The 72089-nt window shown below is 39.2% G+C and overlaps 1 protein-coding gene and 1 non-coding gene across 3 annotated transcripts; one reads left to right on the top strand and one right to left on the bottom strand.

Annotated features, from left to right (window-relative positions):
• Window positions 1-15471: 15471 nt before the first annotated feature.
• On the bottom strand, window positions 15472-34088 carry MED6 (mediator complex subunit 6). Of its 2 annotated transcripts, none has more exons than XM_065871548.1 (8): window positions 34055-34088; window positions 31013-31172; window positions 29855-29946; window positions 28152-28234; window positions 27737-27845; window positions 26190-26305; window positions 16480-16507; window positions 15472-15875 (listed from the first exon to the last, which is right to left on the bottom strand). In XM_065871548.1, the coding sequence occupies exons 1-8, from the start codon at window positions 34074-34076 to the stop codon at window positions 15745-15747; spliced, it is 741 nt and encodes a 246-aa protein (XP_065727620.1). In that variant the 5' UTR covers window positions 34077-34088; the 3' UTR covers window positions 15472-15744. The 2 variants fall into 2 exon arrangements, with proteins under 2 accessions (XP_065727620.1, XP_065727619.1); XM_065871547.1 differs by having other exon boundaries at window positions 15745-15875; window positions 27737-27866; window positions 34055-34076.
• A 5769-nt stretch (window positions 34089-39857) lies between these two features.
• Window positions 39858-39930, top strand: TRNAW-CCA (transfer RNA tryptophan (anticodon CCA)). The gene has a single exon. It is a non-coding gene; the product is annotated as a tRNA-Trp (tRNA).
• The last annotated feature ends 32159 nt before the right edge of the window (window positions 39931-72089 follow it).

The following is a 72089-nucleotide window of genomic DNA, read 5'->3' as shown; positions in this document are numbered from 1 at the left end:
CCAAAATTAAATGTCTTTTGCTTTTCCTCAGTATTTAGTTCTTTCTATTTAAGGCAGGGTTGCTCTCAGCAGGAAACCCTGGAAATGTGTTCCAGTGTTTTCATTATATTAGCTCTGTGGCTACACCCTTTAACCAGGTATAAGGGAATAAGTGTGTGGCATAATAACTAAGACAAAGCATTAAAAGGTACAGGCTCCTTTGTAATATCTGGAGTAGAAATGGTAGAGGAAATCAGAGGAAAGAATAAGGCTAATAGGCAAAGAGCCAGAAATGAGATGAGAATTACAAAAAGATATTAAAAGGCAAAACTCATGGAGTCAAAGGAAAGCACGGGAAAATGTGCTTTCTGTTTCTATGGTTTTCCTAAAAGCAGGTAACGGTCTGAAAAGATCTCCAGTGAATTAGTTTCGGAAAGGAATCTGGCAAGGAAAAGTCTAGTCTAAAATAAAAATAACAAACAGGCGCCAAACCTTATAGTTACCAACCTGGCTATTAGAAAGGAACCCTGGAGACTCTAGCTGCCTTTAGCACCCAATTAGATGTCTCTGGGTAATTGTGCTGATGAATTACCCAACTTTCAAACATTGTGTGTGTGTGCGTGTGCGTGTGTGTGTGTAGTGCCAAGTACACTGTACAGAGCTGTGGAGACTCTTCTGCCCTCTAAAGTTGCTCCATGTCTAGCTGGGATAAATAGACGTGAGAATTTACAGAATTACAGTAGAGTAGGATAAGTGCTCTAAGATGGTGTACACAGGCTTCTTGGAAGCATAAGTTACTTGAGGGGAGAAGAGGCAATCAGAAAGGTTTCCTAAAAGAGGTGACAGCTAAACTCACCTCAGAAGGAAAAGTGATAATGAAAGTAGCCAACCCTTACTGAATGCTTATCAAGTATCAGGTTCTAATGTAAAATAGTATTAATTAATTTAACTTTCAAAAAACAATCCTGACATGTAGGTATTGCTGTTCTCCCCATTTTATAGTTGGAGAAACCGGGCACAGAAGGATTGGAAAACATACTCAAGGACACAGATGGCAAAAAATGAAGTAGTATTTGAACCTAGGCTGTATTCTTCATCATTGAACTAAGAGTTAAAATTATGCATAGCATAGAAGACAGTGCACAGACTTTAAAGTTGGAGAATCTGAGTTCTGCCACTTACTAGCAATAGTACTTCCACATTTCAATCTCTGCAAATGTTTAGTTCCTTGATTGTAACACCACTATCAGTTGCCTACAGGATTGACGTGAACATTAAAGACAGCGCATGTAAAACATCTGTCGCATAGTAATGATGGTGGTGTTGCCTTCCACACTCTCTGCTGTTCCTCATAGGCAAAAGTCAAGGGCAAGCATGGCACAGGGAGATCAGCTCGGTGCTTTGTGTCCACCTAGAGGGGTGGGATAGGGAGGGTGGGAGGGAGACGCAAGAGGGAGGAGATACGGGGATATATGTATATGTATAACTGATATACTTTGTTATAAAGCAGAAACTAACACACCATTGTAAAGCAATTATACTCCAATAAAGATGTTAAAAAAAAAAAAAGTCAAGGGCAAGAACTCAGCATTTTGCTTTGCTGTTACTCAAGTTCCAAAGTATGAATCAGGCCAAGAGTGTCAGGGTGGAGTTTTCTAAGTCATCCTAAAATGTGCTAGTCATAGCACACATGGACCTGGGTGTTCATTCATTCATCCTTTCATTCAGCAAGCATTTACTGCTGTGGGGCACGGCGAGAAATGCTGGGGATGTAGCAACAATCAACTCTGATATTGCTTATGGAAGTGAAAGTCTAATACAGGAGGCAGACATTAAACAAATAAGGCCAATCGTGTTGAGAACTCCCAAAAGAGAATGTTAGCGCCTGTGAAAATGTATAAACTAGCGTGAGTCAGAAAAGGCTTCCCTGAGGAAGAGATACTTGATCTGAGACGTGAAAATGAAGTAAAAATAAGCAAGCTGGGAGGTAAAATGTAAAAATTTCACGAAAAAGGAACAACATCTTCAAAAACTTATCATTGGCATTTGACAAGGTTAACCACTCCCTCCTCCTTGAACTGCTTTCTTCACTTGGTTTTCAGGGGCTCACTCTGGCTGCTGCTCCTCACATTCACTGCTATTCTTTCATATCTCCACAACTCTGAATGATGGAGTGCTTTAGTGCTTAGTCCTCGGGTATTTTCCCCTCTCTCTGCACTCATCCTACTGGTGATCTCATTCCACCTCATGGTATTAAAGACCATATACATGCAGATGACTCCAAAATGTGACCTCCAGCCTGAGACTTCTTTAATATCCAGATACATGCTTCCAGCTGCCTACTTGTCATCACCACTTGAATGTCTAATTAACACCTCAAAATAAGTATGTCCAAACTGAATTATTTATCTCCCCCTCCCACCCGCATCCCTAAATCTGCTCGTCTCAGTCTTCCCCATCCCAGTTAATGACAAATCTATCTTTTGAGATGCTCAGAACAAAAGTCTTACAGTCATCCTTGATTCTTCTTTTTGTTACTTCACATCTAATCTGTGAGCAAATCCTATTGTTGCAACCTTCAGAATATACACAGAATCTGATTACTTTTCACCACCTCCACTATTACCACATGGTCAAAGCTACTATCATCTTTCACCTTGATGACTGCCATAGCCTCCTAATTTGTCTTCTGCTTCCATTCTGATCTGCAACACTCAGTTCCCACACAGGAGACAGAGTGAATTCTTCTACAAGTAATGATGCGTCATATCATCATTACTTTGCTCAGAATCCTCCAAAGATTTCCCATCTCATTCACAATAACGGTCTATAGAATGTTCTATAAAGTCCTACCCAGTACAACTCCTGCCACCACTACCCATCCCTTCCACCTTATCTCTCTGATTCATCTCCTACCTATTCTGCACTTTGTTCACTCCTTTTCAGCTGTTCTCCTTGCTGATCCACTAACACACCAAAGCATGACCCCACCTCAGGATCTTTTTAATCCTTGTTACTTCCTTGACCTGAGTGGATGGAAGGAAGGAGAAATGGAGACAAAGTAAAGGAGCACACAAAATCTCACATACTCCTGGATGCAGAACAGAAGCAGTTATTTGAAAGGAGCCTGGGTCAGACCTACCTGATGATCTTGGAGAGTCTCTGGAGAGGCAGGAGGCAACTGGAGCTCACCCTGGGGACACAGACACTGGTGGCAGCCATTTTAGGGAGGTTGTTCTACCACATGGACACTAGTGCTGGCAAGCGTCATTCTGGAATCCTCCCTCTAGCTTATCAGCCTCAGGACCCAGCCTTGCCCCCACCCAACAGCCTGTAGGCACCAGTACTGGGATGCCACAGGTCAAGCAACTAACTAGGCAGGGACACAGCCCCACCCACCAGCAGGCAGGTTGCCTTAAGAACCCCTGAGCCCACAGCTGCCTCTGGACACGGCCCTGCCCAACACAGAGCCCAGGACCCAGCCCCACACACCAGTGCGCAGGCACTAGACCTGATACCTCCAAGGTCCTGCGGCCAGAGGAACTGGGGCCAAGCTCTTCCCACCAGTGGGCAGGCACCAGCTGCAGGACAACTGCAGCCTGCAGACCCAGCCCACCCACAAGCAGGCCAACACAAGCTTTAAGACACCTCAGACACTGCAGCCAGCTATGTCAGGAACTGGCCCCACCCACCAGCAGCCAGCAGCCTCTGCACAGGCAGGGCCTGGCAACCAAAGATACTGGAAGCCAACCAAGCCTACCAGACCACCCACAGTAGTCAGCCCACCACGACAGAACGACCCACTCAGCCCACATAGGGAGGACCCCTAGAGCATACAGCTCTGATGACGAGAGAGGACTGCACTGCTGGGACACATAGGATGTCTCCTACAAAAGGTCCCTTCTCTAAGGTTGGGAAACAACCAATCTACCAGTAACAGAAATGAAAAAGCAAGCTAGGCAAAAATGAGGCAACAGAGGAATATATTCCAAATGAAGGAACAAGATAAAACCCCAGAAGAAGAAGTGAAGTGGAGATAGGCACTCTGCCTAAGAAAGAGTTCAGGGTAATGATTATAAAGATGACCAAAGAACTCGGAAGGAGAACGGATGCAGAGCAAGAAGTTAGAAGTCCTTCACAAAGACTAGGAAAATATAAAGAGCAACCAAACAGAGATGAAGAACACAATAACTGAAATGAAAAATACACAGAAAGGAATCAACAGGATAGTACATGATGCAGAGGGACAGGTCAGCAAGCTGGAAGACAGAATAGTGGAAATCACTGAAGCTGAGCAGAGAAAAGAAAAAAGAATGAAAAGAAATGAGAACAGTTTAAGAGTCTCTGGGACAACACCAAACATACTAACATTCACAATCTAGGGATTCCAGAAGGAGAAGAGAGAAAGTGGCAGAGAACATACTTGAAAACATAACAGCTAAAAACTTCCCTAAGATGGGAAAGGAAACAGACATACAAGTAATACAAGTACAGGAAGCACAGAGTCCCAAACAGGATCTACCCAAAGAGAAACACACCAAGACACATTATAAGTAAAATGGCAAAACTTAAAGGTAAAGAGAGAATATTAAAATCAACAAGGGAAAAGCAACAAGTTACATACAAGGGAATTCCCATAAGGCCATAAAGCTGACTTTACAGCAGAAAACTTTGCAGACAGGGAGAGGCACAATATAGTTACAGTGATGAAAAAGGAAAAACCTACAACCAAGAATGCTGTACCCAGCAAGGCTCTAACTCAGATTTGATTGAGAGATCATAAGTTTTACAGACAAGCAAAAGCTGAAAGAGCTCAGCACCACCAAACCAGCTTTACAAGAAAAGTAAAAGGGACTTCTCTAAGCAAGAAAAAAAAAGGCCACAACTAGAAACATGAAAATTGCAAAAGGAAAAAGGTCATCGGCAAAGGCAAATGTACAGTAAAGGTAACAAAATCAACCACGTGCAAAGTGTGTAGGAAGGTTAAAAGACAAAAGCAGTAAAATCATCTATATCTACAGTAAGCAGTTAAGGGATATCAAAACAACTAGATACAAAATATGTCAAAAACAGTAATCATGACAGGAGGAAAGTACAAATGCAGGGCTATTAAAATGTTTGAAATCAAGAGATAAGCAACTTAAAACAGCATAGATAGATAGACAGATAGCTACATATAAAGCTCATGGTAAACTCAAACCAAAAATCTGTAAGAGATACATACACACACAGAGAAAGGAATCCAAACATAACACTTCACCAGACCACAAAAGAAAAGAACAAAAGACGAAGAAACAAAAAAGAACTGCAAAAACAATAAAAATGGCAATAAGAACACACATATCAATAATTACTTTAAATGTAAATAGTCTAATTGCTCCAATCAAAAGACATAGAGTGGGGCTTCCCTGGTGGCACAGTGGTTGAGAGTCCGCCTGCTGATGCAGAGGACACGGGTTCGTGCCCCGGTCCGGGAGGATCCCACATGCCGCGGAGCGGCTGGGCCCGTGAGCCATGGCCGCTGGGCCTGCGCGTCCAGAGCCTGTGCTCCGCAACGGGAGAGTCTGCAACAGTGAGAGGCCCACGTACAGCAAAAAAAAAAAAAAAAAAAAAAGACATAGAGTGGCTGAATGGATACAAAAACAAGACTCATAAATATGCTGCCTACAAAAGACTCACTTCAGATCTAAAGACACACATAAACTAAAAGTGAAGGGATGGAAAAAGGTATTTCATACAAATGGAAATCAAAAGAAAGCCAAAGTAACAATACTTATATCAGAGAAAATACACTTTAAAACAAAGACTGTTACAAGAGACAAAGAAGTACATTACATAATGATCAAAGGATCAATCCAAGAAAATACAGCAATTGTAAAATATACACACCCAATGTAGGACCACCTAAATATAGAATAAAAATATTAACAGACTAAAAGGGAGAAATTGAGAGTAACACAATAATAGTAGGGAACTTTAATACTCCACTTACATCAATGGACAGATCATCCAGACTGAAAATCAGTAGGGAAACAAGGGCACACTTAGACCAGTAGAACACATATTCTTTTGAAGTGCACATGGAACGTTCTCCAGGATAGATCACATGCTAGGCCACAAAACAAGTCTCGGTAAATTTAAGGAAGTTGAAATCATATCAAGCATCTTTTCTGACCACAACACTATGAGACTAGAAATCAACTACAAGAAAAAAACTGCAAAAGACACAAACTCGTGGAGGCTAAAAATATGTTACTAAATAACCAATGAATTGCTGCACTAAAGGGAAGTTTATAGCAATACAACCTTACCTCAGGAAATAAGAAAAAATCTCAAACAACCCAACTTACACCTAAGGGAACTAGAAAAAGAAGAACAAACAAAACTCAAAGTTAGAAGGAAAGAAATCATAAAGATCAGAGCAGAAATACATGAAATAGAGACTAAAAAAAGAAAGAAAAGATCAATGAAACTAAGAGCTGGCTCTTTGTAAAGAGAAACAAAAATGATAAACTTTTAGCCAGACTCATCAAGAAAAAAAGAGAGAGAGCCCAAATCAGAAATGGAAAAGAAGTTATAACCACAGAAATACGAAGGATCATAAAAGATTACTGTGAACAACTATATGCCAATAATGAAGAACCTAGATGAAATGAACAAATTCTTAGAAATGTACGATCTCCCAAGACTAAACCAGGAAGAAACAGAAAATATGAACAGACAAATTACCAGTAATGAAAGTGATTACTGGTGAAAAAAGTGATCAGCAATTTTTTAAAACTCCCAAAAAACAAAGGTCCAGAACCAGACAGCTACACAGGTGAATGCTACCAAATATTTAGAGAAGAGTTAACACCTATCCTTCTCAAACTATTCCAAAAAATTGCAGAGGAAGGAACACTCCAAACTCATTGTTTGAAACCAACATCACCTTGATATCCAAACAAGACAAAGATTATCAGAAAAAAATAAAATTAGAGGCCAATATCACTGATGAACATAGATGTAAAAATCTTTGACAAAACATTAGTAAACCAAACTCAACAGTACATCACAAAGATCTTACACCATGATCAAGTGGGATTTATCCCAGGAATGCAAGGATGGCTCAATACCCATAAATCTATAAATGTGATACATATTAACAAATTGAAAAATAAAAATCATATAATCATTTCAATAGATGCAGTAAAAGACTTTGACAAAATTCAACATCCATTTATGATAAAAACTCTCCAGAAAGTGGGTGGTATAGAGGGAACAAACCTCAACATCATAAAGGCCATATATGATAAGCCCACAGCTAACATCATACTCAATGGTCAAAAGCTGAAAGCATTTCATCTAAATCAGGAACAAGAAAAGGATGCACACACTTGCCACTTTTTATTCAACACAGTATTGGAAGTCCTAGCCACAGCAATCAGACAAGACAAAGAAATAAAAGGAATCCAAATTGGAAATGAAGAAGTAAAACTGTCACTGCTTGCAGATGGCATGATACTATATTTAGAAAATCCAAAAGAAGCTACCAAAAACTACTGGAGTTCATCAATGAGTTCAGTAAAGTTGCGGGATACAAAAGTAATACACAGAAATCTGTTGCATTTCTATATACTAACAACAAACTATCAGAAAGAGAAAATAAGGAAACAACTCCATTTTCAACCGCATCAAAAAGAATAAAATACCTAGGAATATACTTACCTAAGGAGGTAAAAGATCTGAACTCGGAACACTGACACTGATGAAAGAAATTGAAGATGACACAGATGGAAAGACATACTGCGTTCATAGGCCAGAAAAATTTATATTGGTAAAATGACCATACTACCCAAGGTTATCTACAGATTCAATGTACCTACTGAAATACCAATGGCATTTTTTCACAGAACTAAAACATATAATTTTAAATTTTGCATGGAAACACAAATGACCCTGAGAAGCCAAAACAATCTTGAGAAAGAAATGAGGTGGAGGTATCACACTCCCTGACTTTAGACCACACCACAAAGATACAGTAACCAAAACAGTATGGTACTAGCACAGAAAGAGACACACAGATCAAGGGAACAGAATACAGAGAAAGTCTAGAAATAAACCCATGCACTTATGGTCAATTAATTTACAACAAAGGAGGCAAGAATATACAATGAAGAAAAGACAGTCTCTTCAATAAGTGGTGCTGGGAAAACTGAACAGTTACATGTGAAAGAATGAAATTAAAACATTTTCTCAAACCATATACAAAAATAAACTTAAAATGCGTTAAAGATCTAAATGTAAGACCAGAAACCATAAAATTCTTAGAAAAAAACATAGGCAGAACACTCTCTGACATAAATCATAGATCTTTGGATCTGTCTTCTAAGAAAAACAAATAAAAGCAAAAATAAACAAATGGGACCTAATCAAACTTGTAAGCTTCTGCACAGCAAAGGAAACCATTGACAAAACAAAAAGACATCCTACTGAATGGGAGAAAATATTTGCAAATGATATGACCAATTAGGGGTTAGTGGGGAGAAAGTGGGGAGGGGCAAGATAGAAGGGTATTAAGAGGTACAAGCTACTATGTATAAAAAAAATAGGCTACAAGGATATAGCACAGGAAATATAGCCAATATTTTATAATAACTATAAATGGAGTATAATCTTTAAAAATTGTGAACCACTATGTTGTACATCTGAAACTTACATAATATTGTAAATCAACTATACCTTAATTAAAAAATATTTTTAAATGTGCCAAAGCCTTGAATAGACATTTCTCCAAAGATATGCAAATATTCTGCTTTAATTTTATAATTAATTTTATTAAAATATTTTATGTAAAAAAAATACACAAATGACCAATAAGCACATAAAAAGATGGTCAACCTCACTAATTGTTAGGTGTGATTTTGTGATTTATAATAAGAAATATATATTTGGTCTTCTTCCTGGCACAGAACTCCTAAAACCCTTGGAATTTCCTGAGAGGAGAACCATAAAGGTGTCTTTTGTGATGTTAATGAGGTGACTTTTGGAAAGCCCCTATATCACCTAAAAATGGGAGCTGGTCACCAGAGGAACCAACCTTGTGATTAGAGGGTTTCAATCCCACCCCACCCCCACCTCTGGGGATGGAAAGGGGGCTGAAGTTGGGTTTGATCACCAATAGCCAATAATTTAATCAATCATATCCATGTAATGAAGCCTCCATAAAAACCTTGAAAGGACAAGGTTCTGAAAGCTTTCCGGAGGGTGAACATGTGGAGATTCAGAGAGAGTGGTGCACCCAGAAAGGGCACGGAGGCTCTGCACCCCTTCCCACATGTATTGCCAGATATCTGTACATCACTGTATGTAGCAGCATTATTTTAAAAAAAAATATTTATCTATTCGTTTGGCTGTGCTGCATCTTAGTTGTGGGAGGTGGGATCTTCATTGCTGTGTGTGAGATCTTTAGTTGCAGCACAAGGGTTCTTTAGTTGCGGCATGCAGGCTCCTTTAGTTGTGGCATGCGGGACCTAGTTCCCTGACCAGGGATAGAACCCGGGCCCCCTACGTTGGGAGCGCATAGTCTTAACCACTGGACCACCAGGGAAGTCCCTGTAGTAGCATTATTTACAATAGTGAAAAGGTGGAAGCAACTCAAGTGTCCATGGACTGAGGAATGAATAAACAGAATGTGTGTGTGCACACATATATACATACAACAAAATATTATTTAACCTCAAAAAGGAAATTCTGACACATGCTAGAATATGGATGAACCTTGAAGACCTTATGCTAAGTGAAATAAGCCAAAAAACCAAATACTGTATGATTCCAGTTATATGAGATACCTACAGCAGTCAAATTCATCAGGACATCAGTAGAATGGTGGTTGCCAGGGGCTGGAGGAAGGGGAAAAAAGGGAGTGTTTAATGAACAGAGTTTCAGTTTGGAACGATGAAGAAGTTCTGGAGATGGATGGTGATGATAGCTGTACAACAGTGTGAATGTAGTTAATGTCACTGAATTGTATACTTAAAGTGCTTAAAATGGTAAATTTTATGTTTTTTATATTTTACCACAATTTTTTGAAAGGTATACAGATTGAAGATAAAACTCTTTTTATTCCCAGATGACACTGATCATGGATGTAGAAATTCCTAAGCAACGCACAAAAAAGCTACCAGAACTAATTACTGAAGTTAGTAAAGTAACAGGATACAAGGTCTATATACTAGAGACAAACAAATGGAAATTAAAATTTTTTAAACATCTTTTACAACAGCATCAAAAAAATACATTATGCTTAGGGGTAACTTTAACAAAACATGTATAAGACCTGTACTCTGAAAGCTCATAACTTTACTCTGAGATATTAAAGAAAACCTAAATAAAAGGAGGAATATAACAAGTCGGTGGTTCTGAATATTCGATATTGCTAAATTGCTAAATTGTCAATTCTCCCCCAATTGATTTATAGATCAATCCCAACCAAATGGACTATACTCCTGAATGTGAAGTGTAAAATAATAAAGCTTGTAGATAATCACAGAGGAGTATATCTTCATAACCTCAATGTAGGGAAAAACCTCAGACAAGACACAAAAAAGCATTAACGATAAAGGAGAAGACTGACAAACTGAGCTACATTAAAATTAAGAACTTCTGATCATTTTTAGGTCACCATTAAAGGGTAAAAAGGCAAGCCAGAGTGGAGAGAAGATACATTTAAACACAATACATGTAACCAACAAAGGATTCTTATCCAAACATACAAAGGACTCTTCTTACTCTATAAGACAAACACAGACAAAACAGTAGAAAAATGTGCAAAAGACACACTTTACAAAAACGGATATTCAAGTCGCCAACAATCACAGGAAAGATTGCTTAACCTTATCAGGTCACCAGGAAATACAAATTTCAGCCTCAACAAGATACCACTGTATACCCATCAGAATGACTAAAATTTTCTTTCGTTGACAGTATCAAGGGTCAACAAAGGTGTGGACAATAGGAACTCTCACACACTGCTGGTGGGAGTATAAACTGGAAAATAAAACAACAGAAATTTATTACCTCAAAGTTCTGAAGGCTAGAAGTCCAAAATCAAGGTATGTGCAGGGCCATGTTCCCCCTGAAACCTACAGGGGAATCCTTCCTTGCCTCTTCCTTGCTTTTGGTAATTTGGTGTCAATCTTTGGTGTTTTTAAGCTTGTAGATGCAACACTCCAATATTCTATCTTCACATGGTGTCTCCCTTTGTCTCTTCATGTGGCATTCTTTTTATAAGGTCACCAGTCACATCAGATTAGGGTCTCAGCCTACTCTAGCAAGACCTCATCTTAACTAATAACATCTGAAATGACCCTATTCCCAAATAACGTCACATTCTGAGGTACTGGGAGTTAGGACTTCAACATTTTGGGGGTGGAGAGGGGGGGTGAGATGACACAATTCAGCCTATAATATACACCAAAAAGAATATTCATAAATGCAATTTTTCACAATAGCCCCAAACTATAAACAATCCAAATGTCCATCACCATTAGAATGGATTTTTTAAAATTGTAGTACATGTATATAAAGGAATACTGTACAGAAATGAAAAAAAAGAACTACAATAACATGAAACAACTATGATAAATGTCACAAACATAGTATTGAACAAAATAAGTCATAAATGAGATACACATACTAAATCTATTCATACTAAAAATAAAAAATAAAAATTTATTTAGGGATGCAAGGTGATGTGGTAAAAATGTAAAGAAAATAAGTGATTACCATAAAACAGGATAAGTGTGACCTCTAATCAGGACAAACACTGTGATTAGGAGGGGACATAAAGGAGCTTCTGGGGTACAGGCAATGTTCAATTTCTTTACCTGCATGGTAAGTTACACAGGTACAATGAACTGTACTATTATTTTGTGTACTTTTCTGTTAACTGATATTTTAAAATAACGTAAGTGAAAGAAAAAGGAGCTTTGCTGGAAATAAAAAGTTGAAAAAATACTAGAGTTAATATCTTTATGTCAAAGTTCATGCTTAAATAAGTGGAAAGTAAGCAAAGTGCAAAAGTTCATATAATATGTTGCCTTTTGTGCTAGAAGGGGTAATAAGAAAACATCTACTCATTTGTGCAGCAGAAACACAGTAAAGGTAAACTAGAGACTAATTAGGTTCATTTCTGTGAGAGGGGCAGATAGGTATAAGGTGGAAAAGACAGGAGCAATGAGGAAGGCGTGTGATACTTAGAAGCTCTTTTGGACAGGTCTGACATTAAGAACTGTGCTAATAACTCACACATCCCACAGTACAACAAAACAAAATAATCAATAACAATGAGGGGAAAAACTAAAATGGAATTCAAAACAGAAACAAATGAACTGGAACATCTGATAAATGAGTAGTGTAACCACACTGGGGAAAAAAAAAATTAACCCAAGTCATTTTTAAACACAGTATCTGAACTACATATCTACAAACTAAAGACAAAAAGAAGTCTAAGTAAATACTGAATTCTAATTAAGAGGTTTCTTTTTTTGCAGAGGTATAGGTTAGCAATTCTAAAACAACTTTCTGTTATTCTAGGATTAAGCAAATAAGTACAAACATTGTGTATAACAAGAAACAGCTCTAATCAATGTGGAAGAAAGTTACAAATGTGAAAGAGAACAGAGTGAACCCTGTGATGAATAAACTGGAATTGGTGTTATCAGTGTGAATTGGTTCCTTTTAATATATATAGAATAGGGCTTCCCTGGTGGCGCAGTGGTTGAGAGTCCGCCTGCCAATGCAGGGGACACGGGTTTGTGCCCCGGTCCAGGAAGAGCCCACATGCTGCAGAGCGGCTGGGCCCGTGAGCCATGGCCGCTGAGCCTGCGCGTCCGGAGCCTGTGCTCCGCGACGGGAGAGGCCACAACAGTGAGAGGCCCGCGTACCGCAAAAAAAAAAAAAAAAAAAAAAATATATATATATATATATAGAGAGAGAGAGAGAGTAGACAGATGGATATGTGTGTGGACATATGTGTATTCACTCATGTCACACACATATGTACATATCTATTTCTTTTTCTTTTTTCTTTGGCCACGCAGCATGCAAGATCTTAGTTCCCCAACCAGGGATAGAACCCATGCCCCCTGCAGTGGAAGCACAGAGTCTTAACCACTGGGCCGCCAGAGAAGTCCCAGTATATATCTATTTCTTAACTCTATCAGCTGACAAAGCCCAGAAGCCATGACACCCCAGTAACAAATGAACACACCTTGCACACAGATCTTGATTTCCAAATATATTCTCCACCAAAAGGAACTAGGGGTCCTTAGAGAAATGGCTGACTCCAGGGTTGGAATGAGCCTGGTATATCTTATTGTGCCAAAACATAAAGAAAATCCTCAATGAATGACAAGGTCAGGTCAAAAGGACCTAAGAATCAGCTTGAAACGGTTCCCATTGGCCCAATCTGGGACAATTTGAGCATCAATATAAATTAATGAGAGTAAAGAAATATAACTCGTTGAATAAATAAGAATCCAAGAGTCTACAATGATATAAATAAATAAGCAGGGGGGGGTAAAGGAAAGCTCTTCTTTATAGCAGAAAGCCAACTAATAAACACAGAAGGAATGAAGGAATTAGAAAGAAAATCACCATTTGGCAACCATAATAGTAATAAATGATTTAGGCAAGAATTATCAGTGAATGCTACTGGATGGTAAAAGTTCTGAGCAATAACAGGGTATTTACAGACCTCGAACTACTTCCCCCCACAAATTACCTATAAATTAGAAAAAGAAAAATTCTAACTTTATAGTGGAGTAACCTGACAAACACTACCTTAACCAAGTGATCAAAGTTAACATCACCAGAAATGGGACAAATTGACGGCACGTGCCTCCATGAGCGTCTTTTCCATGGTATTCCTAACAAAAGTGTATTTTTGCAATTAATATGTTAATTCAGAGTAATAGATTCCAATTGTTGAATCATTCTCGTAATCCTGGAATAAACAATGCTTGGAATGTGAAAAAAAATGTTTTTAAGTGCATGAGGTGAATTTAATTATGAAAATATATCAAACAAACCCAAATTAAGAGACACTCAACAAAATAACTGGCCTAAACTCTTTAAATATCAAGTCATGAAAAACATGGAAGATTAAAGAACTGTTCCAGATTAAAGGAGACTAAAGAGATACGACAACTAAATCTAATGCACAATTCAGGATATTCTTTTGCTGTAAATGACATTCTTGGCATCACTAGCAAGATCTGAATAAGACCTACAGATTAGATAATGGTATCATACCGGTTTAATTCTGATAATTTTACCAAGGCTATGTAAAAGAATGTCCTTGATTTTAGGAAATGCACACTAAAGTTCTTAGGGAAAATGGGCATCACGATTGCAACCGACTCTCAATCCAAAATAGAAGGTGTATATATGTGTGTATTATATGTATACGTACACACACACACACACACACACACATACACAGAGAGGAGAGAGAAACAGCAAATGACAACACGAGTTAGAGACAGGGAAAGAGAGACAGAGATTAAAGAATAAGACAAATATGGAAAACGTTAATATACAGGGAATTAGGGCAAAAGGTATATATAGAGGAATTCTCTGTACTACTCTGACAACTCTTCTGTAAGCCTGAAATTATGTCAAAATAAAAAAACTAAAAAGTCTTACACAATACAGAAAATCAGATACTTCATAAAAGTAAGAATCAAAGATGAGAAATTATTCAACCACTTAAAATAATGAAACACCATTTTTTTGCTACATAATTGGCACTAAAAATGTAGGTGACAATACTGTCAGCGAGATTCTAGAGAACTTGGTACTTTCATATTTTGCTGTTAGAGTAATAACAGGTCTAAAAAAAAAAAGTACAGATTCTAATGATTCTATGGCTGGGACTCCATACTAAGGAGATAAATACTAAGTACTGAAAACTCATGATACGCTACAGCCTTATTTAAATAATGTAATCACTACAGCCTTAATGCAAATTGTAAATTGGTAAAAACTTAAGTACAACACAGGGAGAGTTTAAGAAAACAGATATAATCACTCATAGGAATTATTCAGTTAAAGTATAAATAGTCTATTAAAACTAAGTAAACATGGAATAGCGCAAACAGACCTAATATGATAAAGTAAAATTGTATGAACAGAATAATTATAAACTATGGTTTTAAAAATACCTACACACAGGGACTTCCCTGGTGGTCCAGTGGTTAAGACTCCATGCTTCCATGCCACAACATTGTTATAGTATCTGTAGGGTGGTGATATTGCTTAATGAGGTTGTTTTCCTTTTCTTTACCTTTCAAACTGTCAGTAACTTTACTATTTTAATACTGAGGAATATGCAACTAATAACAGAAAATAAGCTTAGCTACTATTTTAACATTAATCCTTTGTGTTTACAAAATGCATCTGGAAATATTTCAGAGGGAAAATAAGGGGGAAAACGTCATGATAAACTAGTTTATACAAATACCTTTATCTTATCTTTAAACATGTATCACAGTAAATATGTGAGGGAGGAAGCTGCTCAAGTCCAGTAGGGAAAAGGTTACAAAAGATACATTAAAAATATTCAGACTGAAAGCATAAGCATCCTTACATCCTTTCTCAAAGAACAAGCACATTCTATACAAATGATTGTGACAAAGAATTTTAAAGTTCCAGAGCCTGTCACAGTAACGAGGTAAAATGTGGACAAGAGGAGTCTTGCCAAGCGTCTCTCTCGTCCAATACTCACTGAAGTCTCATTCGTTTTTCAGGGGGGCCTTTAGTACCCACAGCCTGTTGAACGTTCTTTGTGGTCTCCTTCTCCTCAGATTTCACAGTTTCTGGTATAGGTTCTGCCTCTTTCTTTGTCTGATCCACTAGACATCAAAAGCAGATTTTTTTTGGAGGGGGAGGAGGGTGGAGGGATAAGACCAGTTTAGACAACAGTTAATGTGAATGGTTCAGACTCTCAAATTAATTTAGAACTACTTATCTCAAGTTCTAAATTTAGCTATTTCATCAGGCAGATGTATAAGAACCAGTTTACAAACCAAAAACCTGATAATACAAGCAAATTATGATACTAGACAAAAACACATGACATTTAAATAAGACATTATGCATAAAAAAGATACATAATTATTCTATGCCAGGTCAATGGACAGTCCAATACCTATTCTCAATGATGAAACAGAAGGCCTTTTCTCAAACTTTTGACAACCTAGAGTCACCTCAGCTTCTCCACACACCCTCAATACCTGTTCATCCCACTCTAATGCATCTTTCAAATACTAATATCACTACCACAAAAGCACCACCTTTTGGCAATCAGCAGATCAAAGGTTAGGAGTAACAAACTGGCATTAGAGTCTAAAAGGACAAAATGATCATAATTCACCTCACATGTTATGATTGTTACTGAGTTAAACAGGCTGTTTGGTCTTATTTCAAGTTTGATAAGAATTATCAGATGAACCATACCTGGGACAGGCTTTTCTCCAGACTTTTGCTGTAATTAAAAAAAAAAAAAAAAAAAAAAGTGGGGAAGAGGGGTGAAGGAAGAGGAAGAAGAAAACAGGGCAGGTTAGCAAAGCTTTTTGCTTCTTGACGTCATAATTTTCATTAAAATTACACCTGCATGCGAATTATATTATAAATGACTTCATGAAGAGAAACTACTATCCATGTACCATAAAAAAGTAAATTTATCATTTTCTACTCCTTATTCCTGTTCCAGAAAAGACACAAATCTAAAACTAGAACAAAAGAGCCAAACATAAAAAAACCCTTGAACATCAACAAAGCCCTTTGCCTCTGCACCGAGGCTACAATGCTTTATAAAAAGTTGCTAAGGAGAATCCAATGAGAGGGAATAATGGAGCCTTTCAAGACTCCAGAGGCTTACTTGCACAGGGGATATGAGCTATAAGTAAGTAGAATGAAATTTGGATGTCTGACTTTTAAAGTTGGCAGGTATGGAACGTAAAGAAAAAGGTATTTTTCTATGAATATAAGGCTTCTGTTGAGTGTACTATTAGAAATCAAACTGCAGGAAAAAATGATGGGGGCACTAGGAGTCAGGAACAAGGTCAGATCCTTCATTCGGCACAGCAATTCTTTTACTTCAGTGGGCCCTGTCATCTCCCTGTTCTCGCTACCCAAGTTAAATGCTTTAAAACACTTTCCTCCTCCTCTCCCTCCTTCTTCCTCCTCAAGGCTCACAACCTACCCCTCACCCTCAGCCAATAAGGGTGTCAGTGCCCCAAGTTCTCTCCCATCTATCTACCTCCAAACTTATTACACCTTTATATACAGACATATATACATAAAAAATACCTCTCTATACTTCCCTGTCATCTCAGAATAAAAGGGTTCTCTTTATTTTTATAAAGTTTAATGCCTCCATTTGTTTTCTGAATTTCTTTCTGAACTTACATGCCCTCCTTAAGCTTCTTATCTATTCCTATGACTAGAGACTACACAATTTTCTGATGTCACATGATCCAGATTCATGCTACAAACTGCCTACTAGCCCACTCCAACTACAAGTTCTGGGAACCATTACATTTAATAAGACCAAAACTGAGCTTCCCATTATTACCCATTGTACAGAAAAGGTTAACATAGAAGGTCTGAGCTACTATCCTTAGAAGCGCCGGGCTGCAAGGTTGGCCTTTGGCTGGTATCTGGAAATTTGGATTTCAGGAGTGTTCCCACCATTTTGTAACTGATAATGGCAGTTCATTACGCCTAGACTGTTTGTATAAAAAATGTTGTTTTTGCTGAATACCTGCCTTCCTTCAAAGAATGTGGAATTTTGGTATGCGCTAGATAGAAAGTACCTACCTGAAAAACCTCCCCCCAAAACGTGGGCACCAAGTCTCTAATGGACTTCCTTAGGCAGAAATATCACTGACATGTTGCTGCATTTTCACTGTTGAGGCAAGAGTGTACTCTGTATGACTCTTCATGGGAAGAAGAGAGTGTAAGGAAGCCTGCAGATGGATTCCTCCAGACTCCACTAATGCCTTTTTTCCATATATCTGGCTGTATAGCCCTACTATGTCACTGTAATAAATCCTGTGAGTCCTTCAAGCAAATCTCCAAACATGGGGGTGGTCATGGGAATCCCCAACACAACGACATTATTACCTGTTTTATGAACATACTAGGACTTAAACATGTCTAAAGTAATTTGAGGGAACAAATAATTTTTCCTTACTTTAAAACAGGAGAGGAAATAGATGGTGTAACATTGAGGAATGAGAAATCGAGAGGGGATATTCTTATACTGCTAGCACTGAACCACTTGAACTATACTGGACACTGGACCATATCCAGACATTGAAATAATGTCATTACCTAATTAGTGCACACTGTCTAATCTTTTCTAGTGAACACTGTCACACAAACTAGTAGGATGTGGTTTAAGATGGGAAAATAGAACGGAGGTGGCCTTTCTGACAGAATTTATCAGGTAACTTTGGAATAAACCTAACTGAAGCAATATCCTATGGGGTCCCAGGAGCTTCTGAAAACAGCACTGAAAGGACATTGACAATAAAAGGCACTGACTCCTATCACATCAGCTTTGTGAACTCCTATCACATCAGCTTTGGTGTAACTTTCAGTAGTAACAAAAGTTAAAATATGGAAAAAGGAGCTTCAAGGAAAAATGCAGGACTTCTCCAATATTCTCTTGAGCACCCCCATAAAGGGGCAACATCCCTCGGATCCAGAAGTCCTAAGCTACAAATGGTTCTGGGAGACAAAATGGGTAAATAGGAGCTCACAGAAGGCTTCAAGGAGAGCAAGAATCTATTTTCTTCTCCAGATCTGAAGAGAAATGCTATGGGTTGGAGAAACAAAGAGATTATTACAAGTTCTAGAGAACTTTGATTATTAAAAGTTCTCCTAGGTCTGCTACATAGAGTTGACATACTCTCTCTCTTTGTGAGTTGGCTTTTGGCCCCTGGATGGTTAAAAGAAGGTGAGGTTCTGGAAAATGACAACTTAAGGGTGACTATGGCTAAACCTTTACAAGAAAAATGTAAAAACTCATGGAAATGATATGTAGTCTGCAACCTGCTTAAAATAATTGGGAGGAAATAGGGGAAGAAGAGAGAAAACAAGATTGGCCACGCCTGATAACTGTTGAAGCAGGGTAATATCAATAGGTACATGGGGGCTTCATTTTTTATTATTCCCTCTATTTTTATATGCGTTTCTAAATTTCCACAACTTTCTACAAAACGAAGTTTTTTTGTTTTAAGATTCAAGAGAGTCTTTGAGCTTTCTACAGTGTCCAGCCTAGCTCACCAGGATAGAACAGTACATGGAATTCAAGTCAGGACCCCCTAGCCAGAGAAAAAGGAACTGTCAGTCAGCTGGAGTACCACAGAACCCAAACACAGTAGTAAGCTACTGAATGTTCTGGAGGTTGGCTAATGAAAATAGAACCCCTAACAACTATATTTACCCCAAATCTGTTTCTTTTCCTATATTCTGAATTTGGGTTCAACACCAAGTTGATTCTAATCCTAGGCCTGAAAACTTAGAATCATCCATAATGCCAATCTCTCCATATCCAACCACCAAATTTAGGCAATGCTAAATCTGAAATATATCTTGAATCTGTTTCCTCTCTATCTATGGCCACAGAATTAATTCAGGCTTTCCATAATCTAACTTCCTTGACTCCAAACATCACATTTTTTTTAACATCTTTATTAGAGTATAATTGCTTTACAATGGTGTGTTAGGTTCTGCTTTATAACAAAGTGAATCAGTTATACATATACATATATCCCCATATCTCTTCCCTCTTGCCTCTCCCTCCCTCCCTCCCACCCTCCCTATCCCGCCCCTCTAGGTGGTCACAAAGCACCGAGCTGATCTCCCTGTGCCATGCAGCTACTTCCCACTAGCTATCTATTTTATATTTGGTAGTGTATATATGTCCATGCCACTCTCTTACTTCTTCCCAGCTTACCCTTCCCCCTCCCCGTGTCCTCAAGTCCATTCTCTAGTAGGTCTGCATCTTTATTCCCGACTTGCCCCTAGGTTCTTCATGACCATTTTTTTGTTTTGTTTTTTAGATTCCATATATATGTGTTAGCATACGGTATTTGTTTTTCTCTTTCTGACTTACTTCATTCTGTATGACAGACTCTAGGTCCATCCACCTCACTACAAATAACTCAGTTTCGTTTCTTTTTATGGCTGAGTAATATTCCACTGTATATATGTGCCACATATTCTTTATCTGTTCATCTGTCAATGGACACTTAGGTTGCTTCCAAGTCCTGGCTATTGTAAATAGAACTGCAATGAATATTGTGGTACATGACACATTTTCTTATGCATCTTCTATACCATGAATGGTTATCTTCCTAAAACAAACAAATAACTACATTATTTCGTTGCAACTGTTTTTAAACACTTAATGGGTCCCTACTACCATCATCAATAATTCACAGCTAGTCAGTGCTGAGGGTCAAGAAGATGAGGTAGAGGATATCTAAGTTTACTTCAAGAGAGGGTGTATTTGAAAAAGAATGTACAAAAATTACCACTGCTTTCATTTGTCTTTAGTGATGATAGTTATTGTTTTAATATTTCAAATAACATTTAATGTACCTGGAAATGTATGTTTACAGGAGTGGTACCAGGTTATGGATTTAAAATAGTGAATAAACACTGGACCACAGAACTAACCAGAACTCTTTTGTGGAGCATATACGATTCTTCTCAATATGACCTTAATAGAAACTTTAAGTCTCATATTTCAGTACTCCTCCCTTCACAAACACATAAGAGTAATAAAACTTCAGAGTATTTTCTGGTTCCTTTCTTTTTTTTTTACAGGTACACTGAGGTATAACTGATACATGAAAAATACCTGCACATATTTGATATACACAATTTCACGAGTTTGGACATATACATACACCTGTGATACCATCACCACAATCAAGGTAATAAACATATCCATCACCTCCAAAAGATCACTTCTGCTCCTTTCTTTTTTTTTTACAGGTACACTGAGGTATAACTGATGCATGAAAAATACCTGCACATATTTGATATACACAATTTCATGAGTTTGGACATATACATACACCTGTGATACCATCACCACAATCAAGGTAATAAACATATCCATCACCTCCAAAAGATCTCTTCTGCTCCTTTAGTTTGGGGTTTGTGTGCGTGTGTGTGTTAAGAACACTCAATATGAGATCTACCCTCTTACCAAGTTTTTAAGTGCACAACACCATATTGTTAACTGTAAGCAGTATGTTGTACAGCAGATCTCTACAACTTATTCATCTTATATAACTGTAATTTTATAGCCTTTTTAGAACTCCCTATTTTCCCCTTCTTCCATCCTCTGGCAACCACTATAATATTTTCTGTATCTGACTATTTTAGATACCTCATGTAAGTGAAATCATATAATATTCATCCTTCTGTGACTGACTTATCTCAATTAGCACAATATCTTCCAGATTCTTCCATGACACCACAAATGGTACAATTTCCTTCTTTTTTAAGGCTGAATAATATTAAACTATATGTATATCCCATAGTTTCTTTATCCATTCATCTGTTGATGGACATTAGGGCTATTTCCATACCTTGGCTATTGTGGATAATGCTAAATATTCACAAAACTAATAAATGTGGGAATACAGATAGCTCAGGTTTCAAACTATATTACAAAGCTACCGTAATCAAAACAGTATGGTATTGGCATAAAAACAGACATAAATCAATGGAACAAAATAGAGAGTCCAGAAATAAACCCATGCATATATGGTCAATTAATTTACACAACACAAAAAAATTAACTAAAAATGGATTTAAGACTGGAATGTAAGATCTGAAACCATAAAACTCCCAGAAGAAAACATAGGCAGTAAGCTCCTTGACATCAGTCTTGGTGATGAGTTTTTGGGTTTGACATGAAAAGCAAATGCACCAAAAGCAAAAATAAACAAGTGAGACTACAGCAAACCAAAAAGCTTCTGCACAGCAAAGTAAATCATCAACAAAATGAAAAGGCAACCTACAAAATGGAAGGAAATATTTGCAAATCGCATATCTGATAAGAAGTTAATATCCAAAATATATAAAGAACTCATATATCTCAACAGTGAAAAAACAAACAATTCAATTAAAAAATGGGCAGAGGACCTGAATAGATATTTTTCCAAAGAAGACATACAGATGGCCAACAGGTACATGAAAAGGTGCTCAACATCACTAATCATCAGGGAAATGCATATCAAAACCACAATGAGATATCACTTCACAGTTGTTATAATGGTTACCATTGAAAAGACAAGAAGTAACAAGTGTTGGTGAGGGTGTAAAAAAAAGGGAACACTTGTGTACTGTTGGTGGCAATACAAATTGGTGCAGCCAATATGGAAAACAGTACAGAGATCCCCCAAAAAATTAAAAACAGAAATACCATATGATCTAGCAATCCCACTTTTGGGTATATATTTGAAGGGAATGAATACAGGATCTCGAATGGACACCTGCATTCCCACATTCACTGCGGCATTATCCACAATAGCCAAGGTATGGAAACAACCTACATGTCTGTCAACAGAATGGGTAAAGAAGATGTGAGATATATATATGTGTGTGTCAGAGAGAGACATATGTGATACACACACACACACACACACACACACACGTGCACACATATACAGGAATATTGTTTAGCCATGAGAAAGAAGGATATCCTGCCATTTGTGAGAGCATGAACCTGGAGAGCATTATACTAAGTGGAGTCAGACAGGCAAATATGATATATCACATCACTTATATATGGAATCTAAAATGTTCAAACTCCTACAGAGAGTACAGCGGTGCCTGCCAGCGGCTGAGGGGGTGGGGGAAATGGGGAGATGTTGGTGAAAGGTATAAGATGAAATAAGTTCTGGAAATCTAATACACAACATGGTGATTATAGTTAGTAACACTCTATTATATATTTGAAAGTTGCTAAGAGAGTAAAACTTAAATGAACTCACCATAAAAAAGAACAGTAATTATGCGACATGACAGAGATGTTCGCTAATGCTATGGCGGTAATCATTTTGCAGTATATAAGTGTATCAAATCAACAGGTTGTACACCTTAAACTTACACAATGTTATTACACCAATTATATCTCAATAAAGCTGATAACAAAAAGTTTATCCCTAAGTATGTTTTTGATGCTATTGTAAGTGGGATTTTCTTGATATCCTTTACTGATAGTTGTTAGTATACAGAAGTGCAACTGATTTTTGTGTGTTGATTTTGTATCCTGCAATTTCACTGAATTCATGTATTAGTTATAACAGTTTTTTAATGGAGTCTTTGGGTTTGCTATGTATAAGATCATATCATCTGCAAACAGACAATTTTACTTCTTTTCCCATTTGGATCCCTTTTACTGCCTAATTTCTCTGGCTAGGTCTCCCAGCACTATGCTGAATAGAAGCGTGAAGGGTGGATATCCTTGTCTTGTTCCTGATCTTAGAGAAAAAGCTTTGTTCTTCACCACTGAATATGATAGCCGTGGGTTTGTTATACATGGCTTTTTTGATGTTGAGGTACATTCCTTTTACACCTAGTTTGTTGTTTTTACCATAAAAAGATGTTGAATTTTCCCAAATGCTTTTTCTGCATCTATTGAGATGATCATGTGATTTTTATCCTTCATCCTGATAATGTAGTGTATCATACTGACTGATTTTAGTATGTCGAACCATCTCTGCACCCCAGGGATAAATCCCACTTGATCATGATATATGATCCTCTTAATGGGCTATTGCATTTGATTTGCTAGTATTTCATTGAGAATTTTTGCATCTATTTTTATTGGACTGTAGTTTTCTTGTCTTGTAGTGTCTTTTGGTCGTTGGTATCAGAGTAATGCTGGCCTCATAAAATGAATTTGGAAGTGTTCCCTCCTCTTTAATTTTTTGGAAGAGTTTGAGAAGGATTGGTGTTAATTCTCTTTGAATGTTTGGTAGAATTCACCCATGAAGTCATCTGTTCCTAGACATTTCTTTGGGAGGTTTGTGATTACTGATTCAGTCTCCTTATTCATTATTGGTCCGTTCAGATTTTCTATTTCTTCATGACTCAGTCTTGGTAGGCCATATGTTCTAGGAATTTCTTATAGGTTACCCAATTTCTTGGCATATAAACTGTTTATAGTAGTCTCTTATGATCATTTTACTTCTGTGGCATCAGTAGTAACATCTCTTCCATTTCTACTTTTATTTATTTGAGTCTCCTCTCTTTGTTAGTCTAGCTAAAAGTTGGTCAATTTCGTTTATCTTTTCAAAACACCAACCCTTAGTTTCCTTGCTTTTTTGTTGTTGTTGTTGTTTTTATTGAAGTATAGTTGATTTAAAATGTTGTGTTAGTTTCTGGTGTATCACTGATTCTTTTCTATTGTTTTTCTAGTCTCTATTTCATAATTTTTAATCTTTGTAATTTCTTTTCTTCTGCTAACTTATAAGTGGAAATTAAACAAAACACTCCTGAACAACCAGTAGGCCAAAGAAGGAATCAAAAGGGAAATCAGAAATTATCTGGAGAGAAATTAAAATGAAAATACATCATACCAAAACTTATGGGATGCAGGAAAAGAAGTACTAAGAGGGAAGTTTATAGCAATAAATCCTACATTAAAAAGAAGGAAAGATCGCAAACAACCTAACTTTACACTTCAAGAAACTAGACAAAGAACAAACAAACTGAGGGATTTTCTTGGTTTCTGAGTATGTCTTCATTGATCATCTTTCATGTTTTTGGTTTTGCATTTTCTGTTCCCATTTTCTAGATCAGCACTGCCCAAAATATAATGTGAGCCACAAATACAAGCTACATATGTAATTTAAATTTTTCTAGTAGTCACATTTTCAGAAAGAAACAGATGAATTTTATTATTTTTCACCAAATGTATCTAAAATAGTATCACTGACATATAATCAATATTTTAACTATTAATGAAATATTTTATAAATTTTTTGTACTAAGTGCTTGAACCCAGTATGTATTTCACACATAACACAACTCAATTTGGACTAGCTGTGTTTCAAACGCACAATAGTCACATGTGCCTAGGGGCTACTGTACTGTGCAGTTCTAGGTGTTCTGCCACGAATGGCCAACCACACCTAACCTCTTACCCTCTGTAGTCACTACTCGTCATCTTACACACAGCTATAATTCATTTATTTATTTATTCAACAGACATTGTTTCATCTTCACGCGCGATTCATGAGATTTCTCTAAACTGGCTTTTTGGTCCTGAGTTCCAGCTGTGGCCTCTGCTCCCTTCACTACCACGTCACCATTCCAACAGTACACCTCATCCAGTAGAGTCAGGGAAGGGGGAAGGAAAGGCCTATTCTAAAGTCATCTCAGGGTGTGAAAAATCTCAGTCTAAAACAACCCTTGAAAATCTCTTAAATAGGCCCTCCACAGGAAAAACATGACCTTGTGTGTACACAGCCCTGTAAAGATAAGTAAGAGCTGAGGCAAACCGTAAGAATAACATGTTCACATATTCCATCTCACACTTACTTCTCTGCAAAAGCTCATTTAGTACCACGGTATGTGGACCTGCTATTGCTGTTGGAATGCCCAAGACAACATAATGGAATTCATATAGCTCCAATATATGTTATAAGTCTATTTATTATTACTCCTGCCTCCTCCATTTATCATGCCAAACCCTCCACATCAAATGTACTATTCTTTTTATTACAAAGTTTTTATTATTCTATCATTTAAGGACTTAAATACCCTCTACATCAGGGTGGAAGGCAGCACCTACAGTAAAAACAGCATGAGTTTCAAATTCTAGTTTTGTTATCATCTGTGACACTTTCGGCAACCTTCTGAATGCGAATATTATTATATTCAGTCCTCATAGTTTACGAAGATTCAATAAGGAATTAAACGTAAGCACACAGAACAGCACTAATTCCATTCCCTTTACCACCTCCTCCATTAAGTCCTTGAAAAACCTTTCTTTGATTCAGAGATCATTTTTTTAACTAACAAGGAAAATCAGTATTTTTAGGTCACATCTGAAACAGTCCTCTATTAAAAATAAATATGCCAGGAAAAAGTGTTGAATCAAAATTAACCACACGCATTCTCATTACCTGCACAAATCGGGGTGGAAATTTTTGTCTAAGGTCTAGGAGTAAAGCATCCACACGCTGTCTCTGGAAAATAGAGCTTGGTTCTTCTTTCCTTTTGACTTTAGGTTTGACTTTATCTATTAAAATATAAGGTCCAAATCAAAACATTGTCTAAACTACTTTGGTGCCTTATTATTTCACAAATCTTTGTCTGCCATGAATATATTCAAATTTCATTATTTTTAATGGCTGCTATTCCAAAGATAATCCCCCCAAATACGTTAAACATAGCATACACAGAGAAGCATTCAAACTCTCCCTCTGAAATGAGGTTAAAATTCTAACATTTAAAAAGCTGATATATCTTTTAAAGACATTTCAGTTTTAGCATGTAAACATGGATAAACATCGTTCTTATGTTTCCATAATTACTTAATTATGAAAAACTTTAAGGCTAAATTTTCCATAATTACCTAAGTCACATTCAGATTATTGGTTTGAAATTATCATGTGTATATTTTAAGTGTATTAAATGGACTTTTCATGCAAAACCTAATAGGTACAAATGGAAAATGCAACTTTTATAAACTCAAGTAACCATACTCAATTATGAAGACTATAATCCACTGAAAAAAACAGGACAAACCAAACAACAGAAGATCATAAAGACAAGAGAGAAAAGAACTTGCAAGAAAAATTATGAAGCTAATCACGTGTGGGATTTTCCCTGGGAGGGGAGTGTGCTGGTGGACTGTCTATAAAGAAAGGGTTCCAGTTAAGTTTTACTCCAAACATTTCATTAGGGTAGGGGCAAAGAGCTCTTGGGAGAAGTTTATTCAACTGATGCAAACTTTCCTAAGTCAAATGTTGTCGCCGGGACCTACTATTACGAATAAATATAACTGTATCTCAAAGACCATTCATTCCACGGGTCTGAATTTTATTTAAAGGCTACCTTTTCCATAGTAATTCATTCTAAGTTTTTATTTCTCTAGAAAGAAATGCAGAATATAGGTATACTGCTATAGATACATTTCTAGAAGTACTTTTATTAGTAAAATATGGTACAGAACAAGTAGCAGATTAGCAGCTATGGCAACTAGAGGACCTGGCATCATGACAGGTGGTAACATAGAAAAATCAGAAAACAGACTGTTCATCTGGAGATAGGGCTTTAAGAGCATCTCCCCTATTTCAAAAACTTGGAAGACTTGGGTTCCAGATTTCAAGATGACTCAACAGTTTGGTAAGCAGGAAATATCATCATTACTCATTCCTCATCACTGATTTCCCCTACATGTCCTAAATATTTTAAAACCTTGTATCAACTTATCAAAGATTATCATGTACCAAAGAGGTTAAAATTTGTACCTGTTCCTATGGGAATGCTATTACGACCACATCTAGTTACATGAATCATAGCTCTGACAATGTCATCATCCTATGAAACCTTCCCATGGAGAAGTAAAACACAGCTAGAAATCATCAATAGCCATTTTCCAAAAGAAAGCAGCTTCATTCTCTGAGTAACAAAAAGTGTTTTAGGAGGGTCTCAGTGTCCCACCTACCTTGCTCTTCATGATCTTTGAAGTGCCACCAATACCCTTTGGAAGGATGATATCGACAGTATGACATAGCTTCATCAAAAGCTGACTGAATGCCATGTACCACAGTAAGCTTATAAAAAGAAAACAAATTCTGAATTTCTCATCAATCATCCAAAATTTACAAAGTGAACACAAAATATTACATATGCAAAGACAGTAATTCTTCTGCTTTTCTGAACCTGAATCACTATGTATCTAGGGGTGGTATATGCTTTGAACATGGAGTTGGCCCACAGGAACCAATGCTTAAGATATTCTAATAGTCAACACTTTATACCAACGTACACAAGGGAGAGGAGTTCCTGTTTAATTCTCGGTAGCAAGGTAGTTCAGTTAGAAGTTTTCTTTAATGTTTAAAGTATGTAAAGACACTCACCACTCTAGAGTTTATAACTGATCCCAAGTCTGGTGCCTGATAGATCACTCCGGCAATAATATAGTAATCAGCCAGTGGGATAACTGAAGCAGCGAGAAAAAAAAAGTTTATCAATATAGCTATGCACACAAACTGCTAAATATATTTCCATAAAAAGAACAACTAAAGTTTAACATTTTCCCATACTAAAGCTTAAGGTAGGGTTTGGCAATTCCTGTTTTTGTAAATAAAGTTATATAGGAAAATAACCACACTCATTCATTTGCGTTATTATCTAAGGCTGCTATGGCACTAGTTGAATAGTTGTCTCAGAGACCATGAGGCTCCAAAGCCTAAAATATTTAGTCTCTGGACCTTCACAGAAAAAGTTTGCTAAAAACAAGTTTACCCTAAGAGCAGTGCTTCTTAAACTTTAACGTGCATTTGAATCACCTGAGTATCTTGTTAAAATCAGATTCTTACTCAGTAGGGACGATGCATTTCTAACAAGTTCCTAAGTGATCCGATGCTGCTGTCAGTCAACCACACTTTGGGGAATAAGACCTTAGAGCAAGAGAGATTTAGGGCCCAGGATGAAGATACCAGACACACTGAACTTGCCTCTGTGCCCCAGTCCGAGGTCCTAAGGAATAAAACAGCGGCTAGTGAGGCTGGTGCCATCTTCTGTCGCTTCTGTACCTGGAACCCTTTCATCATCGAACTCTTGTCCCCAGCCTTGTCTTTGTTCTAAGTTTCTCTTTTTCTCTGGGCAGGGACTCTAGATCTCTGACTTTTTTTTTTTTTTAATTTATTTATCTTTATTTATTTATTTTTGGCTGTGTTTGGTCTTTGTTGCAGTTCGCGGGCTTCTCATTGTGGTGGCTTCTCTTGTTGCGGAGCATGGGCTCTAGGCGCTCGGGCTTCAGTAGTCGTCCCTCACGGGCTCTAGGGCGCAGGCTCAGTAGCTGTGGCACACGGGCTTAGTTGCTCTGCGGCATGTGGGATCTTCCCGGACCAGGGCTCGAACCCATGTCCCCTGCACTGGCAGACGGATTATTAACCACTGCGCCACCAGGGAAGTCCTAGATCTTTGACTTTGAAAGTAAATTTGGATTCTTGACTCTGGAACCACAACTTCAGTAGCAAGTCATTCTCTGGAATCAATACTAGGGTGAAGGTTATTCTCAAAGGTCTTGATGAGAGTATCTAATTTAAGAGATGTAGCTGGTCATCTCTGGAATAGGTGACTAGCTCTTTGATTCAAAATCAAGTCTGAATTCTATACTTTTCAGTATGATTTCTAAAGAAAGTTTTTGTCTGGTAATTTTGATTGAATGTATCAATGAGGATTTTCCATTGATCTTTTATGAATTTGGTGCAACTGCATCTACCAAGAATTAAACCTGATTTCCTTCTGAGAGACTAGAATTTGACAGGCAGAGGACGTCTACATGATCAGCCCTCAATAAAAATTCTGGAGTCAGAGTCTCAAACGGTCTTCCCTGAGCTCTGAGCAGACATTGTACACACTGCATTTCACTGCTAGAGGGAAGGTGCACTTGGTGTGGCCCCTCACAGAAGGGAAAGCATAGGAAGCCTACACATGGATTCCTACAAAACCCTAAAACAGAACCCAATCCACAAAAATAAGAACATATAGCTCAGGAGTAAATAAATCATGGTATTTTAAGAAGAAAATAATGCCTAAAGTTTACATATTTTACCTTGAGTAGGGGACTGCCGCTGTTGCTTTCGAATGATAAAAAGAATGGGCTCTTGGGCATGTAAAAGGATGTATTCCACTCCAACCATCTGACTGAAAACAGGACACAGACACTCTGAGATCTATGGATGCCCTACAAACAATTCTGTAGAACATTCAAATTATCACATAAAAGTATAGCAACATTGTAAACAGGATAAAACTGCCTATGTTTGATATGAAAAATTGGCTGTTCAATAAAACTGGCTATTTTCCCCAGGTAGGTGGGGCACAAATAAAGTAAGATTTCATTTTTAAACAACAACAAAATTTCTCTACAAAAATTCATGATGAACTTAAATCGGAGTATTTTCAGTCATGAAAGTACAATGAACCTACATTTCAAAAAAGGCAACCAAAATACCAGGATGCTTCCTGACCAAGGAGATCTATAAATATATATAAAATATTAAAATATACATGAACACTATACCTGTCTTAATATAGATCACTACTATATATTGTACCCAACCAGAAAACATCAAAAACCTTATCCTCACCCCCAACATATCTTTTCCTGACATACTGTGTTTAAAAGCAACACCAAGGTATCTCAGTAAATGTAAATATTTACCTCAAAACAAAAGCTATTTAAAATACCAGAAATTAAATTTCTTAGAACCCCTGCTCCCCATGTTTAGCTGACAGATGAAAAACTTCATTACACAGTTGTTTCAGAAACTTTTATAAAAGTAATGAATTATTTAGCATCCCAAGTCTGAAGAATCTTGCTAAATTTGGCTAAAATTTTATTTGTCAAACAAAGAAAAACTACTATAAACTCGACTATGGTTTAAGACATCAAATTAGATGTAGAGGAGACAACATATATAGTTACCTGGTTAAGGTAACAGTTGCATTGCTGAAATCAATGAGATTTACATCTAAACCTCATAGTTGCATTTTAACTAGACAGTAATACGTGAAGTTATAAAGAAAAGACTTCCTAGGTTACAAGTGACTACTAATAATTCCTTTGCATGTCAAATCTGCACAAACCCAAACAAAACTCCAGTTCTTCCAACACTTCTACTCTGTACTTCATGATTCACAGCTTGAAAGAACTATTCATTACAAAATCTGCAGTTGGCAAAAATGCTACCTTCTTATAATAACTTACTTTAAGTGTTCTAATGTTAGCCTCTGCATTTTGACCACTTCATTATTACATGTCCTGTCATAAAAAGGATTACTTCTTTCTGAAAAGTAATCCAGGACACTTCCACTGTTCAAAATAGGGATCCAGGAACTGTCAACCCAAGAGATTCCCAGCAGATTATCTATAGAAAAGAAACAAAATGATAAAGGATGAGAAAAGAGAAAAAAATCCAATCCAACAAACATTTATTATGCATATAATGTAGGAGGCACTATGAATATAAGGATGACGTGGATCCTAACCTACATACCCTCACAGTCCCGCAGATGAGATAAGTATGCAAGAAAGCAATGACAACACAAGATCCATAATAAAGGTATGAATAAATGTGTTATGAGAGCACAGTGGAGCAAGCAGAATACCTTACCTGAGGGAACAGGAATGATTTTTCATGAGGTGAGGAGGAGGTGGGTTTTAGCACTATATGTTAAAGAATAAATAGAGGCTCACCATAGAGAAAAGAGAGGCAAAGTAATTCCAAGCAGAGGTAACGCATATACAAAGGTAGGGAAATATAAAAGTATATTATATGTTTAATTGGGAGATTCTGATTGACATATATACACTAATATGTATAAAATAGATAACTAATGAGCCTGCTGTATAAAAAATAAACAAAATTCAAAGATTCAATAAATAAATAAAAGTACATTATACGTTTAAAGAATAACTCAATTAGGTGAAGAAGTTATAGGATTTGAAATCTAGAGCGGTCTTTCAAAATATTGGAAATCCTAAGTTTTTATAATGTTGGCAACTAATTCAAAAATTTTCAAACAATGTGTATGCCAAAGAAAACACATCCATCGCCACTAATGGGAGATCTTCCAAGTTAAGAGACAGAAATAAGTTAGGAATCTATTATTATAGATGAGATAATAATTATGTAAAAGGGGCAAATGAAAAGTAGAATGCCCTTAATTACAGCCATACAATTTCACATTTTAAAGAATTAAACGTTAAATTTTTCAAAATGGAAAAAGAAAACAAAGACATGATAAGTAGGGCTAGATAGCTTTAATTAATGAGCCTTTATTGGGTACGGGCTGCAATGTTTCATACCACTGACAGTACTAAATCCCACTAGCTGTAAGTCATGAAACATCAAATTGCCTATATAATTACTGGTTGAAGAAGGAAGAATGGAAAACTTCAACCTCCCCATGCCTTAGTTTTCTCATCTATAAAATAGGGATTATAATAGTATCTCCATGCTAGATTATACATGTAAAATGCTTAGTACATTGTAATAACCCAATAAATGTTCATTATGATGATGGTGGTAGTGCTGGTAGTCAATTTCTTTTAAGATTAATATGAACAAACTTATTTCTGGCTTAACCAAAGGCTGTCCTAGTTTGTGCCTCTTTTTTTTTTTTTCTAGTTTATGCACTTCTAAAAAATATAGAAACGTCTTTCATTCTCAAAAAGGTATAGGTTTACTAGATATTCAAATGGTCAAGCTAGATTAAACTCATTTTAAATGTCACTAATCTCTGCAAAGCCTTTCTCTACTTTGCAAGGCAGAAATAATGGTTTCTTTCTCTATGTCCTCATAGCGGTTTTTATATAGTTTTATAATTGATTATTAATAACCCACAAGTACAAATGTTTTCCCATTAAATGCTGAGTTTTTTAAGGAACTGGGGCTGTGGGTTACTCATCAGAACTAGCACAGGACCTCTTTGGTAAGAATTAGAAAATGTTTATTAATTCATGATTAAGGGCTAAGGACAAGTTACTCCACTGGTCATAAATTTACACACACTCCAGTATCCAAGGATGTTCAGTTACAAACTAGTTAACTGGGGTTAAGAGGGTGGTGTGTGGCTGTGAAATAGGACATATTAGTTCTCCTACATAGAAGCTACCTATGACCACAGCCCAATAAAGAGACTACACTACCAAAACAAGCAGACTCCAACTATTTCTTACCATCTCCACTGTTACCACCCTAGTCTGAGCCACCTCCAAATCCCCATGCATTACAAAAATGCCTTCCTAACCGGTCTCCCTAATTCTACCTTTGCCCTCCTACAGTGTTCTCAGCAAGTCAAGGTGATCCTAAAAAAAAGTAAGTCAGGTTACGTTCATCCCTTCTGGTCAAAACCCTCCAGTGGTTCTCTATTTTACTCAGAGGACAAGCCAAAGGCCTTACCATGGCCTACAATTCCTGTATGAACAAGCCACCACACCAATTCTCTCTCTGACCTCATCTACTTCCCGCCTCCTCTCTCACTGTGCTTCAGCCATACTGGCCCCCTTGCTGTTCTTCTGACATGTTCCCACCTTAGAGCCTTCGCAATGGACCTAACAAATCTAAATAAAAAGTAAAAAGTTATGAAAGCTAAACAGCCTCGTGGACAAAATGTTCCTCTTTTTTATTCAGTAGCAAGGGAGAGCATATTGACATGGTTCTAATACAGCTCTCTAACAATCAGCAAGTAATGAAATTAGGTACTTGATATTCTCACTTATAACGAAAGACAAACATATAGTAAACATTATCCAGAACTGCTGAAGATCACTGGACATTTTGACAATATATAAATGACAATATATTTGTAATATGTGTGCTAGACTCCAATTTGGTTAATATAGAAAAAGGAACCTCAAACGTCAGGAATAAGGTAGGCCCCAGGCCAAGTGCCAAGAATGAACCAAACACTGTCGGCTCATGACCCCACCCCCTTCTCTGTCGTTCCTTCACCTGGACAGAACAGCCCCAATACTGCTGTAGAGATACGTATGTAGGACAACACCACAGGGCTCAAAGCCCAGAGCTTATTCCAACCCCTTCGTTTTGACTCTTCTAAAAGACTCCTGAAAAACTGCGAAAATCTAGGCAATTTTTCGACAGATTGGCGCTTTGGGTCGTTCACAGAAAACATTCCAAAGAGCTTGGGAGACATCACAAGGGAACCGGAATCTTGCCCCCAAGAGCTATAAATCCCTAAACCAGATCCCAAACAATCAGGAAACAAAGGGGACAGCACAGGTTACCTCGGATATCCACCGCCGCCATAGTCCCAAAAGCGTCCTCAGGTTCTTCTTCCGGCGCAGAGTAAACGTAACAAGTCTGAGACGAAAGAGCTCTGCTGCAGAGCTGAGGAATGTTAAGGAGGAACCAAAAGAGGGGAGGAGACTGCAAGGCCAGGAAGACAGGGCAGGGAAAGGGAAGAAGCGGAGAGAATAGGAGGCGGAGCGGGGCGGAGCTGAGGGGCGGGGCTAAGAGAGGGTGGGGCGGGCTGGGAGGTGCAGCGGGGCGGGGAAGAGGGGAGGGGCGGAGAGAAGGGGTGGGGCGGGGCTAGGAGGTGGAGCGGGGCAAGGAGGAGGCGGGAGGGATTGAGCCGGGAAGTAGAGTTGGGTTGGGGAGAGAGGGGTGGGACGAGGCAGAGAAGGGCGGGGCGGGGCTGGGAGGTGGAGCGCGGTGGGTAGGGAAGGGGTAAAGGGGAGGGAGAGGCTAGGAGCTGCTAGCAGGAAGGAGAGAGCAGCGCCAAAGGAAGGAGAGGTAGAGGCAGGGCATACCACCGGGGTAAAAATTTGGAGACTTTGAGGAAAAACAAGAGTGAGCAGAGCCCTGCCCAACGTCCACCACTGAGGTTTTCAAAATTTCAACCTTGGGCTTCCCTGGTGGCGCAGTGGTTGAGCGTCCGCTTGCCGAGGTAGGGGACGCGGGTTTGTGCCCCGGTCCGGGAAGATCCCACATGCCGCGGAACGGCTGGGCCCGTGAGCCGTGGCCGCTGAGCCTGCGCGTCCGGAGCCTATGTTCCAGCAACGGGAGGGGCCACAACAGTGAGAGGCCCGCGTACCGCAAAAAAAAAAAAAAAAAAAAATAGAAAGAAAATTCGACCTTGATCTCCTGTGATCGTTTATAAGAACAAATTCTGATTGTGCAGAGTTGGGGGTGGTAACATCTTTCATTTTAAAAGCTCTTTCAGGTGTATCCAATGAACTGTTCAGTTTAGGAGCTACTGGCCATTCTGTTTTTCACCCTGCCTCAAGTGTGGGGATGGGCAGGACTAAGCAGGAAGAATTTGACAGTCATTAGCTTTTATGTGACTAAGCCCGTTAAAAGTCTAAAGCCATTGAAGAAAATATTACATGCCTCTGAGACAAAATTTTCACAAGACAGGAAATGCTTCTGAAGCAAAATATTAAAAAGATTAAAAGAAAGGGAATACCCCTGGGTCCCGGAGTAAAGACCTAATATCTGCATTCCGGCTAATCTGGGCTAGATAGCAAGATGCCAGAGATAATTCTGTGAAATGCAGAAGCCATAGGAAGCCTTAGAAAGATTTTCAAGCTCCATGAAAGCAAAATGATGAGGATATCTGCAAGCAAGACACAGATGCCAAGAAGAGAACCCGCAAATCTGAAGAAGCCCTTTTTATGGTAATGAAGTGTTAGTGCCTGTATCTGTTCCAAAACTTAGGTACTATGAAGGTTCCCCCAGAATTTAACCACAAAACAGAGGTAAGGGGGTGGGGGACCATGAATTTATTGGAATTTTCTACCTCATAGACTGGGTATTCAAAAAGTTTAAGTGGCATACAAATATATTGCTTTGTTATACTCCACTTTTTGAACTGGGATTTTATACTTGAGATGGTATGTATACAGTATGTGTCCCAGTAAAAGTATGCACATGCAACAGAGCAGAGTTTTCAAAGGAGAAAGGCCTGGTAGGGTCCTGGTGGAGATGGCATTCCAAAACAGGGGTTATCATGTCCAATAAACAAAAGTGTGAAACATCAAGCTTTTTGCTTTGTTTTGTTCGTTCTGTTTTCTTGTGTTTTTATCAGAAGAGGATTAGGAAGAAGTACGACAGAACACAGATCTGTAGGTAATAAAACATATGGTAAGCATGGTAGGCCAGACCTGGGAGCTCAGCCTTTATCTTGTAGACAGTGGGAGAAATGTAATTGGGCTTCCATTTTAGAAAGATTGTCCAAGGAGCATGAGTTGGAGGCATTTATAAGACTAAAAACAGGTAGTCCGTTTAGGAGACTTGCAAACTAAATGATGTCTACACTCATACAAAGGCAGCAGTAGCTGAGGGAAGAAAAAGGATGACAGATATTTAGGAGATAAAATCAAAAGGGAATTAGTGACTAGTAGATGAGCTTGAGGAAGGAAAGGCAGGAAATAAAAAATTATTCCCAGGATACTGCTTTATAAGACTAAGTGTTGTTAATCAAATTAGGAATAACAAGTAAATAGGTGAAAAGGGGAGTAATGATTTTTTTTTTTTTTTTTTTTTTTTTTTGCAGTACGCGGGCCTCTCACTGTTGTGGCCTCTCCCGTGTGGAGCACAGGCTCCGGACGCGCAGGCTCAGCGGCCATGGCTCACGGGCCCAGCCGCTCCGTGGCATGTGGGATCTTCCCGGGACCGGGTCACAAACCCGCGCCCCCTGCATCGGCAGGCAGACTCTCAACCACTGCACCACCAGGGAAGCCCCATGATTTATCTTTGAACATGTCCATCTTATACATGAAGTGTCTGCAGGACATTCTGTATACTAGAGTTCCTTAGCCTTTGCATTATTGACATTTGGGGCCAGATAATTCTTGGCTGTAAGTATGGGGAGCTGTCCTGTACATTATAGAATGTTTAACAGCAATCCTGACTTCTACCCACCAGATGCCAGTAGCAGCAACCCCCTCCCAGTTATGATGACCGAAAATGTCTGCAGACATTACCAAATAGCCCTGGAGGGCAAAACTGCCCCCAGTTCATAACCACTGCTTACAAAGGTATCTATAGTAGTATGAAGTCAAAGCAGACAAGTTTCAGGAAGAGAGGAGTACTCACAGTGTGAAGCAGATATGTGAGATAAGGGCTAAGAAGCAGGCATTGGATTCGGTAAATAGGAAGCCCCTAACAAGAATAGTTTTTGTGGAATGATAAGGGTCAGAGGAGAGTACGTTCAGGGGTGAAGGGAAGTGGCATTGGGTATAGTCTGTATTTTCAAGGCTGAGAGGGAAGCCTAGAGTGCTACCTGGAAGCTGTATGGACATAATAATACTGAAATGTGAATATGTGGATGGGCTGAGGTAAAAGACCCAGAGAAGATCTTCAATTACTCTTCAGCAAATTCATTCATTCATTCAGTCAGCCACCAATCATTTAATACCTACTCTGTGTTTTGCTCAGCTCTAGTTGCAGAGGATAAAGCAGTAAACAAAGCCTCTGACTTAAAGGAGTCAACAAGTCTGATGGAAAAGACAGACGATAAACAAGTACATAAATAAAGAAGAGCATTACAGATTGTGATAACAAAAATGGGGGGAGATGAGATAGCGATTAACTGGAGGAAGCCACTTTGGATACGATGGTCAGGACAGACCTCTCTGAGGAGGTGATATATCTGAGCTGATACCTGGAGGATGAGAATGAATCAGCCACATGAAGAGCTGGGGCTCAAGCTTTTCAAGCAGAGAGAGCATACAGACCCTGCAGTGGAAAGTGGCTTGGTCTGGGAACCAGGAAAAGGCCAGTTTAAACTGAATCACATAAGTGAAGGAGGAACAGTGGGGAAGAGACGAAGAAAGAAGGTAGGAGTCAGATGATAGATGGCCTTGTAAGTAAGTTTTTTGTTTTTTGTTTTTTGTTTTTTTGCGGTACGCGGGCCTCTCACTGTTGTGGCCTCTCCTGTGCGGAGCACAGGCTCCGGACGCGCAGGCCCAGCGGCCATGGCTCACGGGCCCAGCCGCTCCGCAGCATGTGGGATCTTCCCGGACCGGGGCATGAACCCGTGTTCCCTGTATCGGCAGGTGGACTCTCAACCACTGCGCCACCAGGGAAGCCCAATAAGTTATTTTTTTATTCAAAGGAAATGAGAAGCTATTAAAGACTTTAAGGGGTAGAATGTCACAAAGGTATTAGTTCTAACTGGAAATTTACACTGGATGTCAAAAATATTTGCTGTTTACTGAGCCACTTACTATGGATCAGGCACTGTGCTAGTTTTCCCCTAACAATTTTGTGAGGCAGATGCTATTATTACTCCCATTTTGCAGATAAGGAGACTGAATGAGGCAGATGAACTAGCTGCTCACAAATTATTATCTATGTGAGTACATCGTTAATCTACGTTTTCCACTCCCCTTATATCTAGATGTAGCTGCATAGGTGGTTCTCATCAATGGAATATGGATGGAAGTGATTAGTGTCATCCCCAGGCCAAGCTGCTTAAAAGCATTGGTGCCTTTTCCACTCTCTCTCTCTGCTTCCACTTGGTAGATATCACAGAGACCTTCAAGTCATGGATTGAACATGGGGAGAGCCAGGATCTCTGAATGGCTGACCATGGTGCTGAACCTCCCTGCTGACCTACATCGGACCTTGATAAAAACAAGAAATAAGGTTTTATTGTGTTAAACCACCCCCCAACACACACACACAATTTGCTTTGTACTCTCTCTTCTATAAAGTCAATAATGGTGATGTAATCTACTCCTTCTTCTGTAGGATATGCTAAAAATTTGTACCTGCCTCCCCTATATACAATATGGCCCTTTGAGGCTTTGTGGTTTGGGGACTTACATCATTTGATATGCAAGTGTTAGAGTGCAAATGAAAGAGAAAAACAAAAAGCTCTTCAGTAAGAGGGTAGGAATGATTTTCTGATTGGTTAAAAGAAATTAATAGCACATTAGAAACAATTACCTGCTCGCACCTTCCTCCATATGGCTACAATCCAGATTCCTCACATAGGTGCCTTTTAAATACTTGACACACTGCTCCTCTTTACCATGTTTTACTTTCTTTAACATTCTCTCCAATAGTCTAAATTTACACACATCATATCCTCCCACTTCTTTACCTGTGTGCCCTTCTTTATAGGGATACCTCTATAATTCCAGGGCCTGAATTAAGACTCTTTCCTAAAAAGAAGTTCTCTAGACTGTAAACTCCACAAGGACATGGTCAGGTATGTGTTTGCCTGATATAACTGATCTAGTCCCTGGCATGGTGTCTTCCATGTACTAGGTGCTCAACAAATATTTGTTGAATTAACAAATCATGTATAAATGAATGGATGATACAATGGCCCTCAGATCGATAACAAACTTCTGCATTTCAATAATGGATAAATGTAATGGGATTGTTAAGTGGAAATGGATTTATGGGAAGTTATAAGAAAACTCCTTAAAAATCTCTCTTGATCTTAGAACAATGTAGAACAAACAACAACAACTTCATTTATGGTAATGTTCTGGAAATCCACAGAATAAAAAGAAAAACACAAGATATCCTACCAGAAAAATGTTCTAGAAAATATTAAAGTTGTGTGAGTTTTTTCTCTCTTATTTAATGAGCAAAAAGCCAGCTACTTCAAAATACAGAACAGGACAGAAAATCACCTCAGAATTACTTAGGAGGTATCTCTGAAAAGTTACCCTGGAACCTCTGGGAGTGGACCTGATGGTCCATGGAGAGATATGTTACCAAATATTTCGTATTTTAAGGGTTGTGAGAAAATCTACACTACCCCTGCATGGCAAATACCAAAACCTGACCCTGGGCAGTACCTCTCAAGGCAGCTGTTCACCTTAGGAATTAGCTATAATTGTAGACCAAAAAACCCGATCACTAAGAGTTCAACCCTAGAATCCCAAACATAGAGTACAGATAAGCTTAGTCCAGAAGAAACAGAATCTTCTTCCCTCCAAGAACCTCTCCTTGGATTTTGTTCCCATTGCAGGACAGTGGTCAAGTATCCATGAGATTGGGCAGTACTAAACCTCCAATAAGACTCCATACAGCATCACAAAGCAATAGCAAAGGCTGACTGGGACTTCCCTGGTGGTCTAGTGGTTAAGACTCCAAGCTCCCAATGCAGGGGGCCCAGGTTCGATCCCTGGTCAGGGAACTAGATCCCACATGCATGCCGCAACTAAGAGTTCGCATGCGCAACTAAGGAGCCCGGGAGCCGCAACTAAGGAGCTTGCCTGCCACAACTAAGACCCGGCGCAACCAAATAAAAATAAATATATAAATACCAAAAATATTATTTAAAAAAAATTGCAAAAGCTGACTAAATTGATCAGACTTCACTATGACATTCAAAGATGGCTAATAAGTCTCATCCTGTCGGGTGGAGCAGGCCGCTGAGCTGTTTTGTTAATTCTGGAGTGAAGCAAAGAGAGTATCCCAAAGAAGATCATTAGCTAACCACAGCAAGTAGGGCCCCAGAAAGTGATGCTGAAAGTCGAATTGCTATATCTCAAGTGACTATGCCAGCAAACCTTGGGAAAGGAGTGGCTGAGGCAATAGCTTGCAAATCTGCTGGTAGATTTTGCTTTACTCTTAGGGACCTACAAGTAAAGGACTTGGTAGTTTCCTCAATAAGGTTACAGGAAAGAAAGAAGTAATTCCTAGGCCTAATTAGTGATAAAATTGTTCATAGTATTCTCATATTGTCTTCTTAATCTAGGCTATAGCTGCACATATGTCCCCAGTTTTAATCATATCTTTTCTTCTTTTTTTTTTTTTTTTTTTTTTTAAACATCTTTATTGGGGTATAATTGCTTTACAATGGTGTGTTAGTTTCTGCTTTACAACAAAGTGAATCAGCTATACATATACATATGTTCCCATATGTCTTCCCTCTTGCGTCTCCCTCCCTCCCACTCTCCCCATCCCACCCTTCCAGGCTGTCACAAAGCACCGAGCTAATATCCCTGTGCCTTGCGGCTGCTTCCCCCCAGCTATCTACCTTACTACGTTTGTTAGTGTGTATATGTCCATGACTCTCTCTCGCCCTGTCAAAACTCACCCTTCCCCCTCCCCATATCCTTAAGTCCGTTCTCCAGTAGGTCTGCATCTTTATTCCTATCTTACCCCTAGGTTCTTCATGACATTTTTTTCCCTTAAATTCCATATATATGTGTTAGCATACGGTATTTGTCTTTTTCTTTCTGACTTACTTCACTCTGTATGACAGATTCTAGGTCTATCCATCTCATTACATCTTCTTTTTTTGATTAATGTCACATGATTTATCCAATTGGATTGGGTTTTTTTATTTAAAAAAAAATTTTTTTTTTTTACTTATTTACTTTTGGCTGCATTGGGTCTTCGTTGCTGCGCTCAGGCTTTCTCTAGTTATGGTGAGTGGGGCTACTCTTCGTTGGGGTGCATGGGCTTCTCACTGCTTCTCTTGTTGCAGAACACAGGCTCTAGGCATGCAGGCTTCAGTAGTTGTGGCTCGCGGGCTCTAGAACACAGGTTCAGTAGTCATGGCACATGGGCTTAGTAGCTCCGTGACATGTGGGATCTTCCCAGACCAGGGCTCAAACCTGTGTTCCCCTGCATTGGCAGGCGGATTCTTAACCACTGTGGCACCAGGGAAGCCCTGGATTGTATTTTTTAAAGAACAATATTTAGCTTTATTAACTCACTCTGTGGTATCTTTTCCTTCTCTCTCTCTCTCTCTCTCTCTCTCTCTTTTGGTATCTTTTTCTGTTTCACTTATTTCTGCTTTTATTTTTTTTTCTTTCCTTCCATCTACTTTCTTTGGCTTTATTCTGTTGTTCATTTCCTAATTTCTTGGGATGAACATTTAGTTCATTAATTTTCGGCCTCTACTTATTTCTTCAATAAGCATGTAAGGCTATAAATTTTCCTTGAAGAAACCTTTTCACTGTATACCTCAAGATTTGAAGTATAGTGTTTTCATTATCATTTGTTCAGTGTTCTTTAAGTTTTAATTCAGTTTATTCTTTGACACATGAGTTACTTATATGTATTTTTTTAACTTCCAAATCTATGGCATTTTAAAATTTATCTTTTTGTTGCTAGCATCTAACTTAATTGCATTGTTTTCAGAGAACATGTTCTCTACAATAATGTTATCTATAATAATGTTCTCTATAATAATATTCTTTGATATTTGTTTAGGTTTGCTTTATGCCTTATATGATCATGTATGCTTAAGAAGGAAATGCATCCTTTGAGTGTTGGTTACAGAATCTGGAAGCATTAGACACCCCCAACATCTCAAAACTATCTTTTTCTGGTCTCCATAGCATTACCTTCCTAACATTTCTGCTGCCTCTCAGACCTTTGCTTTTCTACTTCTTACATTGGCTTCTCTTCCTCTATTTTACCCTCAAATTCTCTAATCCTTAGTTCCATGTCCCATTGTTTCTATCTTCCTGCTTTTCACTCTCCTCTCTAGATGATCCAGTTCACACTGTGGCTTCAATTTCCATCTATGTTATCACGGTTTACAAAGTAGCCTAATCTAGATCTCTCTCCTAAGTTCTAGGAACATATTTGCAACTGCCTTCTGGACAGCTCCAACTTGCTGTTTTCCGTCCCACACTGAAAGATTTTCGCTCCTGCCTGTATTCTTTTTTTTTTTTTTTTTTTTGGCGGTACGCGGGCCTCTCACTGTTGTGGCCTCTCCCATTGCGGAGCACAGGCTCCGGACGCGCAGGCTCAGCGGCCATGGCTCACGGGCCCAGCCGCTCTGTGGCATGTGGGATGTGGGATCCTCCTGGATCGGGGCACGAACCCGTGTCCCCTGCATCGGCAGGCGGACTCTCAACCACTGCGCCACCAGGGAAGCCCCTGCCTGTATTCTTGATCTTAGCTGAGAAACCTTGCCTCCCCTCTTCCTGACTTCACCAAATCTCGTCCATTCTCCTCAGGCACCTCCCTTGTATCAGGCCCCTCCTCTGCATCACCATTGCTGCGCTTTTCATCTCAACCCTCATTCTGTCTTGCCTGAGCACTGTTGCTAGGGGAACTTTTCTTTGAAAAGTGTTTTCTTGTTCTAAAATCTCTACTGACTCCCTATTTTCTGCCCACAGAATGAAATGTAAGCGGGCCTGCACTTGCTTTTCAGCTTTATCTCCAAACCACAAACCACCACTCACACTCTGAATCCCTCCTACAATACTGAGCTTATCGAAGATTCCAGAACTGCGGAGGGTGTTTATGTCTTTGAGCCCCGGGAAGTGGTTCTACCTGGAAACTTCGAATGCTATTGTCTCCCTTCCTTCACTCACACTCTCAGCTCGGTATACAGGAGAGCAAATGTGCATGGGTACACGTGCACACACACACACGAACACACACATTTACCTGGAGAAAATCTACCTATGTGTAAGCAAGATTAGGATGGGGGAAAGGTTTATATGCTGTCTTTTTTTAAGTTTACTATTTTGCAGATGCTGCCAATGAGTGATGAATGTGATTTCGTTAGAGGGGAGTAGGTACAGGGAAAAGTCAGGACATGGTTAATAAAATCTGTGTTTGCAGATAGTTCCCTTCTCTTTATCCTCTCTCTGCTGACTTAAGACATTTTCTTTGGATTCCACGAAATGAAAACACGTCCATTTCCACTCCTTCTCAGACACCTAATTGCCCAGGCGTTTAGATGACTCCATCTCCTAATCCACTTTCATGTTACTTTCCCTTGGGATTGGTTGCCTGGTAACTCTGATACCAAGCTTGCTTTCCTAGTAATTATGCTCTTCGTATTCTCCAATAATGATCTCCTGCTGAGTTTTCTTACAGTTTATTTCTAAATTTCATATATGTGGACCTAAGAAATTAATTTTATTTTCTTAGGGTCATGTATAAAGTGTATTTATAAAGAACATTTACCAAATGTTTATTGGTAGAAGGAAAATTTCTGGGTTCATGTTCCATTTCCTGCCAGATAAAGTGACCCTTTGCTTCACAGACTATCTGTCCTTGTGAGTATGGCTTTATGTGAACCTGACATATAATGTGAGCCAATTCTTTACCTTCCTGTGAGTGCTCGACTGTGACATTCAATGTCATTTCACAGAACTGGATTAAAACAAGATAAAAAATTCACTAACAGCCAAATAAAACTTAAAAACAGAAAAAATGTATGAGATGATAGACTTTGTAATTAGTGTCTTTTCTTGTGTCTCCAGTCCATGCCAAAAGTTATTCCCAAGTTATATGCAAGAAAAGTATCAATGCATATACTATTTGGATATGCCATATACCCATGTAAAATGTAAAACCAAATTATACATGTGCTAGCATTCAGGGCTTTGTTTTTTAACATGCTATATACAAACATGGAAATATCTGTCTGACTTGTGGACAAATCACTCAGAGAAACAATCTATCTTCTCAGTGATCATTCATCTAATCATTTTTATTTATCTATTCAGCTGTCAGTGGTGGGTGAGTACAAAATGGCCCTGTGACCCAATATTGTAATACAAATTGAAAAGTGATGTGATAGATGTTACTATTAAAGGCTTACAGAAGACAAATCAACTGTAAAGTTCATGGGGAGCTCATGGGGAGCTGTGGAATAATGGGGAAATCCTTTTATGCTTAAGACATTTAAGTCTGTATTTTTAAAAAATATTTACTTATTTATTTATTTGGCTGCGCCACGTCTTAGTTGACACATGTGGGATCTTTAGTTGTGTCATGCGAGCTCTTAGTTGCGACATGTGGGATCCAGTTCCCTGACCAGGGATCTAACCTGGGGCCCCTGCATTGGGAGCATGGTTTCTTAGCCGCTGGACCACCAGAGAAGTCCCCTAAGTTTGTATTTTTAGATGATAAGACATAGTTGTACACATGTATACACTCAAAGATGAGATAAGTAATTCATAATTAATTTGTGCTGCAAATTTTATTACCCTTCTTACCAGAAACTTATATTTACATAAAAGAGTTTGTCAGATCTCAAAAGCTAGATTAAAAATCACAATGTATCTGTGGCATTTTGATATAGAATGAAAATAAATTTAATTTTGATGTGTAGTTAACATTGAAATAAGTCAAATTTTAAATTAGAGTAAGTTCAAAGTGGTATTTAAAAATCACACTTGTGTGTATAAATTCGGTAAAAATATTTTTCTCCATTCAGACATAGCAAACATAGGTAGAAAGAGTTTTACAAAGGTAGAGTGTTGAAATTATTTGGTTATGTTAATGTTGTTTATTATGAATGCAAAGCATTAAACATACCTGACTGGACTCTAAGAATGCCCAAAATAGAAAAGTTTGATCCTGGCTTAAAAGTTCTTGGTGGAATCACACTTAAAAGTATCACTGTTACATGGCAGTTCAATATCACTTGTTCAGCCATATTCCATGAGATACAGCTGTGATAAAGGAACTAGAGTTGGTATAAAGGAACTAGAGTTGGTAACGACTATTACCTTGCTCATTCAATTCACCCAAATTAATATTATTCTAGGCATAAGAGCTGGTTAAGCTGAAACATAACAAAGTTAAAATACAATCAAGTTGGAGAAAATGTCAGCAAAAATAGGAATAATAGTTAATATTTACATATTCAGTACTTACAATATGGCAGGTACAGTGCTAGGCACTTTTAAAAGATTCCTGCACTTAATCATCCCAGCAACCTCCTGTATTACTTACTATTAAATCTACAAGTCATAGAACCAGACAGTAGAATCGTGGTTGCCAGGAGCTGAGGAAAACTGGGGAGATGTTGGTCAAAGCGTATAAACTTTCAGTTAAAAATGAATAACTTCTGGGACTCTCATGGTGATTATAGTTACTAATACTGTACTGTATACTTGAAATTTGGTAATAGAGTAGATCTCGTGTTCTCACCATACACCCCCCCCCCAAAATGGTAACTATGTGAGGTGATGGATGTGTTACTTAACTTGACTGTGGTATTCATTTCACAGTGTATATGTATCACCACATTGTACAACCTAAATATATACAATTTTTATTTGTCAATCATACTTCAGTAAAGGTGGAAGGAAAAAGTTGCTACCTTACATATGAGGAAACAGAAGCTGATGGAAGTTAAACAAGTCACTTGAGGTTACAGTGATCAGTGGTGGAGCCCAAGTCTCCAGTCCCCTTACTCTTTCCCATTTTTCTGTTCTGCTTTTTACATATTGAACACAAAAACCGAAATTTGAACTTGTATGAAAAGATGAGTATGATTTTTTTTTCCTAGAAGAGAAAAGGCAGCGGGCACTTTGGCTGGGGGAATAGCTAATGCAAATTCAGATGTGGAAGGGATTCTGTTCAAAAGAGAGCAGGCATATTGTGCATTGAGCAAACAATGTGATGATGCTGGAAGATGATGATGAACGATAAGACCCTTGTGCCCCATTTGTTTCAGATCTTATTTGCTTAAGAGTTTTGACTTGATCCTAAAGACATCGGCTAGTCAATGGAGATTGTTATTTGATCATGGAAACTCAGATGTCAGTGTGGAGGCTGGATTCGATGAATACTAAGTAATAGCTCCTAACAATCCAGACAAGAACTGATGATGGACCAATCTAAGGCAGGAACTCCCAAAGTAGTGGAGATAGAGACCTTGGAGAGGTAAAAGAAATTTGCTCTCCTCCTCCCAGATGCAAGCACTTCAATCAGCTGTTGAGTATGTGTAAAAATGGGAATGGTCAGCAAAAAAGTGCAGTCCTGAGTTTTTCACACATCAGTAATATTTCCTGATGTGGGTTCTTCTTTACCAATCCAGATGGGGAATTATCGCTTGCAGACTTCAGAGGAAAAGGTAATTATAAAATTCATTAGGCTTCCTGAATGAAGAAGTATAATTAAACCACCATGGGCAAAGAGCCTCGTCTGTATAATTTAAAGCTATGCAGCGGGTCATTGTTTATGTCTCAAATCTCATCTACATGTAGCTAATTCATAATCATGCTCCATCTGGCCAAAATTAGTTACATTATTCTGTAGGCCAAGCAAGAATATTTGTTTTTTTAAAAGAGGTTTCAGTATCCTATCCAGTGTAGTCTCACGTGCATCTGAATTATCCATTCTCCTTTTCTCGACATATTTGAATCTCGCTAGAGTGAAAAGAAAAAATAGAATATATGGAATGTATAAGAAAAAACTCTTGTTTCAAGAGCCCAGAACCCTTAACAGAATGGGGTTAGGATAGGATATTCTTATACCTATTTAAAGGACAGAGAAACCAGGCAGATCTGTGCCAAGCTGCCAGATGTTGAGGTGTTCAATTAGGATAACAAGCCAAAATGAAAGTAACAATCAAACCTCTTTATTCATTTACTGCGACAGTGCAAGCAAGAGGCAAAAGCGAAAGGCATTGGCTCCCTAGTGTTGCATTTTCCCCGATGGAATGGCCCCAGGCAAGGATCAATGGAAGCACAGATGGGAGATATCATCTCCCTAGCAAGGAGCCCTGAACAAAAAGCTCCTGCTCTTTTACAGACCTGTGTGTCTACAGCAAGGAAGAGGGGAAAGGGCTAGGTGTGAAAAGTACTGAGTCAAAGTGAGAAAAACGGCCTCAGCCAAGGGTCCCTGATAATGAGGTCTTGGTGGAGGGGCTTGGAAAATGTCTCAGCCAAAGCCCCGGGTAAAGAGACTTCCAAATGGAGGTGCCCGGGCTGGAAATGAAGATATGCATATGAGCATGGCTTGCCCAAGAAGGCCTGAGTCACTGACTGCAACTCCCTCCAGAGAACTACAATGCACAAGTATGATGTGGGGAGGGCAGCTTCCCCCATGAGGCCTGCCAGGCAATTACCAAAGTCCTGTAATTCCCTGTGGTCAAAACTGACCACACATAGGATTTTGTCCTGGAGCCACACTACTCAATGTGAATCCAGATCTGATAATAAGTTGAAATGGGTTCACGTGTCCAGCATATGCCAATCTGCCAAAAGCCATAAACTGTGAATAGAGAGAATAAAGGAAAATTTTTGGTCTAATGTTATGCAACTGCTAAGGGTAGTTGGCAGTGTTGATTTTATATGTTATATCTGAGAAGCCCAAGTACAAAGCTTAGGCCCGGGGCTTGGGTAGGGAAAGGAGAAACTGGGATTTTCCCTCTTGTTTCCCAACTTTGCTGATTTCTCAGCAATCTGTACATTAGAGTTTGAGAAGAGAAGGGAAGAGAGAAGGAGTGGTGCTCTGAAAATACTTGATCTTCTCAGTCCAGTGAACACTCATTGTGTCAGCCTTCACCATTTGGGAAGTAGACATCAGCGCATGCTGTGTAATTTCAGAGCAGTGGCAGGAATCTCCTCATCTGACCTGGAGGCAACTCATTTCTCCGACGTCTCTTAAATTTTTCCCCTAATTTCCATTCTCACTGCCTCTCACTTAGGTTATTATAACAGACTTTGGATTACTGTCTCCGCCTCTGGTTTATTTTTCCCACTGGACTATCTGATAAGCCTTAAAAGACATAGAACCAGAGCTTCTTCGGAAGTCAGTTATGTAGAGTTGGTAACTGAAGCCCACGGGAATGAATAAGCTCTCCTAGACAGTGATGTAATATTAAAAACAAATAACCAAAAAAAAAAAAAACAAAAAACAAATAACCAAACTCTTCTACTAACGAACTAGGGAAAGAGCACACACCCATCTTTCACTTATTCAATAAATAATTATTATGAATATTTATTATTATACCATTACTACATTCTAAGGATTAAGAAATTCTACCCAGGAAATAAGGGGAGCAATGGGGTGGAGTTTTCAGCAAAGGCTTTATATGACATTTGAGCTGACATGAAAGATGAAGGGTTTTTTCCAGATGAGGTAGGGAGGGGAGGAAAGAGAGGAGTACGGAGGAAAAAGGAAGCGAAACAGAAATATTTAGACATGAAGCATCCTGGAATATTCAAAGTATTGCAAACATTTCCCTATGTCTGAATAAGGTGGATAATGAGTGAGATGAGTGAGTATAAGAAACAGTAAGAGGCAAAGTGAAGCCCAGTAATTGGAGGGCTTGTAGTCCATGATAAGTAATTTGGGCTTTATTCTGTAGGCAATTGGGGAGCTATTGGAGAATTTTTTTACTTAGAGTAATAATAAGATTTTCATTTTAGAAAGCGCAATCTGGCAATTGTATGAGACAGTTTGAAGGGTATAAGTGACTGGAGAGACTATTGCCTATGGTGTAAGTGAAAAAGAATATGGACGTGAGTAGGGAAAATAGCAATGGAATGAAGAGGAAGGAATGGATGCGATGGGCATCAAGAAAGTAGAATTTAAAGAACTTAGTAACTGAATAGACGTGGGAGTGAGAAAAGTCCAGGGTGATTCCTAGTTATTTGGCTTGGGTGAATGGTTTGATATCATTCACTGAGACAGGGAATAAAAGAGGAGAAGGGGAGTTTTGAACATATTAAGCTTGAGATGACTATAGAACATATAAAACTGTGCGATCCAGAAGGCAATTGGAATAAGAGCTAGAGGTCAAGGGAAAGCTGTGGACTAGAGTCTTATGTGCCTGGGCAATGTTTGAAGCAAAGAGAATTCATCTTTCCTCTGTAGCCCTGCCAATGACTTTGTTCATGACCTCATCATCTCTCTTTTGGACCACTAAAATATTCTTATTGATCTTCAATCTCTACCCTTGGCAGTTCATTCTTCGTATTCCCATCAGAGTGATATTTCTAAAATACAATTATATATATTCCACCATTTAAAACTTCTCATGGCTCCCTACAAGTCTGCAAAAGAAAAATCTATACTTCTTGCTTTGGCTTTCTTGGCAGTTAGAGAATAGAGCAGCCTTACTAAAGACACTTATTTTTACATCATACGTTGTAAGGCTCTAACACTTTACAGTTATCCCCCAGGATATCTTGCAGAAGTGGTTCCCAAACATATGTATATTGATTACCCTCTGAAAAGACAAGGTCAGATGGCCAAGATCCTGAGCCCCCATATTCTTCACAAGTTGTCTTCAACTTTAACCATAAGATCTCACACATACCACGAAAACAATTGCTTTTCATTACCAACCTATGACTTTGGCTCCAAACCCCAATGCATTATCCTGGAGAACTTGAATGGACAACACAAGAGCCACCTAGAACAGGCAATTCTCAAAACTCCAGGTGAAACACAGGTGGAGGGCATTCCTTGGCCCCTTGCCCCTAGACCTATTCCCCGATCATTACCCTCAAATATTTGTCATCCTAGTGACAATAAAAAGTGACTAAATAAATGACCCAAGGGAACAGAAGGTTCTCCCTGCTCTCTAAATCACTAAAATGTGGGCCAGAGATTTTACACTGGCAGCTGCTACAGCACACGCTACTTACAAGCATCTTTTGTTAGCCAACACAGTGAGGCCCCACACAATATTTTTTTAAAAATCTTCATCCTTTCCTTGCCATCAAAGCATGAAAAATGAACTTGCAGAAGGGGTGGCGGTGCTCTTTACATTTTGACATTCAACAATCAACTGGAGCTAAAACAGTATTCCTCCTTAGGTGGGATATTTATCTTCCAGTTCATCACCTCTGACCCAGTTCTCTCATGGGCGTTAGGCCAGTGCTTTTCAATCATTAATGCGCCTGCGAATCACCTGGGGAAACTTGTTAAAATTCAGTCTCTGACTTGGTAGGTCTGGGGTGAGGTCTGAGATTTGCTTCCAGATAATGCTTCTGCTGCAGGCCCAGGAACCACACTTCGGGTGACAAGGAATTAAATAGGTAGCACCGTAGTTAAGTGCTTCTCTGTGGAGCCAACAGTCTGGTTTGGGATTCTGGTTCAGCCACTTACTAGTTGAACCACCCTGGGAAAAGTTCCTACCAAATTAACTGTGCCTCAGCTTCCTCGTTTACAAAATGGTGCTAATAACAGTTCTTAATTCAAAGGATTCTAGAAAAGATTAAGTGACAATCCTCAAAAGAGCACCTGGCACGCTGTAAGAAACCAATGAGTGTTAACCATTATTATTCATTATTGAAGTTATAGTAGGTCCCTCCCTTGCTTAAAATTATGAACTGGTTTTCCACTATCCTCAGGATGAAGTCCAAACTCCTTGACATGGATTACAATGCCCTTTGTGACCTGACCTCTGGTCTCCTCTCCAACCTCTTCTCTCTCCTTTTGCCCCTAGCCATGCACTCTAATCTCTCTCATCTTGATCCTTCTACTCATGGAGTTCTCTCTACCTAGAATAACCTTCCCTTTCTTTACACAGCCAAATCCTAGAAGTCCATCAAAACTTAGTTGAGGCAACTCGAGTTAGCTGTGTTGGAATTCTTCTCAGACCCTCCCCATCACCACTGTGAGTTAGGTAGCTCTCTTAAATGTTCCCATAGCATCCATAGCACTTCTCTGTCACAATACTTATCACATTTATATTGTAATAGTCAAATTGTCTCTGTCTTCTTTGGGGCAACTCCTGTGGTCATAAGCTTTCAGTGTGTCCAGTGTGGCATTAATAAATGAATAAATGACCAAATATGTTTCTTGGTGCTGCTGTAGATCTCTATTGGCCCAAATCCTTTGATTAGACCTCTTCTTTTACGGGTTGTGGATCACTGACCTTTAAGGATCCAGACAAGCTATAGCCCCATCTCCCCATCCCAGGGATGCACACATATTCACCACTGCCATGACCCCGCCAAGTAACTGGTATCATAGCAGCTCTGTGGGTAAACAATGCACATACACTGCAGAAGTTCTTGCATTTCCAGATTTAAGAATATGGCTCATTGTGGTATGGATGTGGGGCTCAATCATCAGCTAAATTACTACACAGCAAAGTAATTTTAAACCTAGAGTTAGTGGCTTCAGTTCAAATTCATGCTAGGTTCTTTCCGTAAGCCATATTCATTTAACCTTTTTATCTCATTTTCATGGCCTGTGAAACTACTTATGATCTAGCTCCAGTTCACCTCTCCAACCAAGTTTCACTACCCTTGCTATGCTTCTGCCACATTGGCCTGATTTTGGTTCCTGGAATACCCAGCTGACCTCTGCAGGATCTCCCCACCAGCTAGTTCCTTGGCCTGAGATATAACTCCATCCCACCCACCACTCCCACACACTCACAGACTGTAGACCACCTCTGCCCCCTTTTCACTTCCAGAATGCAAGCTCCTTGAGGCCAGGACTTTGGGTTTTTTCCACTGCTCTATTTCTAACACCAAGAGTAGTGCCTGGCCCATAGGAAGAACTCAATAGTTATTTGTTGAGTGCTGAGTAAATTAAAACTTCCTATCAGGTCTCTGCTTGACTGTATCCTCCATGCTTGCCCCATGTAAGGGCAGCCTCCCTCTCCCTTTAATTCATATGAGCTCTCACTGGGTTTGTCTGTTTTATTTTATGGCACCTATCACTGCTTGTAAATATTTTCATTTGTTTGTTCACTCCCCTGCCCCCACCCCATGTTCTCTCCAACAGATTCTAAGTTCCAGGAGGGAAGAAATGATATTAGTTTTGTTCAATGTCCAGCACCTAGTAATTAGTTGATAAATATTTTTTTTCTTGAATTGTTCAGTGAAAATTAACTGGCCAAAGGAGAATAATGGCACTATTATTCCATTCTATTTATCTGATATAAAAAATCCTACAAAAGTTTCAAGGGCTATTTGTAGCTTTAAAACAGAAGCAATTAGTATTAACCATAGAATGTTGGAATGAGAAAAAGTCTTAGATGTCATGAGGCCCATTTTCCTCACTTTGCAAATAAGTGAGTTAGGGCACAGGAAGGAGAAGTGACTTGCACAACTAGTTAGTAGCAGGATTGGAAGTAGAGCCCAGGGTTTCTAATGCATGGTTCATCCACCAATGAGTAAAAAAATATATTAAGTACCTACCCTGTTGAGTAATTTTGACTTATATGCTCACCCTAGTGACATCTCCAGGTATCCATTCAAAGGCAGATGCAGGTAAAAGATGGAGTACAGATTGCTACTTGTAAGGATCAGTTTCTTCCATTTATAAAGGCATATTTGGGTTGAGTCAGAAAAAGTGTACCCACGTCTATTTAAGCTCATGAAGAGTTCACTTGTAGCCAAGTTCTGAAGGTGGTGGTAGTAATTAAAACCAATTACACAAAGACCTCATTTTGATAATCATGTATTATCAACAAATGACTCACAGTTTTGATATCTGCAACTGGTTAGGAAAATTCTGTGTAGAAACTAAGTGTCACATAGGGTCATGCGTTCTCAATGGGGTAATGAAAACTGGTTCTTGGGGGTGTGTAAAAAAATTTCACTCTCTTTATATATAAAGCACAGATATATATGCAGTACATAAATAAATGTATAGTGTATCTGTCCTATGACCACATATTACATAATTCCTTTCATATGAAATGTTCAGAAAGGCAGATCTATGGAAATAGGAAGTGGATTAGTGATTGTCTGGGGCTGGGGGGAATGAAGGTAGGGGCCTGGGGTGTTAATTAATGGGTACAGGGTTTATTTGGGGGTTGATTAAAATGTTCTTAAATTATTGTGGTGATGATTGTAGAGCTCTGTGAATATACTAAAAGTCATTGATTTGTACACTTTAAATCGTGAATTTTATGGTATGTGAACTTATCTCAATAAAAGTGTTTTAAAAAAAACAACTTCCCTCCTTAAAAGTCATGGGGAAGGATGGCAATTAGAGGAAAGCCTCTAAAAAGGCTCCTTAAGGGTTCAATAATGAAAAAAAAAAAAATTGAGAAACGCTGCCTTGGACCAACAAAATGAATTTCATTTTAAATCTCTGTATTCCCAGTTCAAACATCCGTGATGACAGTTCATCCTCACTTAGCCTGAACAGTTCCTGGGTTAATCCTACCCAAGCCAGGCAATGTCTTCTGGGTCTCATCTCTACCAATAGGTAGAGTCTGGAATTAGGTTTGCTGCCCAGAACCTGGTCTCTGAGAGCAGTGGGGCTGAGAAAAGGGTTTGGGGGAGGCACACCTTATAGGGATCAGAAACCATCTCCTAAAAACTAGGTTGCTTGAGACGGCTAGAGGGTCCTTGAGCACTTAACTGTCGAACTCAGTGTCACAGAGTAAGCACTCAGGGAGACAGACTCTGAGGTGTTTAGCAAGCATGGCTTGGGAATCAACTTCCGTGGAAAAGAGGGGAGGGAAACAGGAGTCAGCAGAGGGAAAGGTTGAGCTCTGATGCAAGCCTGACAATGGGTTTAGCCAAACTCAAGAGAAGCTCTAGCACTGGGATAGCACTTCAGAGTTGTCCCAACAGCTGAGCATAAGCTCTTCACTCCTGAAGGGGTGTCTGGGTGGTGCATCATACCATTCATCCCACTCAGCATTTCACAAGGGTCAGACTTGGTGTATTATAGAGCACCAACGGAAGCTCGTTGAGATCTCTTGGTTGCTGTAACTTAAGTTGACTGCAGAAAGTGACCTCCCAGATGAATTCATCCTTTCAGTGACAGAACCATAGGGGATGCATCTGTATAGTGTTGTAATGAATATGCAACTAACATTAGCTAATATCACACATTTATATGGATATTACGACAAAATAGATGAACCAGCCATTCTCACAGAAGCCATATCCATCAACATAAGAATATTTAGTAAATGTTGCCAATAATGTACATTTTAATACCATGCATCTGTGTGTTGTGTTACCTGGCATGCAATGCTATTGATATGCTATTATCATATAGCATATCATATAGCATATTATCATATAGCATATAGGTATGATATGCTATTTCTTTAAGACATATTGCCACATGATAATATAAAAAACTGTACAAATATGTTCAGTTTTTTCATATATATTTAAGAATGCTGCAGCAACATGGATGGACTTGGAGGGCATTATGCTAAGTGAAATAAGCCAGACAGAGAAAGACAAATACTGTATGACAGCACTTACATGTGGAATCCAAAAAATACAACCATCCAGTGAATCTAACAAAAAAGTAGCAGACTCACAGATATAGAGAACAAACTAGTGGTTACCAGTGTGGAGAGGGAAGGGGGAAGGGGCAATATAAGGGTGGGAGAGTAAGAGGTACAAATTATTAGGTATAAAATAAGATATAAGGATATAATGTACAGCATGGGGAATATAGCCAATATTTTATAATAATTATAAATAGAGTATAACCTTTAAAAATTGTGAATCACTATATCATATAACTGTAACATATAATATTGTACAGCAACTATACTTCAGTTAAAAAAAAAAAGAATAGGGACTTCCATGGTGGCACAGTGGTTAAGAATCCGCCTGCCAATGCAGGGGACACGGGTTCATGCCCTGGTCCAGGAAGATCCCACATGCCACAGAGCAACTAAGCCCATGCACCACAACTACTGAGCCTGCACTCTAGAGCCCGCAAGCCACAACTACCGAGCCCAAGTGCTGCAACTGCTGAAGCCCATGTGCCTAGATCCTGTGCTCTGCAACAAGAGAAGCCACCACAATGAGAAGCTGGTGCACTGCAGCAAAGAGTAGCCCCCGCTAGCCACAAAAGTCTTTCCCACAGATGTTACATTATGATTAGTAATGAGGGGTTTAGCAGGTTTGGTTTGTCAGAGGATTAAGTAAACCACAAGAATGAAAGCTTCTCAAAGGATTTTTTTCTGATGTTTAGAATAGAATCCAGCACATAGTAGATGCTCAATGAATATTTGTTGGTTGTTCAATGCAAACATAGTGTGTCATATGTCATTTCTAAATATTTCAATAAGAAGCCAATGAGTCTATAGGTTCTTGAATCTGTAAGGGATGGAAACTTTTGACATCTCAAGCTATTATCATAGTCAGCATTTCAGCAGTCCTGCATCAAGCAATTGGCTCACTCTTTCCTTCTACAGGCTACCTGCACTGGACTGAGCATGTGATGGGATGGCAAGTCCCAGTGATGGACTTGTAGGAGATGCGGATCAAGAGAGAACTTCAGGATCTTTCAATTTCTGATTACATGTTGATATCTCTAAGTATGGCTGATTTTACCTTAAGAGAGCTGCAATATTAAAAAAAGAATATTTTTGTGTTATTATTCAAAATTCATTCAAAAAACAGTTAGAATGTAAACTCCTGTGCCAGCCACTGTGCTAGATGACAGAGAAATAACAGTGAATAAGATAGACATGGTCTCAATATTTCAGTCTAGTGAGAGATATGGACAAAAAAAATCTGAGAATTAAACTACATTATAATTGGAGCTATGATGGAGGAAGCAGAGCAATCTGAGAGCATAAAAAGAGGACACAAAACACAGGAGGGGGCTTCCCTGGTGGCGCAGTGGTTGAGAGTCCGCCTGCCAATGCAGGGGACACAGGTTCGTGCCCCGGTCCGGGAGGATCCCACATGCCGCAGAGCGGCTGGGCCCGTGAGCCATGGCCGCTGAGCCTGCACGTCCGGAGCCTGTGCTCCGCAACAGGAGAGGCCACAACAGTGAGAGGCCCGTGTACTGCAAAAAAACAAAAAAACAAACAAACAAAACACAACAAAAAAACACAGGAGGGAGATAGGGAAGACTTCCTGGAAGAAGGCATGTCTAAGCAGACACATGAAAGAAGAATAGGAGTTTACCAACTGAACAGGAGAGGTAAGAAAATGCAAGGCAGGGAATTCCCTGGCAGTCCAGTGGTTAGGACTCTGTGCTTTCACTGCCGAGGGCCTGGGGATCAATCCCGGGTCAGGGAACTAAGATCCCACAAGTCACGCAGTGTGGCCAGAAAAAGGAAAAGAAAGAAAGAAAAATTACAAGGCAGAAGGAAGAGCATGAAGCAAAGCCAAGAGGCAAGAGAGAACAAGAAAGTGAATATTCAGAATGACTGGAGCATAGAATATATGAAGATTGGGAGAGACAAACCTAGAGCAGAACTCAGGGGCAAGATCATTGTAAACTACATCGAGGAATTGAGAGCAGTAGGATACTAAAGAAAGGTTTTAAGGAACCGAGTGACAAGGTCAGACTTGAATTTAGAAATTTCTTACTATAATCTAAGCCTGAAAAGAAGATGACCTCCACTAAAGAAGTAACAGTAAGAAATGAACTAAAATGATAGATGTTTAAGAGGTGGAATTGATAGGAATTGATGAAGAACCCAGGTTAAGGTGAGGGAAAATTCAAGATAGCTAGCTTGGCAGTTGGGTGAATGATTTACTGAAATAGGAAAAGAGGGAAAGCAGTTTGGAGAAAGGAGTAGAATAGGTGGGTTTTGTTTTAGTTGTATTTCACGTGCCACTGAATTATCCAAGTGACTATGTCTACTGGGCAGATAAAGCCAAGTAAAATCCATAAATCCCATATGTAAACATAGGAGGTCTGGCAGCCATTGAGTATATAGTGGAATGCTGGGGCTGTGTCAAAAATATTAAAGGAAACAGGTATGATGGATACTTTTATTGTCCCATCAGGAGCATGAGCTGATTTAATATTCCATCCTGGCTTCCTGCCCTTACTTGTTGAATAAAGACCTCTCAAAACCTTGTGTTTGGGACTTCCCTGGTGGTCCAGTGGTTAAGACTCTGTGTTTCCACTGCAGGGGGCGCAGGTTTGATCCCTGGTCAGGGAACTAAGATCCAGCATGAAAAACAAAAAACAAAAAAACCCTGGTATTTGTTAAGAAGCAGATCCTATCTGTTAAACTATTCTAGATCATTTTCATTCCAGGCAGTTACCTGGGCTACATTTGAGACAGGTGACTCAAAGAGGGTGGTAATGAAGTTACATGGTTTTCTAGAAACAACACAAACAACAATTGATTTTTTAAGTGTTTGGATCAGGGTAATGCCTAAACACCCTTTATAGCTGTCAGTCTCACAACTCCCTCTTCTAATCCAAATTCATCATTGCAGAAACTTAGGTGTTCTCCTAGGGAAGAGCCCAGCCTAAACTAGTATGATGATATCCCTTGCCTGAATGTAAGTTAGGTTGGCCTCTATTGTTTAAAAAACATATTAGACCTTTGAATTCAAACTTTAGTGAGCTTGTTTCAACTCCAAACTCCTGTACATCCCCCCATTTTTAGAAAGCACTGAGATGGTTTTCTAGTTTGGCACCAAACTTCTCTATATTTCAGTTCATATCTCAGTTGCTCAGATATTGAGCTAATTACAGACAACATTTTTTTTTTTCATGTAAACCCCACAATGATCATAGAGAGAATACTGGGGTTTGGAGAGGTTAAATAGCTTTCCCAAGGTCATGGAGCCCTCATTCTTTAGCTATGCTTGCTCCCATTTTCTATCTATTATCTCAATCTTGATGGTGACAATAACTACCACAAAAATAACTAACATGTATCAAGCATTTATTATGCCCTAGAAACTCAATGAAACACTTGACATGAATTTTGGCATTTAATCCTCTCAGCAGTTTTATGAAGTACTATTGTCTCCAATCTTAAGATGGGGACTCTGAAGCCTAGAGAAGTTGTCACTTGCTGAATGCACCCAAGTGATAAATGACAAAGCCAGGATTTGAACACAAAAGCTGGCTTAAGAGTCCTCACTGTAATCACTACAGTTTGGTCAGGGTAGCCTCTGAGGTCCCTCTCCCACTACCTAACCCCTGCTGCCACCTAGTCAATGATTCAGTGATTTGTTCCTGTACCATGGAGCCTTATCACATTTTATTTCACATAAGTTACATATTAAAATTATGGGTTTTGAATGGTTGTGTTGAGTTTATCTTGTTTAACAAGTTTTTGTCTAGCTTAAACACTAGTAAGTAGCTAAGGAAGAATAAGCAGGTAGAGCCTGTCACAGGTTGGCCCAAGACCAAGCTGAGGCCAAGAGGTTTAATTTTCAGTCCTGAAGGTACAGGGAAAGGGCTGAGTCTTGGCTTCCCACTCCACAGCTTGGGAGAGCCAAGTGCCTCCCCAGACAGCAGAAGTCACCTTTGCCAGCAGGAGTCTCTGTTTCACAAAGCAAATATTCTACTTGGCTCTTCTTTTGGCTCCAGAAACACGAGGCTGGTTGGACTACCTTCTCAGGGCTCAGGAGGAACTCCAGAGCCCAGATAAAACAACACTTCATCTTTCTCTGGCTTTTTCTTTTAACTGAAAGACGATTGCTACAATAGGCAGCTATACTTTTTTAAAGACTTTTCTCAAAAAAATCCTGAGCATTGTGCTACCCAAAGTCTTCAAGCTAATGTGCAAGACTTGGAAATGAACCCTTGGCTTGCAATTATGAACTTGCCCCCTAGCCGTCCAATAGTCCTCAACTCATATCATGATAGCCCTCATAATACCTTTGTACTGCTCTTCCAGCCCCACATTCGGGTCTATCCATTCTGATTCTTAATTCTTCACTAGACCTCGCCTCTTCTCCTACATAGCCAACTCAAAACAATAGTACCTTACCTTTTCAGCACAAAAGAGTACTTGGTGAATATAGAATAAATCTATCAGCTACAGTACAACTTGGTTGCTGGAAAATAGAAGTAAAGAAAAATTGGAAGGAGAGAAAAAGGAAAGAGGTAAAGAAAAAAAGGGGAATTGTTAATAAACTTTCTCTATGTGGTGTAATATATTCTTTCACATGTTTCTCTCTTAATATTAGCCATAAGCAGCCTCCTTAAATCCCACCAGTGAGCCTGAACTTTGATTTATCGAGAAAGTTCAGAGAGCCCTGGATTTCTGGTCTTAATAGGTCAGATATTTTACAACCCCAGTATAAGATTACCTGGTACATGTAAGAAACAGAAGTATAAATGAAGCTTCATGTTCATCCTAATTCTTTTCCTCTGCCCTACCAACCTTTACAACCAAATACCTCCCTCCCAGGCCTACACCTCAGCTCTGAATTTACTGACAAAGCCTTTGCAGTCTGTGAGTGGGAGGGCTGAGGCACAGTGTAAGGAAAGGAAATAAATAATGGATGATAAGCTTGGCTGGTGACAGATTGTTGCCACAGCAGCAGAATCTGCAGGAGTTTAGATGCAATTCTGCAGATCTGAAGAGATCTTGAGTACAAGAGATGGGAAAGAAAATTTGGTCATCTTCAACAGCACCTTACGAGCCCACACTTCACAGGTGGTGGTCACAAGGCAACACACAGTCCCATAAAATCCAAACATTTGTGATGGTAAATAGTGTGATTTGAGTTGCATAAGAACAGTTACCTGCTCAGGAAAAGCTCTTTTCCTTGGCTTGAAATGTTCCATGCATTCATCAGACCTTGATGGTTTCCCAGTTCCAACATCACAAAACCAGGGCAACAATATTGTACCAGTCAGGTACTCAAATTTGAGTGATCTGAGTAGAAAAAATATTGATTAAAAGGCTATGGGGGTGTGGGGGGGGGGGCTTCCCTGGTGGTGCAGTGGTTGAGAGTCCGCCTGCCGATGCAGGGGACATGGGTTCGTGTCCCGGTCCGGGAAGATCCCACATGCCATGGAGCGGCTGGGCCCATGAGCCGTGGCCGCTGAGCCCGTGCGTCCGGAGCCTGTGCTCTGCAACGGGAGAGGCCACAACAGTGAGATGCCCGCATACCGCAAAAAAAAAAAAAAAGGCTATGGGGGGAGACAGTGATGTCAGCATGATGGTGGACTAAGAATCTTCAGGCCCTCCTTCCCCACGGAGACACCTAGTTAACAATACATGGACTAGACTACCTCCGTGAGAACTTTAGAGACCAGTCAAGAAGCCACAGCAGCCAGGTCATTGTAAAAGCAAGACCTTCCAACAACAGGGGTAGGTAAATTTGCAGCATTTCGCAAACCCATGCCTGCCCTTCCTCTGTGCAGCAGACTGCTGAGCAACTGGGAGGAAATCTCTCAGACCAGAGCTCCCTCTTATTATGGAAACAAAAGAGTGGACCACGTGTCCGGCATTCTAGCTTGTCTGGGGGGTTGCCTGAGGGAAAGATTTCTATCTTGCCCGACTTGTACCAGAGTTTAGAAACTCTGAAAACGGAGGCAAGCAGCATGTTAGAGCTGCAGACCACAGGTAGACACCAGGGGGAGCAATAGATCAGAAAAAGTTTGAGATGTCCTAGAACTTGCAGTTGAGCTGATGGGTGAGCCCGCAAAGACTGGGAGAGGTGATTATTTTTTCAAATCCCAAATCCTAGCTAAATATTATAAGGCACACAAAGAACATTGGAAACATGGGCCAATTAAGGGACCAAAATAAAACTCCAGAAACTGACTCTAAAGAAACACAGAACTATGAGCTGTGTGGTGAGGAATTTAACTGTCATAAAGATGCTCAATGAGATAAAAGAGAACACAAATAGAAAACTAAATGAAATCAGGAAAATGATGCATAAGCAACGTGAGAATAGCAACAAAGAGATAGAAACTATAAAAAAGAACCAAACAGAAATTCTGGAGCTCAAAAAAACAAACGTATGGAAAAATTCATCAGAGGAGTTCAACATTAGACTTGATAAGGAAAAAGAAAGAATCAGGGAGCTTGAAGATAAGTCATTTGAAATCACTGAGTCAGAGGCACAAAAAGAAAAGAAAAGGAATGAAGAAAAGCAAAGAGAACATAAGGTACTTATTGGACACTATCTAGAGGACTAATATACATACTAGGGATTCACAGAATAAGAGAGAGAAATGGGCTGAAATCTTACTTGAATAAATAACGGTAAAACTTCCCAAATCTGAGGACATACAGATTCAAGGAGCTGAAAGAATTCAGCTAGGATAAATCCCAAAAAACCACACTGAGACACATTACAAGCAAATTGAAGTCAAAGATAAAGAGAGAATCTTGAAAGCAGCAACAGAAGATGATTTATAACATACAAGAGCGCTTCCTTAAGATTACTAGCGGATTTCACAGTGGACACTTTGCAGGCCAGAACAGAGTGGCATCATATACTCAAAGTACTGAAAGAAAAAAAAAATCTGGCAACCAAGAATATCATGCTCATTAAAACTGCCCCTCAAAAATTAAGGAGAAATTAAGACTCTCCCAGATAAACTAAAGCTGAGGAAGTTTAACCACTAGACCTGCTCTACAAGAATTATTAAAGAGTCCTTCAGTTATTTAAATTGATAACTGTCATTATCAGTTTAAAATAGAATGCTAATTAATTAATTGCAATGGTAACCACAGGAAAATATTATGTGAGGTACCTAGTCAAATTCATAAAAACTGAAAATGGGGGCTTCCCTGGTGGCGCAGTGGTTGAGAGTCCGCCTGCCAATGCAGGGGACACAGGTTCGTGCCCCCGTCTGGGAAGATCCCACGTGCCACGGAGCGGCTGGGCCCGTGAGCCATGGCTGCTGAGCCTGTGCGTCCGGAGCCTGTGCTCCGCAACGGGAGAGGCCACAACAGTGAGAGGCCCGTGTACCACAAAAAAAAAAAAAAAAAAAAAAAAAAAAAAAAACTGAAAATGGAATGGTGGTTACCAGGGGCTGGGAGAAAGGGGAGGTGAGTTGTTTGATGAGTATAGCGTTTCAGATTTACAAGATGAACGAGTTCTGGAGATCTGTTTCAGAACCATGTGAATATACTTAACGCATCTGAACAATACACCTAAAGAATGATTAAGATGGTAAATTTTATGCTTCTTACCACAAGAGAAAAAAGACTATGAAGGTGAAGGGAAAGATCCTGTTTAATGGGTATAGAGTTTCAGTTTTGCAAGATGAAAACAATTTGGGAATTGGATGGCAGTGGTGGTTGCATAACAATATGCATGTACCTAATGCCATGATGTTATATGTATTTTACTCCAGCACAGTTTTTTTAAAAAAGCACTGAACCCAAAATAACCAGTAAATGACCATATCAATGAATTCACTTCTTTCTAAATCGTGTTTTATTCTCTCTAGCATAGCACCTTCACATCAATTACATAAATATTCTGCAAAATTTGCCAATAGAAACAAGCAAAATACTGCAAAAAAAAAAAATGCTATGGGGTAGCTCACAGAATTAGCAGGGCAAGACTCAGGGCTATGTAGGCAAGAACAGTGTCTCTAAATCATGCCACTAAATAAATCTGCAGTGTGTGCAGCATGCTACCAGAACCAGGTGCTGGATGCTGTAGCCTGCACCACTATCATCAGATTCTGTCACTGGCAACACTTGTCAAAGCAATCCATGACTCCTCCACGCAGAAAGTTAAGACCCAATGGACCATAAGGTAGCTAATGACAGAATAATCTTATGGAAAACAATCTCCTATCAGCAGAGTAGCTTCAAAGCGATGTTCCAGGAACCAATGATATTTTAACATCCGAAAAGTGCATTGATAATACTTTCCAGTTTTAAAATTAGGAAGTTAAATTTACAGGAAAACAAAAAACCGAAAGAGCTTTGAGTTCTAAATTCCTTTCAACATCCTGAATTTCATGTGGCTTTTGTAATAAAAATGCATGCTTTTAGAGATTGGATAAAGATGGTGGAGTAGAAGGATGTGCTCACTCCCTCTTGCAAGAGCACCGGAATCACACCTAACTGCTGAACAATCATCGACAGGAAGACACTGGAACTCACCAAAAAAGATACCCCACATGCAAGGACACAGGAGAAGCCACAATGAGATGGAGGGAGGGGGGCAATCACAATAAAATCAAATCCCATAACTGCTGGGTGGGTGACTCACAAACTGGAGAACACTTATACCACAGAAGTCCACCCACTGGAGTGAAGGTTCTGAGCCCCACGTCAGGCTTCCCAACCTGGGGGTCCGGCAACGGGAGGAGGAATTCCTAGAGAATCAGACTTTGAAGCCTAGTGGGATTTGATTGCAGGACTTCGACAGGACTGGAGGAAACAGATACTCCACTCTTGGAGGGCACACACAAAGTAGTGTGCACATTGGGACCCAGGGGAAGGAGCAGTGACCCCATAGGAGACTGAACCAGACCTACCTGCTAGTGTTGGAGGGTCTCCTGCAGAGGCGGGTAGGGGTGGCTGTGTCTCACCGTGAGGACAAGGACACTGGCAGCAGAAGTTCTTGGAAGTACTCCTTGGCATGAGCCCTCCCAGAGTCTACCATTAGCCCCACCAAAGAGCCAGGTAGTCTTCAGTGTTGGGTCGCCTCAGGCCAAACAACCAACAGGGAGGGAACCCAGCCCCACCCATCAGCAGAAAAGCGGATTAAAGTTTTACTGAGTTCGGCCCACCAGAGCAACAGCCAGCTCTACCCACCACCAGTCCCTCCCATCAGGAAACTTGCACAAGCCTCTTAGATAGCCTCATCCACCAGAGGGCAGACAGCAGAAGCAAGAAGAACTACAATCCTGCAGCCTGTGGAACAAAAACCACATTCACAGAACGACAGACAAGATGAAAAGGCAGAGGGCTATGTACCAGTTGAAGGAACAAGAAAACACCCCAGAAAAACAACTAAATGAAGCGGAGGTAGGCAAACTTCCAGAGAAAGAATTCAGAATAATGATATTGAAGATGATCCAGGACCTCGGAAAAAGAATGAAGGCAAAGATCGAGAAGATGCAAGAAATGTTTAACAAAGACCTAGAAGAATTAAAGAACAAACAAACAGAGATGAACAATACAATAACTGAAATGAAAAATACACTAGAAGGGGGGCTTCCCTGGTGGCGCAGTGGTTGAGAGTCCGCCTGCCGATGCAGGGGACACGGGTTCGAGCCCCGGTCCGGGAAGATCCCACATGCCGCGGAGCAGCTGGGCCCGTCAGCCATGGCCGCTGAGCCTGCGCGTCCGGAGCCTGTGCTCCGCAACGGGAGAGGCCACAACAGTGAGAGGCCCGCATACCGCAAAAAAAAAAAAAAAAAAAAAAAAAAAAAATACACTAGAAGGAATCAATAGCAGAATAACTGAGGCAGAAGAACGGATAAGTGACCTGGAAGAAAGAATGGTGGAATTCACTGTGGCGGAACAGAATAAAGAAAAAAGAATGAAAAGAAATGAAGAGAACATAAGAGACCTCTGGGACAACATTAATCGCAACAACATTTGCATTATAGGGGTCCCAGAAGGAGAAGAGAGAGAGAAAGGACCCGAGAAAATATTTGAAGAGATTATAGTGGAAAACTTCCCTAACATGGAAACGGAAATAGTCACCCAAGTCCAGGAAGCACAGAGTCACATAAAGGATAAACCCAAGGAGAAACACATCGAGAAACATAGTAATCAAGTTGGAAAAAATTATAAAGACAAAGAAAAATTATTGAAAGCAGCAAGGGAAAAACGACAAATAACACCCAAGGGAACTCCCATAAGGTTAACAGCTGTTTTCTCAGCAGAAAGTCTACACATCAGAAGGGAGTGGCATGACATATTTAAAGTGGTGAAAGGGAAGAACCTACAACCAAGATTACTCTAACCAGTAAGGATCTCATTCAGATTCGGTGGAGAAATCAAAAGCTCTACAGACAGGCAAAAGCTAAGAGGATTCAGCACCACCAACTCAGCTCTACAACAAACGCTAAATGAACTTCTCTAAGTGGGAAACATAAGAGAAGAAAAAGACCTACAAAACAAACCCAAAACAATTAAGAAAATGATCAGAGGAACATACATATTGATAATAACTTAAATGTGAATGGATTAAATGCTCCAACCAAAAGACACAGGCTAGCTGAATGGATACAAAAACAAGACCCATATATATGCTGTAAACAAGAGACCCACTTCAGCCTTAGGGACACATACAGACTGAAAGTGAGGGGATGGAAAAAGATATTCCATGCAAATGGAAATCAAAAGAAAGCTGGAGTAGCAATACTCATATCAGATAAAATAGACTTTAAAATAAAGAATGTGACAAGAGACAAGAAAGGATACTACATAATGATCAAGGGATCGATCCAAGAAGAAGATATAACAATTATAAATATATATGCACCCAACATACGAGCACCTCAATACATAAGGCGACTGCTAACAGCTATAAAAGAGGAAATCGACAGGAACACAATAATAGTGGGGGACTTTAACACATCACTTACACGAATGGACAGATCATTCAAACAGAAAATTAATAAGGAAACAGAAGCTTTCAATGACACAATAGACCAGAGAGATTTAATTGATATTTATAGGACATTCCATCCAAAAACAGCAGATTACACTTGCTTCTCAAGTGTGCACAGAACTTTCTCCAGGATAGATCACATCTTGGGTCACAAACCAAGCCTCAGTAAATTTAAGAAAATTGAAATCTTATCAAGCATCTTTTCTGACCACAACACTGTGAGATTAGAAATGAATTACCGGGAAAAAACGTAAAAAGCACAAACACATGGAGGTTAAAAAATATGTTACTAAATAAACAGGAGATCACTGAAGAAATTAAAGAGGAAATCAAAAAATACCTAGAGACAAATGACAAATAAAACACGATGATCCAAAACCTATGGATGCAGCAAAAGCAGTTCTAAGAGGGAAGTTTATAACTATACAAGCTTACCTCAAGAAACAAGAAAAATCTCAAATAAACAATCTAATCTTACACCTAAAGGAACTAGAGAAAGAAGAACAAACAAAACCCAAAGTTAGCAGAAGGAAAGAAGTCGTGAAGATCAGAGCAGAAATAAATGAAATAGAAACAAAGAAAACAATGGCAAAGATCACTAAAACTAAAAGCTGGTTCTTTGAGAAGATAAACAAAATTGATAAGCCATTAGCCAGACTCATCAAGAAAAAGAGAGAGAGGACTCAAATCAATAAAATTAGAAATGAAAAAGGAGAAGTTACAACAGACACTGTAGAAATACATAGCATCCTAAGAGACTACTACAAGCAACTCTATGCCAATAAAACTGACAACCTGGAAGAAATGGACAAATTCTTAGAAAGGTATAAACTTCCAAGACTGAACCAGGAAGAAATAGAAAATATGAACAGACCAATCACAAGTAATGAAATTAACTGTGATTAAAATTCTTCCAACAAACAGAAGTCCAGGACCAGATGGCTTCACAGTGAATTCTATGAAACATTTAGAGAAGAGCTAACACCCATCCTTCTCAAACTCTTCCAAAACATTGCAGAGGAAGGAACACTCCCAAACTCATTCTATGAGGCCACCATCACCCTGATACCAAAACCAGATAAAGATACTACAAAAAAAGAAAATTACAGACCAATATCACTGATGAATATAGACGCAAAAATCCTCAACAAACTACTAGCAATCAGAATCCAACAACACATCCAATCGTACACCATGATCAAGTGGGATTTATCCCAGGGATGCAAGGTTTCTTCAATATACGCAAATCAATCAATGTGATACACCATATTATCAAATTGAAGAATAAAAACCATATGATCATCTCAATAGATGCAGAAAAAGCTTTTGACAAAATTCAACACCCATTCATGATAAAAGCTCTCCAGAAAGTGGGCATAGAAGGAACCCACCTCAATATAATAAAGGTCATATACGACAAACCCACAGCAAACATCATTCTCAGTGGTGAAAAACTGAAAGCATTTCCTCTAAAATCAGGAACAAGACAAGGATGTCCACTCTCACCACTAGTATTCAACATAGTTTTGGAAGTCCTAGCCATGGCAATCAGAGAAGAAAAAGAAATAAAAGGAATACAAACTGGAAAAGAAGAAGTCAAACTGTCACTGTGTGCAAATGACATGATACTATACATAGAAAATCCTGAAGAAGTCACCAGAAAACTACTAGAGCTAATCAATGAATTTGGTAAAGTTGCAAGATACAAAATTAATGCACAGAAATCTCTTGCATTCCTATACACTAATGATGAAGAATCTGAAAGAGAAATTAAGGAAACACTCCCATTTACCATTGCAACAAAAACAATAAAATACCTAGGAATAAACCTACCTAGGGAGACAAAAGACCTGTATGCAGAAAATTGTAAGACACTGATGAAAGAAATTAAAGATGATACCAACAGATGGAGAGATATACCATGTTCTTGGATTGGAAGAATCAATATTGGGAAAATAACTATACTACCCAAAACAATCTATAGGTTCAATGCAATCCCTATCAAATTACCAATGGCATTTTTTACAGAACTAGAACAAATAATCTTAAAATTTGTATGGAGACACAAAAGACCCCGAATAGCCAAAGCAGTCTTGAGGGAAAAAAATGGAGCTGGAGGAATCAGACTCCCTGACTTCAGACTATACTACAAAGCTACAGTAATCAAGACAATATGGTACTGGCACAAAAACAGAAATATAGATCAGTGGAACAAGGTAGAAACCCCAGAGATAAACCCACGCACCTATGGTCAACTAATCTATGACAAAGGAGGCAAGGATATACAATGGAGAAAAGACAGTCTCTTCAACAAGTGGTGCTGGGAAAACTGGACACCTACATGTAAAAGAATGAACTTAGAACACTCCCTAACACTATACACAAAAATAAATCAAAATGGATTCGAGACCTAAATGTAAGACTGGACACTATAAAACTCTTAGAGGAAAACATAGGAAGAACACTCTTTGACATAAATCACAGCAAGATCTTTTTTGATCCACCTCCTAGAGTAATGGAAATAAAAATAAAAATAAGCAAATGGGACCTAATGAAACTTAAAAGCTTTTGCAAAGCAAAGGAAACTACAAACAAGATGAAAAGACAACCCTCAGAATGGGAGAAAACATTTGCAAACCAATCAACAGACAAAGGATTAATCTCCAAAATATAAAAACAGCTTATACAGCTCAATACAACCCAATCCAAAAATGGGCAGAAGACCTAAATAGACATTTCTCCCAAGAAGACATACAGATGGCCAAGGAGCACATGGAAAGCTGCTCAACATCACTAATTATTAGAGAACGGTAAATCTAAACTACACTGAGGTATCACCTCATACCAGTTAGAATGGGCATCATCAGAAAATCTACAAACAACAAATGCTGGAGAGGGTGTGGAGAAAAGCCTACCCTCTTGCACTGTTGGTGGGAATGTAAATTGATACAGCCACTATGGAGAACAGTATGGAGGTTCCTTCAAAATCTGAAAATAGAATTACCATATGACCCAGCAATCCCACTACTGGGCATATACCCAGAGAAAACCATAATTCAAAAAGACACATGCACCCCAATGTTCATTGCAGCACTATTTACAGTAGCCAGGTCATGGAAGCAACCTAAATGCCCACTGACAGATGAATGAATGAAGAAGATGTGGTATATACATACAATGGAATATTGCTCAGCTATAAGAAAGGAACGAAATTGGGTCATTTGTAGAGACGTGGATGAATGTAGAGACTGTGATACAGAGTGAAGTAAGTCAGAAAGAGAAAAACAAATATCGTATATTAATGCATATATGTGGAACCTAGAAATATGGTACAGATGAACCGGTTTGCAAGGCAGAAATTGAGACACAGATGTAGAGAACAAACGTATGGACACCAAGTGGGTGAAAGCGGTCGGGGTGGGGGAGGGGGCTGTGGTGGTGTGATGAACTGGGAGATTGGGATTGACATATATACAGTAATATGTATAAAATGGATAACTAATAAGAACCTGCTGTATAATAAATAAATAAACAAACAAACACAATGGTGCTGACATGGAAAAAAAATGCATGCTTTTATACATATTATGAGCAATGGTCAGCTTACCTCATTTTATTTTTCTTTTGATAGTACACAAATGCTCCTTTAGCTCTAGCAAATAGATAGGTACAATAAAAAAACAAATACCTATTTCTCTCTTGAAGTAGCCAGCCTCCAAAGATGTTCTCCCAATATTCCCTACCCCCTAGTATTTACAACCTGTGTAGTCCCCTACCACTTTGTACCCAGATTAGTCTGTGTGACCAATAGAATATGGCAGAAAGTATGATAAGTCACTTCTGAGATTAGGTTTTAAAAGACTATGGATTTCTTACAACTCTCGCCTAGGCAGAAGCCGGGTAGCACGTCATGAGGACATTCAAAAAGCCTATGAAGAGACCTACCTAGAGAAGAACTAAGATGTCCAACCAAAGGGCAGCAATGGATGTGCACCTCCCAACATTGATGTGAGTGAGTCCGGGACTGGAATCTCCTCCAGTAGAGCCTTCAGATAACTTCAGTGCTGGCCATCAGCTTGACTGGAACTTCCTGAGAGACCTTGAGCCAGAATCGCCTAAGATGCTCCCACAGAAATTGTGGGACTGTTTAAGAACAGTAAATTATATTTTAAGCTGCTAAATTTTGAGATAATTTGTTACTCAGCTTTGGATAACTAATACATCTCTCCAGCAATTCTGTAGGGGAAAAAAGTTATGGGTGTGTGTTTCAGAAAAGGCTGTTAAAATGTTAAATGACTCCCGATGCACACACAAAATTATGAGGCACAGAACAAAGAGAAAAAATCCATATACGCACAGCCTCAAATACCAACAGCAGAGCAGGTCTCAGCATTTGGCTGAATAGGCTGCTGCGAAGCAGATAGAATTTGAGAGTAAAAAGGTTGTGATTAGCTCCAAATAGCTTGCCCTATTAATGTGAGATTTTACCAGTAAAGACAAATTTCGTTGGGTCTTTTTAAAAAAATTTTTTTTCTATTTCTTTCTTTCTTTTATTTATTTATTTATTTAGGCTGTGTTGGGTCTTCATTACCTCATGCAGATTCTTAACCGCTGCGCCACCAGGGAGGCCCTCGTTGGGTCTTACAGTATCAGGACTACAAGTCTGAGACCCTTAAAGACTGCATCAGGTCTTTAAGGGTCTCCTGAAAGGCATAACATCTTAAAACAATATTTATAATAGGGTCATGAGAGAAAACAAAATCTAACTCTAATAATGGTTCATCTGAAAAGACTTTTAATACTGAGATTACTTACAAAAGTGTGGGCACGGTTACTGGCACCAAGAAAGAATGTTGAAGCATCCAGAGACCATAGGAGAGGGAAGATACTTGGGCAAAAGGTAGGAATTGTGTTATCAGAGTGCACTGACAGGTGGACCCAAGGAGGAGGGGGAACTCCATCATAACTACCACAATGTCAGGACATGGCCACCCCCAACACCATGGTTCCCCAGGGAGAGAGAAAGTGGGAAAGAAATTTATTCATCTCTGTCTTCCCCCATCCTCCAGTCTCATGTTGGGGCTTTCCTTTGGGCAAAGCTGACCAGCAGCAAGAGGGCAAAGGAGCCCAGCTGGTGCAGGGGTCAGTCTCCCAGGGCAAAGCCAGACAGAAAAGGACAGAGAATGGATGGTGAGGCATGGCACAGTATTAGAGAATTTCTAGATTCTTAAAGAATTCTAAGGTCATCTAAGACAGTCCACCAGGCAGTCTGTGTAAATCCTCTTTACTTCACCTCCAGCAGATGTACCAAAACCTCCAATGGTAGCAAAAAGCATGGCCTCTGGAGTCAGGCAGGCCTGCTCCCCACTGCCAAGTTGTGTGACCTTGGGCAAATTACCTAACCTCTGAAAACTCAGGTTTCTTCTTTGTAATGCAAGCATCATAATAACAACCTCACTGGGTTGTGGTGAAATTAAATAATAAACACAAAGGTGAGGAAACTGGGCTCTTCCCTGACAGGGAGCTGTTGACCTAGTGAAGCATGAAAAATTTGATTACCAGATTCACAGTGCTACCTGACTTCCAAACTAGTTGAGTGGTTCATCAAACCATCTTCGTTTCTACTTAAACGCCCGTCAACTGATGCCTGGTAAAAGCATTCTGATACATCCATATAAACAAATACTGTATAGGTATATTTTAAAATGCGGTAGTTCTATATATACTGAAGTACAATGTTTTAAGATAATACTTATAATTTAAGATAGATACGGAGATAGATAGGTAGGTAGATAGATGGATAGGTAACCTCTGGAGCGATTCACAAGAAACAAGGAGCAGTGGTTCCATTAGGAAGGATTTGGGAAGACTTGGGTCCAGCAGTAGAAGGAAATTCTGATTTTTATTATATAACCTTGATACCTAAAGTCTTTTGAGTTACATTCTTCTGTTTATTCCATTTTTTTCCACAACCATTACAAAACTACAAAAAAAAAAAATAATAAGACACTATCCCTACTTTCAAGTAGCTCCAGTCTAGTTGACAAAAAAGCAAGCAGATAACCATTATGCAGTGTAATAAGTGTGGCCTATCTGATTTTCCTTATTTAAAACTTGAAGACACACACACACACGCACACACACACACAACAATTGCCCCTTAAACTCCCTTTTTTTCATTGTACTCATCACATTCTAACATCTTATATAATTTATTTATTTATGATATTTATTGTCAGTCTCCCTCCATTCTATGAATGTGAAAAGTTTTGCCTGTTTTGTTCATTGATAGATCTCCATTGCCGGAAATGGTAAATTTTTTCAATGGGTGTTTGTTGAACTAATGTTGAATGAATAAATGTTATGTAATATAAAAGTATGAAAAAGGAGCTATCAGAACACAGCAGAAGGAACA

The sequence above is a fragment of the Phocoena phocoena genome, chromosome 2 (assembly GCF_963924675.1).
Source record: "Phocoena phocoena chromosome 2, mPhoPho1.1, whole genome shotgun sequence".
NCBI classification, from domain to species: Eukaryota; Metazoa; Chordata; class Mammalia; order Artiodactyla; family Phocoenidae; genus Phocoena; species Phocoena phocoena.
This window is presented reverse-complemented; position numbering and strand designations above follow the sequence as displayed.

What these genes read in the sequence shown, in the direction of transcription:
- MED6 (XM_065871547.1), bottom strand. Translation starts at nt 34,076, where the DNA reads ATGGCGGCGGTGGATATCCGAG. An exon ending in CTAACATTAGAACACTTAAA is followed by an intron (nt 29,947 to 31,012) that starts GTAAGTTATTAT and finishes TCCTGTTTTCAG; the next exon opens with TCAGATGGTTGGAGTGGAAT. An exon ending in TGGAGAAAAGCCTGTCCCAG is followed by an intron (nt 15,876 to 16,479) that starts GTATGGTTCATC and finishes TTTGATGTCTAG; the next exon opens with TGGATCAGACAAAGAAAGAG.